Here is a 72,089-nt window from a genome sequence, read left to right as displayed (position 1 = left end):
ATATGGTTTACAAATATTTTTTGCCACTCTGTAGGTTGTTCTTCCTTTTGTTGATGGTTTCCTTTGCTGTGCAGAATCTTCTTAATCTGATGTAGCCCCATTTGTCTATTTCTGTTTTTGTTGCTTGAACTTTTGGTGTCATATCAAATAAATCGTCACCAAGACCAAGGTCAAGAAGCTTTTCCTCTTTGTTTTCTTCTAGGAGTCTATGGTTTCAGGTCTTACTTTTAAGTCTTTAATCTATTTTGAGTTAATTTTTGTGTATGGTGTAAGATAAGGGTCCAACTTCATTATTTTTTATGTGGATATCCAACATCATTTATTGAAGGGGCTATCTTTTCCCCATTGTGTGTTCTTGGCACCCTTGTCAAAGATTATTTGATTATATATGTGTAGGTTTATTTCCAAGCAATTTGGTCCCACTGGTCTATATGTCTATCTTTACGTTATGACCATACTGTTTCGATTAATGTAGCTTCATAACATATTTTTAAATCAGTAAGTGTTATGCCTTCAGCTTTGTTCTTTTTGTTCAAAAGGGCTTTGGCTATTCGTGATCTTTTGTGGTTCTACATAAATTTTAGAATTGTTTTCTCTATTTCTATAAAAAGTGCCATGCAGATTTTGATAGGGATTGCACTGAATCTGTAGATCACTTTGGGTAGTACGGATATTTTAACAAAAATTCTTCCAATCAATGAACATAGCATTTCTTTTCATTTATTTGTGTCTAATATTTTTCATGAATGTCTTACAGTTTTCAGTGTACAAGTGTTCCATCTCCTTGGTTGAGTTCATCCCCAAGTACTTTATTCTTCTTGATGCTACTGTAAATGAGATTGTTTTCTTAACTTCTTTTTTGGATAATTTGTTGCTGGTGTTTAAAATGTTGACTTTATATCCTGTAACTTGAATGAATTTATTAGTTCTAACAGATTTTTTTGGGCATGTGGGGAGTCTTTAGGGTTTTCTACATATAAGATCAGGCCATCTGCAAACAGAGGCAATTTTACTTCTTTCTCTCCTGTTTGGATCCCGTTTATTTATTGTTCTTGCCTAATTGCCCTGCCTAGCACTTCCAGTACTATCTTGAATAGAAGTGTTGAGAGTGGGCACCCTTGCCTTGTTCCAGATCTTAAAGGAAAATCTTTCATTTTTTCACCATTGAGTATGATGTTAGCTGTGAACTTTTCAAATATGGCCTTTATTGTTTTGAAGTAAATTCCTTCTTTACCTTATTTATTGAGATTATTTTTAATCATGAAAAGGGTGTGGAATTTTGTCAAATGCTTTTTCTACTTCTATTGAGATTATCATGTGATTTTTATCCTTCATTCTGTCAATGTGATATATCACATTGATTGATTTATATATGTTGAGTCACCCTTGCATCCCACTTGGTCATGGTGTATGATCCTTTTATTGTGCTGTTGAATTCAGTTTGCTAATATTTTGATGAGGATTATTGCATCCATGTTCATCAGGGAAATTGGCCTGTAGACTTCTTTTCTTGTGGTGTCTTTGTCTGGTATTGGGATGATGCTGGTCTCATAAAATGAGTTTGGAAGTATTTCCTCTTTTCTTTTTTGGAAGAGTTTAAGAAATATTGGTATTAACTCTCCTTTACATATTTTATAGAATTCACCTGTGAAACCATCTGGTCCCCGGATTTTCTTGGGAGGTATTTTATTATTGATTCAGTCTCCTCATTAGTGATTGGTCTGTTCTGATTTTTATTTCTTCATGATTCAGTCTTGGTAGGTTGTATGTTTCTAGGAATTTATCCAATTCTTAAACGTTACCTATTTTGTTGGCATGTAACTGTTCATAGTAGTTTTTTATGATCCTTAGTATTTTTTTTTTTTTTTTTTGGTACGTGGGCCTCTCACTGTTGTGGCCTCTCCCGTTGCGGAGCACAGGCTCCGGACGTGCAGGCTCAGCGGCCACGGCTCACGGGCCCAGCCGCTCCACGGCATGTGGGATCTTCCCAGACCGGGGCACGAACCCGTGCCCCCTGCATCGGCAGGCAGACTCTCAACCACTGCGCCACCAGGCAAGCCCGATCCTTAGTATTTCTGTGTTATCAGTTTTAGTGTCTCCTCTTTCATTTCTGATTGTGTCTTCTCTCTCTCTTTTTTTAGTTAGTCTAGCTAAAGGTTTGTCACTTTTGTTTATCTTTTAAAAAGAAACTAGCTCAGGCTTCCCTGGTGGCGCAGTGGTTGAGAGTCCGCCTGCTGACGCAGGGGACACGGGTTTGTGCCCCGGTCCGGGAAGGTTCCACATGCCGTGGAGCGGCTGGGCCCGTGAGCCATGGCCGCTAAGCCTGCGCGTCCGGAGCCTGTGCTCCGCAGTGGGAGGGGCCACAACAGTGAGAGGCCCGCGTACCACAAAAAAAAAAAAAAAAAAGAAACTAGCTCTTATTTTTGCTGATCTTTTCTATTGTCTTTCTAGCCTTTTTAAAATTTCTTTCTGCCCTGATCTTTGTTATTTCCTACCTTCTACTAACTTTGGGCTTAGTTTGTTATTCTTTTTCTAGTTCCTTGAGGTGTAGATTGTTTGAGATATTCTTTTTTAATGCAGACATCTGTGCTATAAACTTCCCTCTTAGTATTGCTTTTGTTGCATCCCATAAGTTTTGATAGTTCTGTTTTCATTTTTGTTGCGATATTTTCTAATTTCCTTTTTGATTTATTCTTTGATTCAATAGTTGTCAAGAGTGTGTTGTTTAATTTCCATGTATTTGTGAGTTTTCCCATTTTCCTTTTGTGATTGATTTCTAATTTTATTCCATTGTGGTCATAAAAAAATACTTAGAAATATTTCAATCTTCTTAAATTTGTTAAGACTTATCTTGTGACCCAGCATGTGATCTCTTCTGGAGAATGTACCATATGTACTTGAGGAGAATGTGTATTCTGTTGCTGTTGGGTTGGATGTTCTATATAGGTCTATTAGGTTCATTTGGTCTACAGTACCATTCAAATCTGCTGTTCCCTTAGTGATTTTGTGTGGAAAATCTAACCATTTTTGAATTTGGATTAGTGAAGTTTTCTAGTATTATTAGTACTGTCTATTTCCCCCTTCAGATCTGTCAATGTTTCCTTTACCTATTTAGGTGTTCTGATGTTGGGTACATATATATTTACAGTTCTTCTATCTTCCTGTTGAATTGAGAGTTTTATCATACGTAATTTTTTTTGTCTTGTGACAATTTTGACTTAAAGTCTGTTTTGTCTAATATAAGTATAGTCATCTCTGCTTTCCTTTGTTTACCACCTGGGTGGAATATCTTTTTCCATCCCTTCACTTTCGGCCTATATGCATCCTAAATCTAAGGTGAGTCTCCTGTAGACAGCATAGGTTTTTTCTTTATACATTCAATCACTCTGTATCTTTTGATTAATGGCTTTAATCTCTTTATATTTAAAGTAATTATTGACAGGTGTGACTTATTATTGCCGTTTTTTCCATTATTTTCTTTCTGCTTTGTAGTGCTTTTGTTCCTGTCTTCCTCTTTTGCTGTCTTCCTTGTGATTTGATTTTCTTTGTAGTAATACATTTTGATTATTTTTAATCATCTTTTTTACTTCTACTGTAGTTTTTTTGTGTGGTTATCGTGAGGCTTGAATAGAACTTCTTATAGTTATACTACTCTATTTTAAATTAATAACAACTTCACTTCAATTGCATATGACATTTCTATATATTAATTCCACCTCCTTTATGTTATTAATACCAATATTTACTTCTTTTTATATCATGTATCTACTAACAAATTTTTGTGCTTATGTTTATTCTTTTTTTTTTTTTTTTTTTTTTGTTTATGCGTTACGCGGGCCTCTCACTGTTGTGGCCTCTCCCGTTGCGGAGGACAGGCTCCGGACGCGCAGGCTCAGCGGCCATGGCTCACGGGCCCAGCCGCTCCGCGGCATGTGGGATCCTCCCAGACCGGGGCACGAACCCGTGTCCCCTGCATCGGCAGGCGGACTCTCAACCACTGCGCCACCAGGGAAGCCCACTTATGTTTATTCTTAATGCCTTTGTCTTTTAACACCAGGGTTAAATGTGTTCTATGCCCCACTATTACAGTATTACATTATTCTATATTTGCCTATATATTTACTTTTACCAGTGAGATTTATACATTTATATGCTTTTGTGTTGCTGTTCAGTGTCCTTTCATTTCAATTTGAAGGACTCCCTTTAGCACTTCTTGTAAAGCATGTCTAGTGGTGAAGAATTCTCTGTTTTTGTTTGTCTGGAAAGTTTTATCTTTCCTTGACTTTAAAAAAATATTTACTTATTTATTTATTTAGGCTGTGCTGGGTCTCAGTTGTGGCATGCAGGCTCATAGCTGTGGCGTGCCATGTGGGATCTAGTTCCTTGACCAGGAATCAAACCCGGACCCCCTGCATTGGGAGCGCAGAGTCTTACCCACTGAACCACCAGGGAAGTTCCTCTTTCCTTGACTTTTAAAGGACAGTTTTGTCAGGCACAGTTAGTATTACTGGTTTGTAGTTATTTTCTTTGAGCACTTTGAATATATAATCCCACTCTTTCCTGGACTGCAAGGTTTCTGCTGAGAAATCTACTGCTAGTTTTATGGGAGTCCCCTTGCGTGTAATGAGTCACTTTTCTCTTGCTGCTTTCAAGATCCTCTTTATCTCTAACTTTTGACAGTTTATTGGCATACCTTGGAGATACTGTGGGTTTGATTCCACACCACCACGATAAAGTGAATATCACAATAAAGCAAGTCACACACTTTTTACTTTCCCAGTACATACAAAAGTTACAGTTACACACAAAACCAACTAGAACTGATAAACAAATTCAGCAAGGTAGCAGGATACAAGATTAATATACAGAAATCTGTTGCATTTCTTTACACTAACAATGAAATATCAGAAAGGTAATGTAAAAAAAACCCCAATCCCTTTTAAAATCACTTCAAAAAGTAATAAAATACTTAGGAATAAACCTGAACAAGGAGGTGAAAGACTTATATGCTGAGAACTATAAAACATTGATAAAGGAAACTGAAGATGATTCAAGGAAGTGGAAAGATAGCCCATGCTCTTGGATTGGAAGAATTAATATTGTTAAAATGGTCATGCTACCCAAAGCAATCTACAGATTTAATGTGATTCCTATCAAATTACCCCTGACTTTTTTCACAGAACTAGAACAAATAATCCTAAAATTTCTCTGGAACCATAAAAGACCCAGAATTGCCAAAGCAATACTGAGGAAAAAGAACAAAGTAGGAGGCATAACCCTCCCAGACTTCAGACAATATTAGAAAGCTACAGTAATCAAAACAGTGTGGTATTAGCACAGAAACAGACATACGGATCAATGGAACAGAATAGAGAGTACAGAAATAAACCCACACACCTATGGTCAATTAATTTTTGACAAAGGAGGCAAGAATATACAATGGAGAAAAGACAGTCTCTTAAGCAAGGGGTGCTGGGAAAACTGGACAGCTACATATAAATCAATGAAATTAGAACACACCCTCGCACCATACACAAAAATAAACTCAAAATGGCTTAAAACCTAAATATAAGACATGATACCATAAAACTCTTAGAAGAGAACATAGACAAAACAGTCTCCGAAAGAAATCATATCAACGTTTCCTTAGGTCAGTCTCCCAAGGCAATAGAAATAAGAGCAAAAGTAAACAAATGGGACCTAATCCAACTTCAAAGCTTTAGCACAGCGAAGGAAACCATCAACAAAATGAAAAGACAACCTATGGATGGGGAGAAAATATTTGCAAATGATGCGACTGACAAGGGCTTAATTTCCAAAATATACAAACAGCCCATATGACTCAATATCAAAAAAACAACCCAATCCAAAAATGCGCAGAAGACCTAAATAGACATTTCTCTAAAGAAGACATACAGATGGCCAAGAGGCACATGAAAAAATGCTCAACATTGCTAATTATTAGAGAAATGCAAACCAAAACTACAATGAGGTATCACCTCACACCGCTCAGAATGGTCATCATTAAAAAGTCTACAAATAACAAATGCTGGAGAGGGGGTGGAGAAAAGGGAACCCTCCTATACCGTTGGTGGGATTGTAAACAGGTGTAGCCACTATGGAAAACAGTTAAGGACTTTCCTTAAAAAGCTAAAAATAGAGTAGCCAGTAATACCACTCCTGGGCAAATATCTGGAGAAAACTCTCATTCGAAAAGATATATGCACACCCCAGTGTTAGTAGCAGCACTATTTACAATAGCCAAGACATGGAAGCAACCTAAATGCCCATAACAGATGAATAGATAAAGAAAATGTGGTGTATGTGTGCACGTGCGCGTGCGCGCACACACACACACACACACACACACACACACACACACAATGGAATACTACTCAACCGTAAAAAAGAATGAAATAATATCATTTGCAGCAATATGGATGGACCTAGAGGTTATTATACTAAATGAAGTCAGAAAGAGAAAGACAAATACCATATGATATTACTTATATGTAAAATCTAAAACATGATACAAATGAACTTATTTACAAAACAGAAACAGACTCACAGACATAGAAAACAAACTTACGGTTACCAAAGGGGAAAGGGGGGGAGGGATAAATTAGGAGTTTAGGATTAGCAGATACAAGCTACTGTATATAAAATAGATAAACAACAAGGTACTACTGTATAGCACAGGGAACTCTATTCAATATCCTGTGATAAACCATAATGGAAAAGAATACATACACACACACACACACACACACACAGACATATATATCTGAATCACTTTGCTATACACCATAAATTAACACAACATTGTAAATCAACTATATGCCAATTTAAAGAACAGTTACGGGAATTCCCTGGCGGTTCAGTGGTTACAACTCCACGCATCCACTGCAGGGGGCATGGGTTCAATCCCTGGTCAGGGAACTAAGATCCCACAAGCCACACGGTGTGGCCAAAAAAAAAAAAAAAAAGTTATGTTTACACTATACTGTATCTGTTAAGTGTACAATATCATTATGTCTAAAAAAAAGTACACACCTTAATTAAAAACACCTTATTGCTAAAACCATCATCTGAGCCTTCGGCAAGTTGTATTCTTTTTGCAATAGTAATATCAAAGAACACTGATCACAGATCACCATAACAAATATAATAATACAGTTTGAAATATTGTGACAATGACCAAAATGTGATACAGAGACACAAAGTGAGGAAGTGCTGTTGAAAAATGGCACTGGTAGACTTGCTCTATGCGGGGTTGCCACAAAACTTCAATTTGTTAAAAAAAAAGCAATGTCTGCGAAGCACAATAAAATAAGGTATGCCTGTAATTATACTGTGCAGCGGCACAGACCTCTTCAGGTTCAACCTGTTCGAATCCTTCGGGTTTCATGAATCTGGATGTCCATTTTCCTCCCCAGATTTGGGAAGTTTTCAGTCATTATTTCCTTTAATAAGCTTTCTGCCCCTTTCTCTTTTTCTTCTCTTTCTGGGATTTCCATGATGCATGTATTGATAGGAGGGCTGGGATCTCCTATTCTCCTATCTTACTGATGCCACTTCTCATTAATAATTCTTTATATCAAACTTCCTCTGTGTGCTTCTTCTTTCCTGATTTGACTCAGACTGGTATGTTTCCCAAACCATTTCTCTCTCTTTATTCTTCTCCTTTGGTGTAAAGCGTAGGGCAGGAGATAGGCCTTGCCCTAAGTATTTGCCAAATTCCCCAGTAGAAATAATTAAGTCACAGCACCCATTAGTCTCTTCTGGAGCTTTGCAGATCTTGTAGCTTGAGGTACCCCTAATTTCAATATGCCCTTCTTTTCCTTCTAGTTACCACTGCTCTAAGGCAGATAAGCTCAGACTCTGGTGGTCTCTATTGTTGGAAAAGGGTCATAGAGAAGGGGGACATGAAGAATGACGAGCTCTAGCTGATCTGCTAAAGAATTTAAAATCAAACACATCCTGCCTTCACAAAAGTTAATTTTCTCCCAAAAGTCTGTCTATAAGAGACAAAAGACAAAGGCCTATAAGAGAAATCCAGTTTTCTCTCTAATACATACTGGACTTTTTATTTATTGGGAAGTAACACTTCTGTTTTATTACCTTAAAAGAACATTTGCCTTCTCTCAGCTTTAATTTACGTTACAAAGCATGCCACATTATTTGATAATAACTGGTCACAATGACTGCAATCTCTTTCCTCCTTGAAATGTTGTGTGTGTGTTTATGTATCTTTTAAATTTTAAATTAAAAAAATGTCAACTTAAGGAATAAAACAGGTTACTAACAAAATATATTTAGAAATAATTTATAAAATGACGAATGATTACCATTTATTTCTAAAACTGCTTCCCCTTTTCGTACTAACTTTTCAGTTGGTTGAAGTTATTTTTACATTCTTTTAACCCACAAGGCAGCTGGTCTTTGACCATGTCTCTCATTCTGTTCATTACTTCTGAGTCTTTTGCACTGATGCCAAAGCACCAAATGCAACTGAACATCTTTTAGAATACAAGCTAATTTACTGCAGAAGAAAAATTTTGCTATTTTTAACAGCTTTATTGAGCTATAACTGACATATAATGAAGTTCACATACCTACAGTGTACAATTTGATGTGTTCTGACATAGGTACACACTCATGAATTCATCACCACAATCAAGATAATGAACATTTTACTCCCCAAAGCTTCTTCATGCCCCTTTGTAATTCTTCTCTCCTGGACCCTCCATCTGATCTCTCCAGGCAATCACTGATGTATTTTTTGTTGCTATTGATTAGTTTGTATATTTTAGAGTTTTATGTAAATGGAATCACATGGTGTGTGCTCATTTCTGTTTGGCTTTTTTTAAACACAGAAAAACTACTTTTTTTTTGGATGAATTTTAAGAAAAATTCATCCAGGTTGTTGTATGTATCACTAGTGCATTCCTTTTTATTGTTTAGTACTAATTCCATTGCATGATACATGACAATCTTTTAATTCATTCACTTGTTGATGGACATCTAGGATTTTTCTAGTTTTTGGTTATTACCAGTATAACTAAAGTATGACGTCTATATACAAGTCTTTGTGTGGATATATGTTTTTATTCCTCTTTCATTGGGCAAACAACTAGAAATGGAATAGTTGAATTATATGGTTGGTGTATGTTTAACTATTTGACAAACTGTAAAAATGTCTTCTGAAGTGACTGTACCATTTTACATTTCCACCAGAAATGTGTGAAAGCTCTAGTTGCTCCACATCCTCACCAAAACTTGGTATGGTCAGTCATTTTAATTTTGGACATTCTAATAGGTGTGTAGTAGTAGCTCATTATAATTTTAACTTGCATTTCATTGAGCTAGTGATGTTGATCATCTGTTTATGTGCTTGTTTGACATCCATTTATCTTCTTTGGTGCAGTATCTATTCAAGTTTTTTGCCTATTTTTAAATTGGGTTGTTTTCATATTATTGAGATTTGAGAGTTCTTTATATATTCTGAATACTATTTATCATATATGTAATTTGCATATATTTTCTCCCAATATGTGGCTTGCCTTTTTATTCTCTTAACACTATTTTTTTTGAAGAGCAGAAGTTCTTAATTTTGTTGAAGTCTAATTTATCATTTCTTTTATATACCATGGTTTTAGCATCATATATAAGAAATCATTGCCTAACCCAATGTCACAGAGATTTTCTTTCATGATTTTCTAGACAATTTATGGTTATCGGTTTTACGTTTATGTATCTTATCCATTTTTAGTTCATTTTTGTACATGATGTGAGGTATGGATTGACGTTTACTTTTTTACACATGGATATCCAACTGTTCCAGCACAATGTGTTGAATAAACTCATCTTTCTGTGTTGAACTGTCACTGCACCTTTGTCAAAAATCAATAGACCGTGTGGGTGTGGGTCTGTTTAGGATTCCCTATTCTGATCAATTGATCTATTTATGAATCTTTACACTAATACCAACTGCAATTTTATAGTAACTCTTGAGGTCAAGTGATTATAAGTCCTCCAACTTTTCTCCTGTTTTTGAAAGTTGTTTTGGGTATTCTAGGTTATTTGCATTTCCATGTAAATTTTAGAATTATCTTGTTAAGATTTACAAATAATCATGCTGGAATTTTAATTGGGTTGCTTTGAATTGACATCTTCAGAATACTGAGTCTTCCAAGCCATGAACATGGCATATCTCTCCTTTTATTTAGGTCATCTTTAATTTCTCTCAGCAATGTTTTTGCGTTTTTGTAGTTTTCCATGTACTGGTATCAGACATTTTTTGGTCAGATTCATTCCTAGGTATTTTGTATAGTTGCCCCTATAGATACTATTTTTATAATTTCAATTTTTAATTTTTCTTTTTTTAAACATTAAAAAAAACTTTTAATTTTTAATTAATTTTATTTATTTATTTACTTTTGGCTACATTGGGTCTTTGTTGCCATGCACGGGCTTTCTCTAGTTGTGACAAGCGGGGGCTACTCTTCGTTGCAGTGCACGGGCTTCTCATTGCGATGGCTTCTCTTGTTGTGGAGCACGGGCTCTAGGTACGTGGGCTTCGGTAGTTCTGGCACGTGGGCTTCAGTAGTTGTGGCGTGCAGGCTCTGGAGTGCAGGCTCAGTAGTTGTGGTGCATGGGCTTAGTTGCTCCACGGCATGTGGGATCTTCCCAGACCAGGGCTCAAACCCGTGTCCCCTGAAATGGCAGGTGGATCCCTAACCATTGCGCTATCAGGGAAGTCCAATATTTAATTTTTCATTGCTAGTATATAGAAGTACAAGTGATTTTTGTGTATTGAGCTTCTATTATGCAACTTGCTAAACTCACTTATTAGTGTACCTTGTGATTCTATACGCTTCTTTTTTTTTTTTTTTAACAGAGAAAAGTACTTTATTTTTGAATAAAGACAGTTTTATTCTTCCCATCCAATGTGGATGCCTTTCATTTCTTTTTCTTTCCCTCTTGCACTGGCTACAACCTCCAATACAATTTTGAATAGAACTGGTGAGAGTGGATATCCTTGCCTTGTTCCTGATCTTAGAAGAAAAGCTTTTAGTTTTTTACTGTTCACCATTAACTATGAGGTTAGCTGTAGGTTTCTCTTAGATGCATTTTATTAGGTTGTGGATATTCCCTTCTATTCCTAATTTGTTGAGAGTTTTTACTGATTAATTTTTGAATGTTAAACCAACCTTGCATTCTTGGGTGAACTCCACTTGATCATGATGTGTTATCCTTTTTATATATTGTTGGATTCAATTCTCTGGGGCAATCATAGAGGTTACCTAGTATGTTTCCTGTCTCAGGGATCATTGTTCTTCATTACCTAATGTCCAGTGTTTTGAAAATTGTTGTTTCCTAACTCTGTCCTTGTAAATCTAGACCTTGTTACTCCATCTTGGCTAGGAGCAGAAGTCCAAATGCTGCATTATTAACATAAACTTTGAAGGAATCGTGATAAAAAAAAATACCTCTTTTTGATTACAAGTCAAAATAAGGTGTATTTTTCCATACTAAGAAATGACAGAAAACACATACTAAGAAATGACAGAAAACACTCAGGAAGAGTGTAAATGGAAATGGAAATTCAATGCTCAGGAGGAGACATCTTCAGGTTTGAGGAAGTCAGACTTTGACAGTTTTGCTAACTCTTTTATTGGAACAACAAATTAAACATATTTTATAGGGAAAGCAGAAATAACACTTCTTCCCTTGATATTATTTATTTAGATTTCTATTCTAAGAGAGGGTGTCGTTGGTATGTATACACACACACACACACACACACAGGAATGGGGAAACACAGTGAAAGTAAAATAAGAAAAAAAACCTTTATGACAATTGGTGTACCTCACGCTGAAATCCTTTAAATTGAACCTAGGCCCTCCAAAAATCAATGCTGGTGTCTTCTTACGGGTTAAAAAGACATTCAATATTCATAGAATTGCTCATCCACAACTTTTAAGATAGGTATACTTGTTACTGATTGTCCCACAAGTTCAGGAATACTTCACCTTTGAGAATACATTCCAACTATTACAATTCTTACTTCTCCTTAAATTGCAAGGCAGAATTAAACCTCGCTAGCAAAAGAAGTGGTTCCAGACATACTCGGTGTTTATAAACAGAAGCTTGTGGGTGAAGACCATGTCTCCTTAACTTGTCAGCAATTCGATACTGCATTTATAGACAAATTAGAGCGGCCTAAAAGCTAGAACTTAAAGAATTATATTGGCCTAATTTAGCTGTGGGGCCGCTGTCCTAGAGTATTCCTTTTAGTTTCCTAGGGATTTTGTTTAACTTTTCAGTGATCTATTGATTAATTCACATAATGGTGCTTTTAAAAAGGCCTTGATATACCATATATCAGGATCTGCTTGAAGACCCAGGCCCAGTAGGAACAAGCCACTACTATGATGCTTTCCTCTAGACACATCTCTTTTCATGTCTGTAGCAACTCACTTTTTACGATGCAAACGAGCTCCTTCTGAGAGGTATGTGAACTCTTTGTGCTTCAGTCATACTTGATCATTTTATTGGATAGAGATCCAGGTGTAGGCAACAATCATTGTTTTTTATTTTAAATTTCATCTCCTTTGAATGGAATGAAATCTCAGCTACCAGAGCACATTAATTAATACAGCAGTTTATATGCATGACAGTTGCCTATGTCAGTCTGAGATCTTATGACTCATATTTTCCTTCAATGGACTTCCCATTTCTTCAACACTTAATATTTGTGGAGCAGCTAAATTTCTCTGCTCAAAAGACCATTAGTAGAAAGACAACATAGTTTAAAGCGGTATTAACAAGAGAGCATACTTTGAGCTCTAGTTTCAGATTGACCTAAATTTAAATCTTGGCTTTTTTAAAAAAATAAATTAATTTATTTTATTTATTTATTTTTGGCCGCATTGGGTCTTCATTGCTGCGTGCGGGTTTTTCTCTAGTTGCGGCGAGCGGGGGCTCCTCTTCGTTGCAGTGCGCGGGCTTCTCATTTTGGTGGCTTCTCTTGTTGCAGAGCACGGGCTCTAGGCACGTGGGCTCAGGAATTGTGGCACGCGGGCTCTAGAGTACAGGCTCAGTAGTTGTGGCGCACGGGCTTAGTTGCTCCATGGTGTGTGGGATCATCCCGGACCAGGGCTCGAACCCGTGTCCCCTGCATCGGCAGGCGGACTCTTAACCACTGCGCCACCAGGGAAGCCCTAAATCTTGGCTTTATTACTTACCAGCTGTGTAATTTTGCCTCGGTTTCCTCATTTTTTATAAATGGAATATGACTAGTATCTAATTCATGAGGCCATGAAAATGAATAAAAGAAATAAAAACATGTAAAGGGCTTAGCAGTGTGCCTAACACACGGCGAGGGCTTCAGAAATTATATTTTTGCCTCAGATTAAAACCAGAACACTGGGAATGTTTTCAAGGGAGTGTTTTGTGGTCATCTTTGTATTTTCAAATAGGTGAAAATTTCTGATTTTCCTGAGAAAATAACAAATGGAAGTAGGTTACTGGGATTTGGTGACCTTGGTCCTCTGAGGATGATTTTGTCTTAAACCACAGTCTCCCTTGTCTCCTCTTGAGGCCCCATCCAACATGGGCTTTGTTCGTTCCTCGAACACACCGTATTTCCTCTCAACTCTGAGCCTATAAACATGTAGTTATTCCTGCTCAGTTTCTTCACTCCCAAGTCTCAGCCTGACAAATGGCGTCTTATTCTAGTCTCAGTTGAAAAGTCATTTCCTGGGGAGGCCCTGCCTCATCAGGATTAGGTCAGGTTCCCTCTTATTATCCACTCCAAATCACCTGTATTTCTTCTTTTCTTACATTTGTCATAATTGTTATTACCTGTTTAGGATCTTACTTCCACATGACACCAGGAGACCCCTGACCCTAGGGACCTCCAGCTCTTTTCCCATGCCTAGCACAGGGCCTAAAGAAGAACAGATGCTGAAAAGTATTTGCTGAAATTATTGAGATGAGGCCCCATGATCAATGGTGCAACTCAGCCGGAAAATCCAGTGTGTAAGTTTTCCTGTATAACAAACCACCCTTAAAGTGGAGTATGTTCATTTAAAACCATGACCATTTTATTTCCTCACTATTTGGTGCGTCAGCAACTTGGGCTTGTGTCAGCAATCTGGATCAGCTGGATAATTCTTTTGCTGTTCTTGCTTTTGGTCGTGCATGCGGCTAGTCATCTGGTGGGTTGCCTATGGCTGGATGGTCTCACACAGTCTCATTCACATTTCTAGCAGTTGACAGTGGCTGTCAACTGGGCCTTGCTTTCCCTTGGACCTCATCATCAAAGAAGTTAGCCTGGGATTCCCCACATGTCTGCTTCAGCATCCCAAGAGGTGAGAACAGAAGCTTCAAGTCTCCTGAGGGCTAGCTTGGAACTGGCGTGGCATAATTTCTGCTGTATGCCATGGCCTAAAGCAAGTCATAAGTCCATCCCAGATTCAAGGGGTGAGAAAACAAACTCCACCTCTTGATGGAAGGAACAGCTACATTGCAAAAAGTATGTCAAGAGTTACATTGCAAAAGGTATGCATTCAGGGGTAGGAGTAAATTTTGCGGTCATCTTTGCAAACAATCTACCACATCCATTCACCAGTAGTGCAAAAACAGCCTAATTACCTGGCAAGTGAAGGGGGTTCAGACATGGCACACAGGACAGAGAGAAGTGGGTTTGTATGTGACAGGAGCAAGCTAGGTAATAAGTATGTACTTGGTCCCTGAAGTGAAGGGGAGAAAACTTTGCAGACAGAGAGGGGTCTTCTCATAGAGACCAAGGGTGGAAAGGCACATTTGAGAGAGTATCCGATCATTTTACAGAGTAGAATCCTGAAACAGAAAGGATGGAAAGGATTGCAAAGACTACATGACAAATGGAGTGCCAATCTGAAGTAACTTCAGGTTGGAGAGGTGGCAAAAGGAGACTACAGAAAGCTGACAGGAGAGAGCCTCCAAACCATTATTTGAGGTTTGGTTAGTAACCCCCAAGGACATCCTTTTACCGCACAGAGTAATGACACGTGATTCCTATGATGGTACCAATTCGTCAAAAACAACTTACATTTAAGGCTGTCTGTTAAAGGAATTAGTAATTTATTTAGAATAATTTCCATCAAACATAGCAACACCTGTGATTTTAATTCATAAGGGATTAAATTATTTGGAAAAGTTTGAAATGTTTTCATATGGAAAACATTTATTCCACAAATCTGGTAAAAAATTGGAGTGTTACCATTTTTCTATATACTTATTTATCTGGTATTTGTTCTTAAGCCCAGAAATACAGGGTAGAGATGACAATGTGATTTATGCCACTGGAGTTGTGTACTCAGGTTCATGCTAGTGTTGCTCGATGCACACAGCCATATACGGTGTAAACCTACTTTCACGAGGCCATCACTTACCTCCACATGAGCATATGTGGAGTCCAGAAAATTCCATGATATAGACTGATGGTAATGGCTTTCCTTGAGCTGCGTAGTCTACCCAAGCACGCATGAGCTAAGTCTACACTCACAGGACTATCATTTATTTCTACACTGAGCATATGAGGAATCCAGAAAATTTATGATTTAGAATGTGATGGGAATGGCACTCATTGAGTTGTGCAGAGCACCTGACTGAGCATGGGATAAATCCACCTCCATGTGCCCATTAATTACCGCTACACTGAGGATATAAGTAACCCAGAAAGATATATGGTCTAGATTGTGAAGTAAACCGCCTCCATCGAGTTGTGCAGTGCACCCAACAGGACACAGAATATACTTTTACGTGTCCTTCACTAACCTCCACACTGAGCATGGAGAAATCCAGAATGAACCATAGCATAGACTGGGACGTGACTGGCACTCCTAGAGTTGCGCAGTTCACTCGTCTGTATATGGATTTTTTTTTCTACCTTCATGTAGTCACCACTTACTACCACACTGAATTTACTACCACACTGAATACACAGAGTATCGTGAAAGATTCATGGCTAACATTAGCATGTTAATTGCACTCCTTTGGTTGTACAGTGCCCCAAATCTACATGGAATAAATATACTTTAACATGGCAGTCACCTACCTCTACATCGAGCATGTGTGGAGTCAAGAATGACGAGTAGGGCTTCCCTGGTGGCGCAGTGGTTGAGAATCCGCCTGCCAACGCGAGGGACAGGGGTTTGATCCCTGGTCCAAGAAGATCCCACATGCCGCGGAGCAACTAAGCCCGTGCACCACAACTACTGAGCCTGCACTCTAGAGCCCACGAGCCACAACTACTGAGCCCATGTGCCACAACTACTGAAGCCCGCGCGCCTAGAGCCTGTGCTCCACAACAAGAGAAGCCACTGCCATGAGAAGCACACGCGCCACAATGAAGAGTAGCCCCCATTCGCCGCAACTAGACAAAGGCCACGCGCAGCAATGAAGACCCGACACAGCCAAAAATAAATAAATAAAATTTTTTAACAAGTGGAAACTTGCACCGTTTGACTCCCTTCACCCATTTTGCGCACCCCCAGGCCTATCCCCATCTCAGACAACCACCGATCTGTTCTCTATACTCATGAGATTAATTTTTTAAATTCTACATACAAGTGAGATCATATGATGTTTATCTTTTTCTGTCTTATTTATTTTCACTTAGCCCTTGAGGTCCATCCATGCCATTTCAAGACTTCATTCTTTTTCATGGCTTAATAATATGCCACTGTATACATATATCACATTTCCTTTATCCATTTGTTCAGTGATGGGCATTCAGATAGTTTCCACATCTTGGCTATTGTTAAAAAAAATGCTGCAGTGAACACACGGGTGCATGTATTTTTTCGAATTAGTACCTAGAAGTACTTTAGATAAATACCCAGAAGTGGAATTGCTGGATCATATGGTAGTTATATTTTTAATTTTCTAAGGAAATTCGTGGCTGCATCAATTTATATTCCTACCAAGTGCACAAGGGTTCCCTCTTCTCCACATCTTTGCCAATACTTATTTTTCTTGTCTTTTTGATAACAGCCAGTCTAAAAGATGTAAGGTGATATGTCATTGTGGTTTTGATTTGCATTTTGCATAATCCTTCTTTACCGTGGAAATCACTTACTTCTTCACTGAGCATATGAGGAGTCCAGAAAGATCTATGTCACAAATTAGGATGTGGCTGACATCTTTACGCTTTGCAGTGCACCAAAATTTACACACAATAAATCTATTTGGATGTGGCATTTACCCCCCCATTAAGCCTACGGGTTCAGAGCTCATCATGTGATTGGCACTGCTTAACTTGTGCAGTGCACTCAACAGTATATGCAAAAAGTCTAATGTCATAAGGCCATCAGTAACCTCAACATTAACTACACGAACAATCCACAAAGATCTGTGACATATACTAGAATGTGGCTGTCAGTCCTTGAGTGGTAGGTACAGTATATCCAACTGTGAGTGAAATAAGTCTAAACTCACATGATCATCACTTACCCCCACATTAGCATATGAGCAGTCCAGAAATAACTATGGAATTTACCAGACAGTGAATGGCAATTCTTCAGTCATACATTGTGTCCAAATGTACAAGGATAAATTTGTTTTCATGTGGCCATGATTTACCTCCATATTGAGAGCATATGAGGAGACTAGAAAGATCCGTGGCACAGATTAGGATATGAGTGGCACCACTTGTATTTTGCAGTGCACCCAACATACATGGCACAGTCTAACTCCATAGGGCCAACACTTACTTCCACATTGAACGTATGAGAAATCCAGAAAGACTCATGGCATAGACCGTAATGTGAATAGAATCCCTTAAGTTGTGGAGTGCACCCACATTTGATGAGATCCTTACTAACGCCACATTGACCCTATGAGGAGTCCAGAAACTTACATGATATATACTGGAACGTGAATGACACCAATTGAGTTGCGTAGTGCATCTATGAGTACTTACCTCCACTTTGAGCATACTAGGAGTCCGGAAAGAAACCTGGCATGGACTGTGATGTGAATGGCATCCTCTGGGTGTGCAGTGCTCACACTGAATACAGGATAAGTCTTCTTGTATGTGGCCATCTCTTACCTCCACACTGAGCGTATAGAGTCCAGAAAGATCTGTGGAATAGAGTAGAATATAAATGGCCCTCCTTCAGTTGTGCATCGCACCCCACCATACGTGCAGTGCCAACTTTCACGTGGTCATCACTTACCTTCACACTGAGTAGAGTAGAAATTAAGAAAGACCCATGGCATACTGTGATATGACTGGTGCCCCTTGAGTCGTATAGTCCTTTCAACCAAACATAGACTAAGTCTACTTTTTTTTTTTTTTTTTCGGTAAGCGGGCCTCTCACTGCTGTGGCCTCTCCCGTTGTGGAGCACAGGCTCCCGACGCGCAGGCTCAGCGGCCATGGCTCACGGGCCCAGCCGCTCCGCGGCACGTGGGATCTTCCTGGACCGGGGTACGAACCCGTGTCCCCTGCATCGGCAGGCGGACTCTCAACCACTGCGCCACCAGGGAAGCCCGACTAAGTCTACTTTTATGTGCTACTCACTACTTCACATTCACATATGGGTAGCCTGAATAATTTATGGTGTAGACCATGATTGAAATAGCATCCCTTCAGTTGTTCAGTGTAGTAATCTGTACTTGGTAGGCCTCTTCCCAATATCTATCCATTGTTTTTCTTCCATGAGTTCAAAGTTCTGATTCCCTGAATTTTAACCAGATAAATAAATACCCAAATAAAAATATTTCTCAGCCTCCATTGTAACTGTGGTTATGTAACTCAATTCTAGACCATGTGTGTAATACATGTGAAACTTCCCCAAAAGCGTCTTTAAAGTGAGGTGGATGCTCTTCCCCTCCCTTTCCCCCTCTTCCACAAACTCGAACGAAATTATGATAGTTGAGGCTAAAGCAGTCATCTTTGGACATGAGGCAGAAGCTATGTATTGAGGATAGTGGAGTAACAAACTCTAATGGGCTTGGACCCTTAATGATTGTAGAGTCACTATATGAGCTCTGGACTGCTGCATTTGACTGCTCACTTGAAAGCTATCTTGCTGAAGTCATTGTTAATTTCGGATATGAGTCACACACAGCCATTCCAAATCCTGTGACGGTTGATTTTATGTGTCACTTTGACTAGGCTATGGTGCCCAGCTGCTTGGCCAAATACCACTTTAGATGGTGCTGTAAAGGTATTTTTCAGATGAAATAAACATTTAAATAAGTAGACTTTGAGTGAAGCAGATTACTCTCCATAATGTGGGTGGGCCTCATCCAATCAGTTGAGGGCCTTAAGAGAAAAGAGTGAGGTCCACCTGAGAGGAAGGAATTCTGCCTCCAGACGGCTTTTGGACTCAAGACATTAACTTTTTGCTGGATTCTCCAGCCTGTGAGTTTTCCCTGCAGATTTAGGACTTTCTAGCCCCTGCAATCATATGAGGAAATTCCTTAAAATATGCAGAGATTCTCTCTCTCTGTCTCTATTTATTCTGTTTATCTGGAGAACCCTGACTAGCATACCAACTAATTCAGTTTCCAATATATTTCAGTTGAGTACATATGTTTTTACAGGACGATGACAAATTTAAAAACTACCAAATGTAGAAACCAGCTATAAGCCGACAGTGTGACTTTTGGGTAAGCCACTTTATACCTTCAAAATTAGGTACAAATAGGTAATAATTAGCTAATAACATTCACTCTACATTTACCACAGAGAACAAACATTTGAGAACAAAACAGTTGTGTTTGTCTGGCAACCAAAGCATTTATGAAAGCACTTTGAAATACTGGAAATAAACATGTAAAAATTGTAAATAAATATGAGATCATTATTTCTGACATCTAAAACAAGTCATTTATCAACTGTCAAATAAAACTTATTAAACACCTAAAAAGAACAGACTTCGCAGCTTGTAAAGAGAGATTACTCGATTTTCAAGGGATTCAAACAAAATTTCAAATGTATATGCTTGTAAAATGCCATTCACGACTAGGACACTGTCTGGTTATTGGGTTGAGTAGAAAGGGAAATTGGTATCTGGGTGCTCATGCACCCAGTTGCCCACCATCAGGATTTTAAAGGGGTTCTGGAGGGCCTGTCAAGGTTGTGTACCAAGAGGCATGCCTTTTCTACCTCTACCTGCGTAGCTGGATCTTAGCATCAGGAATTCACTAGCCCGTGGAGTATTTCTTGTCCTTTACCTAAAGGGGAGCCTGTTTCAGGCCCGTTCCTGTCACTTCCCTTGGTTACAAAGAAACTACTGAAAAAACAAAACAGAAAGTCCTTCTATTTTTTGATGTATCCCATATACATAATTATCAATATGTGGAGTTTTGCCTGATCATATTTGTGGCATCCTCAAACTCCTTTTGTTATGAGGATTTGATTACCTCTCTCTCATTCTCCCTAATACACACCAACTATTCTTAACCCCATTGGTTTCTGCACAGAAATATCTTCCTCGTTCCTAACAATCTTCCTCCCTATGCCGCTATGCCATCCCTAAAACTGATCGTGCACTCATCACACTAAAGCTCTTGTTCTCTGGGGTATCTCACTCTTTGGCATCCCTCCTGGGTCTATGCATTTTTCTTACCTATACATGTTCCTAATAGCTCCTAAGCAGAATCTCTGTTGCAGGGGAAATCTGGGATTTAGCTTGCTTAATCTTAGGTATAATTGTCGTTATTGTTCTTCAGGCCATTCTTGCCATCAGAAAAAGGTTAAGGGCCATCTCTTGACAAGCGATATTTGGAACAAGCCTGCAAGAATTTCTAAAATTAAGTTTGGGGGGAAGGGGAATAAGTAATATAGAGATATTGTACAAAAGCGTAAAAAGTTCCCTAGGCACCTAATTCTTTTCTCTGGAGGTAACCAAAATTCCCAGTTTCATGTGAATTCTTCCAGAGATGTTCTAGCATATAAAACACACACACACACACACACACACACACACACACACACACACACACGGAAGCATACTACACACACATTATGCAAGCTCTTTTTTTCACTTAGTATATCTTGAAGACTGTTTTGTATTAGTACACATACAGCAGCTTCATCCTTTTTAACCTGTTTTTTATTTTTATTTTTTGCGGTACGCGGGCCTCTCACTGTTGTGGCCTCTCCCATTGCGGAGCACAGGTTCCGGACACGCAGGCTCAGCGGCCATGGCTCACGGGCCTAGCCGCTCCGCGGCATGTGGGATCTTCCCAGACCAGGGCACGAACCCGTGTCCCCTGCATCGGCAGGCGGACTCTCAACCACTGCACCACCAGGGAAGCCCCATCCTTTTAAATAGATGCATTATGCTCTGCTATATAGATGAACCGTATTTATATATCCAGTTCCTTATTGGGGAACACTTAAGCAATTTCCAGTCTCTTGCTGTAATAAAAAAATGCTTCAGTGGATAGCCTTATACATACATCATTTCACACACATGTGAAGATATCTGTATGATAAATACGTAAGAGTAAAACTGCCCAGTCAGAGGGTTTGTGTAATTACATTTTTTATAGATATCTGTGACCCTTTGTGTAAGGGGAAAAAAGGAATCACTTTTTAGTTCCATTTTACATTTCTCTGATTACAGTGAAGTTGAACATCTCTCGGCAAATTTTATAAGGACTTCAGGTCGATTGTTTCATCTGATATCCAGCTGCAGTCTGAACAAATCCTCCATTGTTCTAGAATACCCTCCTCTCTTCAATGTCTACTTAGGGAAGTTCGAAGAGGCTGGGAGCTATTTAGCTGAAGGGTCCCTTAGTAGTGAGACCCTAGATAGTAGAGCATCACCACTGCTTCTGTCCTCTGTTTCTGATTTCCTCTCTCCTCATGCACTGATGAGTATCTCAGCTTTTTCTACCCGAGGGTTATGGTATTTTCAGCTCCTTGTGGAAGGAGGCCACTAGAAGTTCCTTCTACTTATCTTGGCTGGCCAGAGTTTTTAGGCTCGCTGTGTTGGTCAGTCAGAGAAGCAGAACTACTGGATTTTTTACATACACACACATACACATATGATTTGTATACTATAATTTGAACATTATAATTTGCATATTATACACCATCTGTACATTATACGTTATATATAGTATACATTTATTGTAAAGATTTGGCCTTATCCAACTGTGGGAGCTACTTTTAGAAATCTACATGAGGCTGTTGATGCTGTAGCCTGAAGGCTTCAGGTAGGCATTTGGGAAGGAAACAAACACGAAGTAGGAGAAACAAGAATAAGCTGGAAGCTGTGAGGCTGAGTTGGAACCCAGGAAGGTAGACTGGAACCACTGTCAGTTCCTCACAGCCTTTAAGCTACCAACCTTGATGATGGAGTGTCCCGAAGGAAAAGCTGGTACCTCTTGCACAGTTACATACACACTTGGCCTGGGGGTCAGAGAAGCTGGAGGCGGATGTGACAGAAGCTGGAAGAGCTATGGGCCCTCCTGCTGCCACACGCCAAGCACGTGATCCAGCAGATAGGTGAGGCATGCAGGAGCTGCGACAGTACCTCACATCCCACTCTGACCTTCTGAATTAAGGAGAAAACGACTGCTATTCTACTTCCACCTTCTGAAAGATGTGCAGGATGTCTCGTGATCCCAGCTAAGGTGGAACTATGCAGTGAAGGAAGTTCTGGGAAACACAGTTTCAGCTTCGCTGAGTTGACACAATACAAATCCTCCACCACCCTTCCAAAGGAGCCTTGTCATTCAGGTTTATGCTTCCCACATTTGGAGACTTGGACCAAGCTGTCCACCATACTTAAGCAGCCTTCCCACCAATTCTCACCTTGGGACCTTATCGGTCAGTTTTTACTGTGTACCAAACCACGTCAACGCTTAGTAGTTTAAAGCAACAAACATTTATTATTTCTGATCTGTTGTGATTCTGTGCACCAGGTGGGCAGTTGCTCTTCTCTGGTCAGGATCTGCTGGAGGCTGAGTGGTCTAGGACATCTTCACTTATTCAGAGTGGTCAGACTGTTGCTCAGGCGGCCTCAGCTGAGATGACTTCTCTGCTCCACCATCCATTATCTCAGTAACTCAAATTGCACTGGCCCCATCCTTCGCAGCATAGCCAAGGCCTCTAGCATCCTTCCACAGTCTTAAACATACACCCAGGTTCTGAGTCTTGGTTGGGGGTCTCACATAAGCTCATCACTTGTCATCTCAAGCTCTTCCTCTTCAGTATTCTTGTGGATATGTTTCCCACAAAGCCACTTCAAGTTGGTGTTGACACCCTGCCACAGATGGTGACGGCCACACTCCATGAGAATTATGCTGCTTCTGAGGGTCTTAATGCTACAAACCCTCAAGGTGTCAATATACCATCTTCTTCCCTAGAGTCCTTAATATACCAAAGCCAAGTGCTTTTTACATGCAGAAGTGGGGAGAATATCTACCCTCTCCCACTTGTATCTCATCTCCTGGGCACTGACCCAGGCCTGCTTGTGCCTCTGGGTCAACATTTCCTTTTAAAACCAGTTCCTCAGCTTCTGCCTGCATGCCATATTCCCAATGGTAAGTCACGAGTCCAGGAGCATGGAACTTGTATCTGGGACAGATATCAAGCTGTCCTTTTCATTACCCAAAGGTGTATTTGTACAAAGAGAGTCCTCCTGACCTTTCTTACTCATCAGTGTATCAGCTTAGCCTGAATGCCAGCTCAAGTGAAGGTCAGGGTCATGGCTCACAAGGCATGCTAGGTCCTTCCCAGTGGGGGTCTCTCCCCTGCTTTCCTGGCTCTTCTTCTGTTCCCTTCACATTCACCCCCAACCTCATCCTTCCCCTCTAACCTCTAGGTCTCTGTACTCTAAGTACAGTGAATTATTCACTAGTTCCTCAATGTGCATCAGCTGTTAGATCTCCTTAACTTTACTCATACCGGTCTCTCTCCTTGAAATACACTTTTACCAATTTCTATTGTACTTGGAGATTGCTTCTTCATTCTTCATGACTCAGCTCCAGTGTTTATTCACCTGTTAAATCATCCTCAACGTTTCTGGCCACGACTAGTTACTCTAGTAGCATCTTTTAAAATAATTTTCCTACTAAAGTAGGTATGATATTCTGAGTTGAAACTATGACTCAACCTTGGCAGTCTCTAACTGGGAAAGCTGCTTCATGGTAGGAGCTATCTCCTACCCTCCAGCACTGGGGATAAGGTAAAAAACAATACTTAGAATGTGAATGCTCAAATGACTGAACAGATAAAGAAAGAATGATGTAGAAGAAAAGACAGCACGTAGGAGGTAGATGACAATGCCACAGTTGAAGGCATGCAGAAATGACAAGTGTTGCCTTAGTTCTGGGAGTGACAAGTTATTTCAGAAGACTAAGAAGGGGCTCTGCTGGAATCCTTGATTTCTTGGTCAAGGTGCTTTGATCAAGGTGCATTTGAGGGGAGGAGGCACAGTTCCTGAAACTGGAACTTGTCCCACTCTGGGCAGTGGGCTGAAGGTATCTGTATACTAGCGACTTGGGAAGGGATGTCCTAGGTGATGCTGAGCTGAGACTATCCTGAGGAGGGGGCTCTTACGTCTTGGATCTCTTAGAGGTTTGAGGATGTCTGGATAGACACAAGCTGTGCCTTGTGGGTACGTATTTATAATAACAAATGAGGCACTCGGTATACAGTATTGAATGAATAAATAATAGAAAATAGGGCTTCCCTGGTGGCGCAGTGGTTGAGAGTCCGCCTGCCGATGCGGGGGACGTGGCTTCGTGCCCGGGTCCGGGAGGATCCCATGTGCCGCGGAGCGGCTGGGCCCGTGAGCCATGGCCGCTGAGCCTGTGCGTCCGGAGCCTGTGCTCCGCAACGGGAGAGGCCACAGCAGTAAGAGGCCCGCGCACCGCAAAAAAAAAAAAAAAAGAAAATAGCTCTAGCTTCAAACTGGGCAGCTATTAGGAAAATATACACGGAAATGTTAATGTACATTTCTGTAAATAGTTTTTCCCTGGCTTTTCCCCTGTTCCTTGAATTTCTATAATTTTGTCTTTTATATATGGCAATATTCCAGTCTTTTTAAAAAAATTTTATTTACTTTTGGCTGCATTGGGTCTTTGTTGCTGCACGCAGGCTTTCTCTAGTTGCGGTGAGCAGGGCCTACTCTTCATTGCGGTGCGCGGGCTTCTCACTGCGGTGGCTTCTCTTGTTGCGGAGCACGGGCTCTAGGCACGCGGGCTTCAGTAAATTGTGGCACGCGGCCTCAGTAGTTGTGGCTCGCGGGCCCTAGAGTGCAGGCTCAGTAGTTGTTGTATACGGGATTAGTGGCTCCGCGGCATGTGGGATCTTCCCAGACCACGGCTCGAACCCGTGTCCCCTGCATTGGCAGGTGGATTCTTAACCACTGCGCCACCAGGGAAGTCCTCCAGTCATTTTTAAAAGATTGTTTTTTAGAGCAGATGTAGGTTCACAACAAAGTTAAGTGGAAAGTACTGAGATTTCCCATTCACTCCCTGCCCTCACAGGGCTCATTTTATTTTCTACTCTATTATTTTTCAAATACAGCAAAACATATCCATTGTAAGACAGAAACCTCAAATAAGCAAAAAGGGAGAGGGAGGAAAAATCTTCCCATATACTATCTTCTAAAGATAGTCACTCTTAATCTTCGGTGGCTATGCTGATGTAGATAAATATTTTTTCTTAATAATCTTGCTTATAACATAATTGAGTAGAAAATAACTTTTCTTATACACTACACTTTTATTTTTAAAGATTTACTCTCTTTTGTACAAAAGGTACATAATATCAATTGCAAAGGTCACCAAAGGGTATATAGCTTCTTCCATACCTTCCCAGATACAACGTATGTATTTAGAACTGTACATATATACATATATATTTTTCCCCCAGACAAATGGTAGCTCACCCCAAACATCATTCAGCACCTTGTTTACTTACAACAGATCTTAGAGATCTATTACATTTCAGTTCACTGCAATTTTCAATACTTTTGCTAGGTGGCAAGAACTATTAAAGTCAAAGATAACTTTTTTTGAGTAAGACCAATTAAGACGAGTAAGAAGTAAAGAGAAGCTGAAGCCCTTTGAATGATACTCCAAACTGCTAATACAAGGAGGCACAGAGAATGGGGGTTAGGCAGACAACAGGAACTATGGAGTGGGCAGTAGGGAACCGGCCAGAGGCCGGGGAATGGTGGGCAAGAAGTTGTCCAGTTCTAGCTTGGAAGAGAGGCTGCTGGGAGAATGGGAGTGGCTGAGGTGAGTGACTAGAGATAGGAGGGAAAGAGAAATTTATGGAGAAAAAAGAGCAAGGACTATTGAAATCTTAAAGAATCTCTGGTTTTGTTCTACTTTGCATGTGTAAAGGAGAAATTTCTGCCTAGCTGCAGTCCCCAATTTATGCTTCATAGCACATCCTCGTGGCCTATCTATCCCAGTTGCTGTCCTAGCTGGTTTTGCCTCTTGCAATCCTCCTTTGCACGGCAGGGCTGCCCTGATATGATCCCTGATATAATCCCCTTGAGGGGATTCTCAAGGCCACTCTGTACCTGTTTTGTGTGGCTCTGCTTGAGGCGACTTCTTTATCAAAGCTGGGACAGATGCCAAGAAGAAAGCAACCTCCCCTCTCCTGAGACTCTTTTAATGCTCTCTCAGGGGCCCAGAACCTTCATTCAGTACCTTTCCTAGTATAGTGCTGGAGCTTCCACTTCTCACAGATCCTCTGTTCTTTGCCTAGAAGTGGGAAGTTTTGGGAACTGCTCCCTGCTTTCTGAGGGAACAGGTCTTCTGCCAACCTTCTGAGGGGCCCAGGCTAGACTTGTGTTATAATTCCTGGGCTGGGGATTTCTGCTTACCCCCATTGGCAGCACTCAAGTTGGATCAAAATATTTGTCTCGTGTAAAAGTAGGGATTTTATTTTGTACAATGCAAAAATAGCTCTTAGGACAGGCTCTGTGTTAAAAAAATATATTGAGTAGCTAGAAATAATGAGTAGAAATAATGAGAAGATAGAAAGGTGGGTAGGTTCCCAGGCTACCACAGAAAAGCTTATTTTAGCGGAATGAAGGTGGAGTCTACGTTTAAAGAACTACAGATCAGAGCCACTAGGTGTAGCAATACTTCTAGGGGAAATGTCCTCAGAGGTTCCTGACTGCTCTAAATAGGACAGCGGATCCTGCCAGTTCCAGGCTCTCAGTGGAGTCCTTCTGGGCAGAAAGTGGAATTCTAGGGTTGCAAAATAGAGCCTATAATGGGGAGTGGAAAGCCCTAGGAAGGAGAAACCCATACTGGGTTTGGAACTGAGTGGCTGCGGTGGGCATGAGGGAGTTAATGAGCCTGGGAAAAGGAAGGTTCCTGTGGAGAGGACAGGTTGGTCGTCTCTTCCTTTTTCATCTGTCTCACCAGGGAGCTTCTGCGTGTGATAAGCAGAGACTGAAACCCTTAGCGGGAAGAGGGCAAGTGGGAGGAGAAAAAGAAGGAGGAGAGGCAGCTAAAACGTTTGGGGTCCTTAGTTACAGAACACAACCTTCTTTTCCCTACTTCCTTGCTGGTAGATGCTACTGCCCCCTGAGGGAGGGTTTCCCCGCCCCTAAAGTCCCTTCTCGTCTTGCAGAGACCCTCCACCCTGATTTGACCTGGGAAAGGCAAGAAGGTGCAATCAGGACTTGGGGAAGGGAGACTGAGAAAAGATGGAAGTGTGGCAGGAACGCAGAGTCAGAGCCGACAGCAGTGTTCGCAGGAAGTGACGGGGAGGGGACAAAGGAGGCAGTTCCTTGAGCACACATGGAAGGACCAAGTGGGGCGCGGCCTGTTTGCATTTTTATGCTTTTTCACAGGTAAAAATGAATAACCTTTCTCTTGAGATGAGGAGTCTTCCATTGGCTGGAGAAATGGAGTTCCACTTAGGAAAAAGAGCTTTCGTCTTGGGAGTTAACATAAAAACCCAGTCTAGCGGATTGAGTAACAATACCACGGCCATTATTTTTAGAAAAAGGAAATATACCCCAAGATGACTAATTCTTGTGGTGGCAAATGGTGAAGGAAATGGTTCTATTGTTACACCCAATGATTGTTCCACTGCCCTGGCCTTCTCCAGGAACAGGTGTGCTCTTCGATGGGTGTCTGTCATATGCTCAGTATGACACAGACCACATCATTTTCCCATCTGCAGACTCGGCCACCACATCCTGATCTTGAAAATCTGAAATGTAAACTGAACTATGCTCCTTTTAGGACTCTATTCTTAGTGACTTATGTGAATTAACTTCTTGCCTAAATTTCCACACACTTAAGAAGGTTCTTCCACACATGCTTTTGCCTCTCCTTGAGAAAACGAAACAGATAAACCAAGACCATTTTATCACATGATATTTTATATGCAAATAGACAAAAATATTTGTTTCACGTATTAAGTAGTTCAAAAAACAATTACAAGTATGCTAGTCATATATATGACAATATATATGTGTGTGTATATATATATATATATAGATATAGATAGATGATTTTAGGTTTTTCTCATTAGTGTTTTTAATTAGGAGATATTTTAGCAAAATTGTTTTGAAGTCAGTCTTCTTGGGTTAAAATCCTAGCTCTGAAGTTATTAGCTCTGTGTCCTTAAAAGCTAAGTAACCTCTCTGTGTCTCTGTTTCCTTGTCTAAATAGTGCTAACATGGACTCTGATGGCAGGATTAAATGAGTCAATGCATTTAAAGTTCTGAGAACAGTTTTTAGAATATATTAAGTGCTCATTGAGTCTTCGTAGCTGTTATTTAAACCTAAAATAGTTCACTAGAAGGAAGATAACTTGTAGTGGCAAAAGAACAAGCTTAAAATCAGGCAGATCTGGATTTGCATCTTTAAATCCTGGTCCTTGCTTGATCTAGAAAATTATTTAACCTTTCTGAGTTTCAATTTTCTTATTTGTAAAACAGGAATAATGATATCCGCTTTGTGAATGCTACTGTGAGTCTTAAATAAGATAAGTAAGTAACACGTCATCACATGATCTTCCAGTCTCAGTAATATATACGCAAATGAATGAATTTAATTTTATTAAGTCTTGACCCTTGAGTACAGTTTAAAAAATATTCTCTGTAATGAAATGTGAAGTATGCAGAAAGCACTTGGGCTACATGTTGAAGTAGAACTGATGCTTCCAGGAAAAGCACTAGAGCGATTGAGTTGCGGGCTGAACTAGCAGCTTGTCTCAGGAAACACCATTTTTTCCTGAAAGAACAATGGACATACTATGGCTATACACATCTGGAATTTTAGCAGATATTTTCCTGAAAAAGAATGGAGTCCGTCACTCGAGGAAAACAACTGACAGTATATGATGACAATGACAAAATTCAAGTTTTCAAATGAAAATTAAAATTTTTCAAAACTTGATCCACTATTACGAAATGTGCCAGTATTTGGAAGGGCCACATAACTTAATGGGTCAGTATTGTTTCAAATGACTGGTGCGTGACGTAAGAAAATCGTGAATGAGCAAAAGATACCTTCAAAGTATGTTACCTTACACCTGTCAGAATGGCTATTATCAAAAAGACAAGAGGTAATGTGGAGGTTTCTCCAAAGAAGACATACAGATGGCCAAAAAGCGCATGAAAAGGTGATCAACATCACTAATTATCAGAGAAATGCAAATCAAGACTACAATGAGGTATCACCTCACACGGGCCAGAATGGCCATCATCAAGAAATCTACAAACAATAAATGCTGGAGAGGCTGTGGAGAAAAGGGAACTCTCCTACACTGTTGGTGGGAATGCAAATTGGTAATGACCACTATGGAGAACAGTATGGAGATTCCTTATAAAACTAAAAACAGAACTACCATATGGGAATGTAAGTTGATGCAGCCACTGTGGAAAACAGTATGCAGGTTCCTCAGAAAACTAAAAAGAATTATCATATGATCCAGCAATCCCATTACTGGGCATATATCCAGACAAAAACTCTAAATCAAAAAGATACATGCACCCCTATGCTCACAGAACCACTATTCACAATAGCCAAGACATGGAAACAACCTCAATGTCCATAGACAGATGACTGGATAAAGAAGATGTGGTACAGGACTTCCCCGGTGGCACAGCGGTTAAGAATCCGCCTGCTGATGCAAGGGACACGGGTTCGAGCCCTGGTCCGGGAAGATTCCACGTGCCGCAGAGCAACTAAGCCCATGCACCACAACTACTGAAGCCCGCGTGCCTAGAGCCCGTGCTCTGCAACAAGAGAAGCCACCGCGATGAGAAGCCTGCGCACTGCAACGAAGAGTAGCTCGCCACAACTAGAGAAAGCCTGCGTGCAGCAACGAAGACCCAATACAGCCAAAAATAAAATAAAAATTTTTTAAAAATAAATAAATTTATAAAAAAAGAATGTAGGACAATTAAAAAAATATGATAGCACTTATATGTGGAGTCTAAAAAAATAATACAAATGAATCTATATACAAAACAGAAACAGACTCACAGGCACAGAAAACAAACTTATGGGTACTGAATGGGAAAGGGGGGAGATAAATTAGGAGCGTAGAATTAACAAATACAAAATACTATACAAAAAATAGGTAAGCAACAATGATTTACTGTATAGCACAGGGACCTATATTCAGTACCTTTTTTTTTTTTAAAGAAATGATGAGAGTTTACATTATTTATTTATTTTTGGTCACACTGGGATTCTGACATGAAAAATTTGAGTACTGCTATGGATCATGATTTCTGAACACTAGACTAGCTGAACACTAGAATCACCTGAGGAACTTTTAAAAAATAGCAATGCCTGACCCCACCCCAGCTCAGTTAAATCAGAATTTCCGAGTTTGGAGCCTGGACACATTAATATGCATGTATATTTTCAAACTTCCCAGGTTTTACTAATGTACATCCGGGGTTGAAAATTATCGCCCTAGTGTACTGTTTTCTAAGTTTGCCCAATCCTAAGTACCATCTGAGATGGTTGTTAAACGTCCCGGGCCCTTCCCTAGATCTAATGAACCAAATCTCTGGGGAAAGTGCTGGAAAATCTGTTTAATAAGCATCTCCAATGATTCTTAAAATGAGACAACTTTGGGAAACACTGCACCATTCTCTTCCCAGCCTCCTCATTTCTGATGGTAGACTAGCTAAGGTGTTAGCTGCTAACGAAGGCATTAATTACTCAATAAATTCAACCCACGAGGTTTGGAGTACATACTCTAAAACTTCCCCTGGGAAATTACCCATTCCTATGAGATTCTGCACGCAGAAATGACTTTAAATTTTAAAGGAATAAAGACAATATAGTTAATTATTTGACAAGGTATTACTCTTATATGGAGGGCCCTTTCTCCCAGGCCACTCAAGTTTCAGTTTTGTAGGAAGTACTTTGTACATTTGGGTTGGGAGAGAGAATTTTACATAGGCAGCTGACTCCTCAGCCCACTTGTTTGGAGGGACCTAAGTCAGAGGACTGGCAAGAACCAGTTTTTCTTGATTTGATTGTCTTGGACCTAGGATAAAAGCTTTGTAAATACAACAATTTCACTTCCTCCTGAATTGTAAGAAGGCAAATCGATCCAAGAAGGGGTCAAATGGATTACTCTGGAGTGCTGATCAGAAAGTAGTTTATGGGAATCACAGTGGAGAAGTGAAACTTGCCTGAGAGAATACACCCTCAAATTCCTACTTTTTGTCTTTGGGTAAAACAGGAAGAAAAACACTGCCAGCATTCAATAGTAATTTACTGTCCGCAGCATCACAGTCATTCTTTTTCCTGGTCAAAGAAATGTAGAAATCCCTCAACTACGAGTGAGTGAGGGCGGAGATCGAGCCTTATTTTTATGTGCTAAATGCTAAATGCCTGGCTCATAATAAATGCTCGGGAATAGTAGTGATCATTTGTCTCGAGCTCAATGTTAAAAAGGTGCAAAAATATTAATAATTTTATACAGAACATTTCTTCAATGTACCTTGTTTTCAACAAGGCTCACACTGAAAATTTGTAAAAACCTTTAAGAAAAACTTAGTTCGTCCAGAAAAGATAACCATCAAGGTGAAAACATTATGTTCGTCTGGGGAGTGGAAATGAGGGGGTTACAGGAAGAAACTTTTCCCTTTATAGCTCTCTACTATTATATTTTTAAACCACGAACAGCTAGCTTATAGACATCTTTATTTATTTATTTATGGCTGCATCAGGTCTTCGTTGCTGCGTGCGGGCTCTCTCTAGTTGCGGCGCGTGGGCTTCAGTAGTTGTGCCTTGAGGGCTCTAGAGCACAGGCTCAGTAGTTGTGGCGCACAGGCTTAGTTGCTCTGCAGCATGTGGGATCCTCCCAGACCAGGGCTCGAACCCGTGTCCCGTGTTGGCAGGTGGATTCTTAACCACTGCACCACCAGGGAAGTCCTTAGACATCTTTTAAATGAGAAATTTTAGAAGATATTGAATTACATAATCATGTAAGTGGAGACCGTGCAGTGACCTTGGAGACCCCTCTCTCCTCTTCAACCTCAACTCTCAGAATAGTTCCAACTTCCTCTTCACTGTTATCTATAAGTGGCAGTATTGGAAAGCCCACAATTCTCTTCTTCTATCAAGAGGTAGAATCTTTTGAATATGGGTTGGTCATGTGATTTGCTCTGATCAATGGGATGTTAGCAAATGTTACACAAGCAGTCTTCAGAAACACTGGTTCAATGGGGCCTGCCGTTTTGGTGTTCTTGTCACTTGTCTACCTGCTGATGATGAGTGACAAGGATCCATTTGCCTTCACTGCCCTAGCCGACCCCTGGACACGTTAGCAAGGCCACCTGGGGAGAGTCGGCCCCCATCTGATTCTCCAACTGACCACAGACACATGAGTAATCCCAGAGGACATCAGTCCTGCCTGGCCCAGACCAGTAGAAACCTCCTACGGAACTGTGAACTAAATAAATGGTTGTTGTTTTAAACTACAGAGTTTCAGTATGGTTTGTTATGCGGCAGTTGTAACTGATACAGTCTCTAAACTAGGAATTCTCTGCTCTAGTCCAATAGGTCCATTTGATCTCCGTGATAAACCACTGTTCGTCCACCTTTGTTCATACCCTTCCCCTAAATGAACTGTGCTCCTTGCCTTCATTCTGTATCCAAGATCTATCTCTTTTCTTTGACAGTATCTTCAATTCCTCCACCTCTCCATGACCAAGAGCTTCCTTTTCTAAACTCTTGTAATATGCTTTATATCCATTAAGCATGCCAGTGCTAGTTTTAAAATTCTATTGGAAATATTTCTGTAGTTTAACACAACAGAGATTAATGAGAGTTAATCCAAAGTACTTTTACAGAAATATGTTGTTTAATTTGTTCCTTTCCAATTTTACTACTATTTAACTCAACAGTCTAATTTCTCTGATACCTGCACAACACTTAAAAGCTCTCATTAATCTTCGTATGTATATGTCCAATTTCTGCCATTGTAATGTTGACTTCTAAAGGGTAGAAACTCTTCCCCATCTCTCAAAGTGTTCTTCACAGGACCTAGTGTATAATACATAAAGAACTGTGCTCTGGCTTTGGAGTCAGAAAAACCTGGGTCCAAATCCCGGGCACATACTAGCTGTGTGACCTTGGGTAAAAGAATTAACTTCTCTGAAAGCCAAACTTTCCTTATTTTAAAAAATAATTAGGGGGCTTCCCTGGTGGCGCAGTGGTTGAGAGTCCGCCTGCCGATGCAGGGGACACGGGTTCGTGCCCCGGTCCAGGAAGATCCCACATGCCGCGGAGCGGCTGGGCCCGTGAGCCATGGCCGCTGAGCCTGCACGTCCGGAGCCTGTGCTCCGCAACGGGAGAGGCCACAACAATGAGAGGCCCGCGTACCGCAAAAAAAAAAAAAAAAAAAAAAAAAAAAATAATTAGGGACTCCCCTGGTGGTGCAGTGGTTAAGGCTCCATGCTCCCAATGTAGGGGGCCCGGGTTCGACCCCTGGTCGGGGAACTAAGATCCCGCATGCTGCAACTAAGACCCGACACAACCAAATAAGTAAATAAATATTTAAAAAATAATAATTATACTTAATCTGTAGGGGTATTTTGAAGATTAAATGACCTAAATGAAACCTAGTCAGTACGGCACACATAGTAGGCCTGCTGCAAATAAAAACTTTTCCTATTAAAAGAAAAGCCTCACGTTGAGACGTAGAACACAGGAAGTTTAAAACCTGGCCGCTCAAAGTGCAGTCCCGTGCATCTGAGCAGCATTGGCATCCGCTGGGAGGTTGTTAGAAATATAGAATGTCAGACCCCAACCAAGACCTACTGAAATTGGATTCTTAACAAGATTCCCAGGTGATTCCCATATATGCCAAAGTTTGAGAAGCACTGCCTTAAAAGACCTTAAAGTAAAGCCAAGAGGTCGATAACATTGATTTGACATGATGTCTGGGCAATTAAGCACTTAAACCCACTGGATTAGAGTCTCACCTAACCTCATCACTTGATGGGAATTCCTGATAATGAGCCCCCCAAAGAAAACCTGCATCACCATACACCATCACAGTACTTCCTCAAAGGAAGTTGACAGAAAGGATTTCTCTCTTCTCTAAACTTTAAAACCAATTAATTGATTTCTACTACATGTGAATGTAGACGGACTTGTAGGTTTAAAACTTATCTGGAAAGATTTTTTTTTCGTTAGCCTCCAACATCTTTCTTTTCATCCCTAGGAATTAAAGGGCAAGGGGAAGAGTTACAAAGAATACCATTTGTTGCTGTAAATGGTGCCTGTAAATAGAAGTTGCTTAAACAAAGCTAACGCTTGAATCTATAATCCAATATACACATTGCTTGAATATTACTCTATGGGGACGGGAACCAAAGGAGGGTTTGACGTGGCCAGTAGGAGACAGAAATGGAAAATTTCTACCCCAGAAGCCTTTCCACTAAGGGAGCAAATCTGGAGACTTAAGGGCTCAACGGCACTATTTTCACTTCCCTGTTGCTTTGTGAAATAATGTTATTTGGGCTGAAGTTCTAGTTTCTCCTCCATAGGCCTCATGTGTCCCTGGCTGCCTTTATAAACATGAGTCAGTATAATGGCACAATAAAAATAGAATCAAGGGGAAAATAAAAAAAACTGAGAAGAAACACTCCAAAGAGAATGTCAATTTTTAAAAGTCTGAAACTTTCTCTGAGGTGCTACTAACTTCTACTTGGCTTCAGACTGTACAGTCACTCTTCCTTCAGAAATCTACCAATTACACAATTTGGTGGAATCAGAGCTCACAAAGATTATGCAAGTTTAATTTTTCTAGGCCCTGTTACCTTTGGGCCAGGATCTAAGCGCTGTTCAGTCAGCTCTCACGAAGGACTTCTATGAACTTCTAATAACTGCTTGGTGATAGAAACTAAAATTTTCATTAGAAGTCTGGTTGTAGAGCTTGGGACTTTTGCCTTCCAGAGCCACTGTCCCAAATCAGTCAGGCTGGCGGAGAAAGATGCATTTGGGGAGCCCAGAATCCCTTGGATTTGAAGTGTTATTGCTCATTCTTTGTATTAGACTTCAGATTAGCTAAAAATGCAGACATAAGGATGCTAAGAAAAATGGAATCCATACCTTATCAAAAAAATCCAATTTTAACCGACTGGTTTAATATATCCTTTTCATCTAATTCAGTCCTTTAGGGAGGCATGAATAAGAAGGAATACTAAGATTCACCTTTTCCTTTTAGAAATCTGAAAAGCAGACCAAAAAAAATAATCAGATAGAGTTCGGTTTAGGATAAAAACTAATGCATGAAAATTGAGATTCTCCACAAAATTGGTTGAGTCTTTGGCCTCCTGGTCCTAACAGAAATAAATTATTAAGGGACTGAAGAAGACTTCATGTAAATACTCATTTGTGTGATCTTCAAAGAATAGGTAAACAAACAACATGAGTAAAATGGAAATTCTCACTTGCTCAACTAAGGAACAGAACATTGTTTCTCTTTAAGACCAATTTATGGTAGAGGAAGTGAAGCATTAGCTTGACTTGAGGAGGAAGTGCCTGTGTGTTCCAAGACCTAGACATCAGACTGGGGGAAGAGGGAAGAAGTTAACAGAGAAAAATATACAAGCTAGGAAAGAGAGGCAGAAGTGTGTAAAGATGGGCAAAAAGAAGTAAAAACTTGTAGCAGAACTCTCTGTCAAAAGTGTTTCCAAGGAAAATTTATTTTAGAGTTAATGATAGAGATTTCAGTTTTGGTGTTAGAGATTTTTGCTAGATCTTTAAGGCAGAGAATGTCAAGTAATAGTGACAATTAGAAAACACAAACCAAAAGAGTTAATGGGATTGCTAATTTCTTAAGCATTCAGGTACCTGCCTTGCTACCTCCAATTAATGCCAACTACAGGGTAAGAGCCAGCAAGGATGAGCTATGCTAAATACTTGGCCTTAAAAAGGAAACATATGGCATTAAATTCAATTTGCCCCTTTAATTTATAGCATATTTCCATTCTGAACCATTTTTCAATCGAAAGAATTTCAAAATGCTTCAGAAACTTAACAAATGCAGTAATCATATTATTTGATGCCGAAATGAAAATCTCTCTGAGGTGGAAAATGGGAGTTATTCAAGAGCAAACAGCATCCATTACAATCAATTATATTCTAAATAACAAAATCTCTAGTGCGTAACAAGCCATTACAGCTTCACAGGAATTCAGAATGCTGTACTAAATAAAGCAATTATAATCTGTCATCCCGTCCTCAAGATAAGCAGTACTGCCCTGGAGCTTACCTTATAGATTTCTTTGGTATAAATTAGACCCACTGAAGCATATAACCAGAAACTTTTAAATGTCCTATTAATTTTACCCTATGGAATATGTAACATGTTCCTAAACTCTAACATGTTCATGTTAATTTTTATAGAATATCAATTAAAATTAATCGTCTGCAGCAGCAATGGACTGAAACTTTATATATAATACTGTAATTGTGTCTGCAGGAAACTGATTGTAAAAAGCCCAAGATAACAGTGAAAAATGATGTCTGCAGGAAACTGATTGTGAAAATGCCCAAGATAACAGTGAAAAATGAACACGGAAAAACAGAATCACATTTTTAGAGATGTTATAAGTTATACATTATTATGAAAAGAGTTTACTTTTATACCATTATGTAGTAATCATAAGGGCACCAGGGCTTTTGTTTTGTTCACTTCTCCTAGAAGCGCAGATCAAATTCAGTTATAAACTGCTCTGGCCTACTGAATCGACTTGGCAGGCACTGTTGACTAATTGTAGAGATCAGGAATAAGGTGGAATTAGAAAGGACTTCGAGGTACTGAGCTTGGGTAATGCTATAAAGATAAGTAAGAATATGAATTTTGGGGGTCAAAAGATTAAGGGTTTGGCCTTATTTATGTGAAGTAGTCACAGATCCACAAATGAAAATCTGGAGGTCATGGGAGAAAGACTTTGGAATTGGAAATACAGATTCCCAGGTCATCCGAAGAAGATAAGAGAAGGTGTGGCAAGTGATGAGTTTACCAAGATAAGACACTGGGGGGAATAAAAAAGCAAGAATTTCGGTTCTAGGAAATAGATGGTTGACAGGAAACCAAAGAACCTCGAAAGGAGAAAGTGAGGAGGTAGAATAATTAGCAGTGTGCAGTGACACCACATCCACTGCGCGATAGTAGGGAGACCTTCGTAAAAGAGGGGTGGCATCAATAAAGAGCTGAGTAAATACATTATTATTGGAACAGCCATGCACTGGAACTCTATGTAGTTATTAAAAAGGATGAGGTCAGGACTTCCCTGGTGGCACAATGGATAAGAATCTGCCTGCTAATGCAGGGGACACGGGTTCGATCCCTGGTCCGGGAAGACCCCACATGCCGTGGAGCAACCAAGCCCATGTGCCACAACCACTGAGCCTACGCCCTACAGCCCGCCAGCCACAACTACTGAGCCTGCGTGCCACAACTACTGAAGCCCACGTGCCTAGAGCCCATGCTCGGCAACAAGAGAAGCAACCGCAGTGAGAAGCCCGCGCACAGCAACGAAGAGTAGCCCCGGCTTGCCGCAACTAGAGAAAGCCCGCGTGCAGTAACAAAGACCCAACGCAGCCAAAAATAAATAAACAAACAAATAAATTAATTAATTAAAAGGATGAGGTCAATCTGCATGTACTGACATTGAAAAATGTATACAAAAAACACAAGTGACAAAACAGCATACATAGTATCCTGTCACTTGTATACAAAAAAGGACACATGTAATCGTTGAACTGATGAAACTGAAAATCATAATTGCCTCTGGGGAGGGTCCCGAGAGCTAGAGATCAGATGATGAGAGAGGTTTAAGTTTCACTGTACACTTTTTTGTACCACTTACAATTATTACCATGCGGATGAATTTTTTAAAAACAAACTATTAAAAAAGATTATTGAACCGTGTCAAATACTACGGAAATGTCAAAGAGGTTATAGCCTGAGATAAAGGTCATTAGACTTGATGACTAAGGGGCCTTGGGAACTTTGAGAAAGTAGATTCAGTTGGGTCATTTGATATTGAGAGAGAAAACTGTATTGTAAGTGGCTGGAGAGCACACTTCAGGAAGACAAAGAATTTATGCTGAAAGAGTTGAGGTTTGATGGAATAAATTTGGGAACTGATCAGTTGTGTGTATGTGCATATATACACACACATATATATTTAACATATACAGACATACATTTCTCTAGTTATGGGAAAGGCAATAATGGGTTTTATCTGGAACTGACAATTGGCAAGTAGGACGTGACAGAAAGACAAACTGTTGAGGAATTTGAGAGTGCTGGGAAGAGCACTTGGAAGTGAGTACAGGGTGGACTTGCGGGGAGCTAAGTATAGATGACAACATAATGGAAATAGCCTGGAGGAGGTTTTGACACCCGGAGAGGTAATTGAATAATAGGAATAATAGCCATTTAGAGGCATACGCCATCCAGCAGATTGACAGAAAATTGTATTTTAAGATTTCAGCTACAAAGGATGTAATTCTGCTTTATTATAGTCACCAAAGAGAAAGCAGTTTAAAGCCAATTTCAGAAGCTCAAGTCTTACCAAAAGAGCAAACTTGACATAGTGCCAACTTTTTGATTACAGAAAATATTTGCTGAAAAGGATGATTTGCATAAAATGAGTAACTTAAGAGACAAAATCAAGGGTGACTATAATAAAAATTCTGCATACTGCATTTGAATAAAACAATAAATGTGACTTAACTCAACCTAGAGCAGACGGAATCACCCCATAGTGGTTATGGCATGGCACTGCAGGTGAGCTCATACGGATCCCATCAGAAAGTGCTTCCAGAAGTAGGTAAAACCGACTCTAGGATATCCACAGTATATCTGGTTGTGGTTGAACCTACACTAGAATGAAATGAAACAATATCTAGCCCTGAAGTTGCTATAACCTCTTGCTCACAGCTAAGTTCTTGATAGGCTACAAAAGCCTGGAGACAGCCCTGGGCCTGATTTTATAGGATTACACTGCAAATGAACCTGCCCCCAGGGCCGTAAGTCTGGTCCTTCTAGTGTTAGCAGGTCAAGTCAGATTTGGGACTAATTGAGAAACTGTGTTATGGCTTATATGTGGGAACCTGCCTTTTCAACTGGATCTAAGTAATGTTCCATGAAATAATGCAGAAAATTAAAAAAGACGCTAACAACTGGATCTAAGTAATGTTCCATGAAATAATGCAGAAAATTAAAAAAGACGCTAACCGAAATAAAAAGTCAGTACACTTTTAAAGGTATAACTTTTCAAGGTAAGTCATAGATCAAAGGTAAACAAAAGAAACCCATCAAGTGGAAATGTTTACATATTCAGAGTCTGGAGCTTAGCTTTGATTAGAGTTAGGTAGAAACAGGCAACAGGAGCAGATATTATTTAGGGCAGGATTATTCTTTGTTGCTCTAATTGAAGCCATCAGGGTAAACTAGCTAAATTATTTTAAGAACTCTAAACATTTTTCTGCTTTTGGGCAAAAATAACTGACCCATCTGTAGACAGACTTCTCTGAACTCCAGTAAAGATATAGATTATAATTCATTTGGACTGTAAGATCAAATAAAATTAAATATGACTTAAAAATACTATCTTTCAAAATGGAAAAGTCATACATATACACAGTAGAAATTTCAAAAGGATATGGCGTGAAAACTAAGACTCATTCTCAAAAGGCAATTGCTTGTTTCTAGATCCTTGTATATCCCTACAGAAATATTCTATGCACTAGCAAAAAATATATATAATCATTTAAAAATACAAATTGGAGCATATTCGGTCTTCCATGTTCTTCCTAAACAATGTATCTTGGAGATCTTTTCCTATTATTAGATATAAAGCCACCGCACTCTAACAACTACCTAATTTTCTACAGTAGGGATATACTCTCAGGTATTTCGCTGATAGCCTATTTATATTTTTTTCCTAGGTGTTTCTTAATGCTGCAACAAATATCTTTTCACATGTCTTCGTGTACAGGTGCAAGTATATATCCCATGGATAAATTTTAGAAATGGTACTGCTGGGTCAAAGGGTATGAATATTTAAACTTTGGGGAAAAAAAACTTTAACAGACACTGGAAAATTACCTTTTGAAAATGTTCATAATCTCACCAATAGTGTATCAGAGTGCCTGCTTCCCCACAACCTTGCCCACTCAGAGTACTACTGAATTGTTTTTACCTTGGTTAATTTGAGAGAGAAAACTGTTTTCATTAGCATTTTTAAAAATTATGAGTACAACTGAGAAATAATACTTCTTAAACATTATAGGTTAATGATGAAACAGGGAACTTGCTAAATCATCTCTGACTTGGCTCTCTTTGGGGAGAGGGGTTCTAGAGAATTTCTTGTTAGAGGAATAAATTTATGTCGACAGGGTTCTTACATAATGTATAGCAATAAACTATTTTAACCAGAGGCACTTTCATAGATAGGTTTCATTTTTCGAAAAAGGGGAAGAAACACCATTCTGCGGCTCGATGTGGGTTTGTCAGTTATTGCCTCCCCCTTTCTTGGGACTTCCCACACTTCTTGAGCACAAGTCAGACTTGAGCAAAAACAACTTTTTCCATAGGATCAGTTATAAAAAGAATGGCAAGCGCAACGAGCAGCTTAGTTTCTTGGTCTTATCAGTGAAGTAGACTCACCAAAGGCTTGCGAACATTTCTGGCAAAAGCACTGGCTGGCCTGTTCATCTCTATATGGTCAATCGTGGTGTTTCTGCAGGACCAAAGGCACAGACTGGTTAGTGAAGGTAAGCAAAGGAGGCAAGAGACCCTATGGCTGTGAACTTTTTCTGTCATTTCTCTTCCTACCCTTTCTTCGTCCTTTATCATCAGAACTCAGATCCAATCTCATGACCATCTAAAATGCTTTTCTCATTTACCAGATCAGAGGTGAGTGGGCATGTAAACAAGCATTCAATGGAGTTAGACAATAAAGAGAAATGCAGTCCAACACTCCCCTTCTCTTACCTCATGTTCACACTTTGGACATTTCTAACAATTTTTCTTTTTACCGAAAAATTTTGACTGGTCTGATCAAATATTTGTTGTGTAATTTATTCAGTCCCCGTTCACTAACTGCTACACAGGTTTAGCATCTGCGTTTTTTAAAGAAGGCCTAAAAACCTAGGCAGAATTTTGCAGGGACAGCACCACTCAAATTTGGTCACAGTGATGTAGTTTTAGAGATGAATACAATCACAATATATTCCAATGGGATTTAACTCTCAATTATTCATTGGGCGAGCTTGTGATAAGTGTTTTTCACTGTGGCAGGACATACTCAAAGTAAATGTGATCTACAGTGATGATGCTTTTCTAATTGCCATCTGGGTGATTTGGGGAAAGTCTCCCTGTTGGTACTAAAGACAGTACACGCACAGGTGGGCTTTTGTTTGAATTATTTTTAGACCTGCTCAACCATTCTTTTCTTTGTGTGTGCACATCTATTTGTACTTAAATATAAACCTGGTTTGGCCAGAATATTCATATTGATATTTGTAGACCATTTCTTGCATAGGTCAGTGTAAGAAGATCGTGTTTCTGAATTTGAGAAGCTTCTTGGAGGAGTGCAGAGTATTTGAAATTTGTGTAAAACCTTCATATTATAATGGTAATTTGGGGGGATATACAAACATGCACTAATTTTATTATCTCAGAGCAAAGTGATGTTTTCAACAGTTATTTCAAGTTACTGAAACATTTCCAAACACAGACCTAATGATTATCTTAGATATATAAGATATTGTCCCTCTGAACTCTTCATAAACATGATAGAATGTAAATTTGCCTTCATTAGCTAACTATAGTTACTTTCCCTCCAATTTTTGTTTTGCAAAGTTTCAAACCTATATAAAAATGGAAAGAAGAGTATCCGTACAATGCACACACGTTTTTACTATGTAGATTAATCAGTTGTAGCATTTTGCCACATTTATTTCTTTTCTCTTGCTATGTCTCTCTCTCTCTGTATGTGTATGTAAACACACATACACACAGGTGTTTTCTTTTTTTTACCCTGAACTGTTTGAAAGCATATTGTTGACTTTAGGATACATCACCTTCAAATTCTTGACCCTGTATCTCCGAAGAAAAAGAGCAGTCTTCTACGTGATTATAATGCTAAGGAAATTTAACATTAATACAATACTATCATCTAATATATGACCCATATTCAAATTTCTCCAATTATCTATATGTCCTTTAGAGAGTTTTTATTTTTTAAATTTAGGATCCAATCAAGTATCTTGCATTGCATTTGTCTGATATGCCCACAGTTAAGTAAATGTTAATGGTGATAGCCATAATTAACAACATAATTAACAATGATTAAGAATTATACCACCAAGGAAATTTAACATTAATCAACTCTATCATGATCATTTTTCTTAGTTTTTTAGTCCTCTCATTTTATGTCAAAATACTTTAAAAGTATTTCAAAAAAGTGATCATAAGCTTTAATTTTTCTGTTTGTAAGACATAAAGACAGAATATGAAGAAAAATCCAAACTATGATAAAAATAATTTACTAATATGTCTGCACCAAAATTTACATTTTCTGAAATAAGGAAATTCATATCCAGATAAAGCCCTTGAAAGTAGCTGCTACCTTTAGTCATAAGGATCTAAGTAGAATTGAACAGAAAATTATTTACTTGTTGATGTTAATATGGAAAACGGAGGCCTTTTAACTTACGATTATATTATATTAGTCATCAAATTAGACTTTCAGGAGTTAACTCATTAAGTAAGAATCACTTCATATTTGACAGAAGAATCGATAATCCCAAATTACATGTTTTGTAACAGGAACTGAAATACAAAGTAAGTGATACTTTAGAGCATCTATCAACAAATACCACAAAATATGAAATAATAGGGATATAATCCAAGGTATATGATTAAGTGAATGGTTATTTTCATTTCTAAAGAACACGGACTTTCAAAGGTAAGGGTCAGGAAAATGCAGATGCTTTTTCATATAGCGAGATCCTTCCTAAAGAAACCCTTTGTTTTGGGTAAAGTTCTTGTATTGTTCGCCAAAAGAAAAGAAAAACCCAATGTAATATGGATTTGGTTACAGTATCATAACTAGATTATGAGCAAAGTAATATTCAAGTTTTTCAATGATAACCCTTCAGTGGTTTATTTGCAAGTCCCCCAAATCAAGAAGATCTTTAAAAATCATAGATTGGAATTAAAGGATCTAGAATTTAGATTATAGGGGAAATAAAGAGATGAAGAGATGAAACGGAGTATTTTGAGGATGGGGCGGTATTAAAAATAACATTTCTGGTATATCACCTACATATAATCTTCACCCTCAAATTTGAGGCAAATTTTTGCCTCAAATTCACCTACATATAATCTTAACAAGACAGTTTTCTTCACCCTCAAATTTGAGGCAAAAATAAATGTGCTCATCTGATTGGAAAATGAAAAACAAATAGCGTGTTGAAGAATATCAGTGGAAACAGTTAATCTCAGACATTGGTGGTGAGAAAATAAATTGGCCCAAGCTACTTGAAAGGCAATTTGCAATAGATGTGATCTAGTAATTTGGCTTCTCCAAATCTGGCCTGAGGAAACATTCCTGCAGGCATATGCAGTGATTGCACACAGTAAAAAAGCAAGAAAAACCTCAATGTCTACTATGAGAAATTATTTGCTAACGTGAGATGTGTCTGTAGATGTACTATTTTCTGTTAAAAGGCAGATCTATATGAGCAGGCATGCTGACAGGTGGGAACCAAGCTGCACCCCAACTAGCTAGGCTATAGATTGTCTATGAAACAGCAGATAACGTTTTCCTGTCCTTATTTATGTGAGGTTACATCCCATGATGCTCTGAGGCAGCCCCATCCCACTGTCTCCATTTTTTGTGCCACGGTAGAGGCCTTCTCTGCACTGTCTCAACCAGCTTCGCAGAAGTCTTGGTTTGCATGCCTGAGAACTGTCTTTCCAGAGATAGGATCTGTTTTGCCACCTTATCACCCCCCAACGCACACCGGCCCCCCCACCGCCCTTCCTGCCAATCCTCATTCTTCTGCTTTTCTTTCGCTATTGCCAGTTACACCTTCATTCAAAGGACTGTCCCAATGATTTACTTCACTGTTTACGGTAGCAACTGGAATTTGCTAAGGTTCTATGCAATCCTGATAAATATATTGGGGTAGGGGAGAGAAGAATTTAGCATTTCTAATTTAGGGACCAGGATTCTGAATGGATGGCCAGGGGCTCTGAAAGGTTGAGATATGAGACTTGAAGGGTTGTGGTGGAATGGGGGATGGATAAGGAACCAGGGCTCTCAGGATAGAAGAAAGGGACAAATGCCTGGGATGGGCATGGGATTTGGGAGAACAGGGAGGAGTTCAGCATGGCTGGCATCCTGGGTCTTGTGGGAACAGGCAGAGGTAAGATGAAGAAGGCAGACAAGAGGGAGGGAGACACAAGAGGGAAGAGATATGGGAACATATGTATACGCATAACTGATTCACTTTGTTATAAAGCAGAAACATACACACCATTGTAAAGCAATTACACTCCAAAAAAGATGTAAACTTAAATAAATAAATAAAATAATTTGGACCAAAAAAAAAAAAAAAAAAACCAGGTATCATGAGGGCCTAACGTGTGTGGACTTTATCCTGGAGGTAATGGGGAGCTGCTGATATTTAAACAGGGCATCTGTAATACTAAATCACTCTGCGGTTGAAAAATGAAGGGCAAGATGACGCCAGGCTATAGCTGTGGGAATGGTTAAGGAAACTGTTCATACGGTCAGATTAAAAGAGCAGAGGATAAATTATTTGTATATCTCAAAGACATATGAACATTGATACACAGTTGGGACATGTGTGTAGCCCTGTGGGGTGGGCACTGGCTGTCTTCTTGGAGCTTTTCTTTCTGTACTTCACTGCACCTTCCTTCCTTTATTGGGCAAGGGTTGTTATTAAAATGGAGTCAGGGCGGGTACCCTTTTCCTGGAAGGACTAATTGCTTGTCGTGATTGTGTGATATTAACTGCTCTCAACTAGGCAGTAGGTGTGATATGTTTAAGAACAGATCACACACTTTGGGGTTAGTAAATTGACTTGACTCTTCCCTCCACTACTTATTTGCTTTGTGACCTTGGGAAGGTCATTTGTCCTATCTTAATCTCAGTTTTCTCATTTGGAAAACCCGGATTATGATAATATCTAACTATGCACTGTTGTTGGAAGATTAGGGGTAATGTCTGGAAAGCACCCAACACAATTGTTTTTATTATTGTGCCCTATCTCAATTACTGCATCTGCTTTTTGACTTAGGTCAAGGATAGGCAAGCCATAGCCTATAGGTCAAACCGGCCCTTTGCCTGTTTTTGTAAATAAAGTTTTTTTGTAAATAAAGTTTTATTGGAACACAGCCACACCCATTTGTTTACATATTGTCTGTGGCTGCTTTCCTGCTATGATGGCAGAGTTCAGTAGTTGTGATAGAAACCTAAAATATTAAATATTTGGCCATTTATAGAGAAAGTTTGCTGATCCCTAAGTTAGGTTTTTCCAAACATCCCCTCTTATAAATTTTTTCCCTCTTTAGTTTTTCTCTTTGAATCCATGCTTGTGTTGTTTCAGTGTAAATTAAAAGTATGTCTATATTGGTAGTCTCCAGCCTCGTCAACTACTGGTTTTCTCCCAGACTACTGACACAACACAACTCCAGTGGTGACTGTCAGCTGGCCATGAAGTCTACACACTTAGAGGGGCTCTGCCAGGAATGACCAGCTGAACGGAACCAAAGCTTTTTTTCAAGCACCTCTGGAAAGCTGTTGGATCATCCTTGCCCCTTGGGATTATGACTCAGAAGGGACTGGTTAGTCAAGTACTTCCTGGAGGTGTCCTCTAGCCTTTTCACTTATTTGTAGGGTCCTGCAATGGACAGTTTTGGGGATCTTGTTGCTCTTGGTCAGTTCCATCAACTGAGCGGCCCTCACATGGACAATCAGCAGAGACTCTCGATGGCGTGGCGGCTCCTCGCGCCTCTCACCTCCTCCTCCCCAGAGATGCACACCTGACCTTGGCAGGGTTCTGAGCCTCTACAGGCCAGTGATGTGACCCCAAAGGCTCAGATCTTGTATCCGAGGCCCCGGTTTGGGGCAGCCACAGATTGTTTTACCTTTCTTCCCTTTTTTTTTTTTTTTTTTTTAAATGAGAGCCGCTTATTTCTTCACTCATTTGAAAAGAGAGATGGGGGGAAGAATCCAAAACAGAACAAGCTCTTCTGCCTTATTACCCTTTTATCAGAAAGACAAACAACATTTGGGAATAATAGCCTCTCAAAGTTAGAAAATAGAGTCCAAACTTAACCTTATGGCCAAGAGCATTTTTTTCTAAGTCTAAAGGTATGGCTTCCACTGTTGAGTACTGTTAAGTGATGTTACTCTTTAAAATATTTGCACTTCATACTTTTGTGCTGTTTTAAGGACTTGTCTTGTTAAGCCATTTCTTCAAAAAGTCCCATGAAAATGATAAAGGACTACAAAAATTAAAAATATCCTATGGGAGTTCTACTTCAGTGGTTTATTTGCTGTGGTATTTTATTAAAAATATTTATTTAGAAAGAAAAAGTATTTCTATGTACAGAGTTATAACATCAGTTTTATGAAATCCAAGTAAATGATTTAACAACGTGCTGGACTTCAGCACATATTTCTAAGTTGTGAATTTACACATCAGGTTAATTTTGGTATTCCCCTGTCTGATAATGATTAACGGAGGCTAAATCTGCCTAGAACATCTCATCTGCAAATGTCCTTGAGAGTCTTTTCCTTCACAGTTAATCAGTCATGGAGAATTCCAGATATATCTCTATCTTCTCTATGATGAGAAATAAAAATTCAAGCAATAAAATACCTTTGAACAATTGAAGTAATCCACTGGCTTAAGTTTTATTGTCTCAGATAAAATTAAGTCAAACATGTTAACATTTGTTTAAAGTATATCTTTTATAATACCTTTGAAGAGTGAGGCCTTCTAAGAATTTTATAATCAATGAAATTTATTAAGAAAAATGCCAACAATTAATCAAAACAAACCCAAATAACTTTCTCTATTTTAAAATTTTAAGATGTCATGATATGTAGTACTAGTTTTTAAAATTATTTTATTTGTTTTTGGCTGGTTGGGTCTTTGTTGCTGCGCATGGGCTTTCTCTAGGTTGCGGCGAGCGGGGGCTACTCTTCGTTGCGGTGCGCGGGCTTCTCATTGCGGTGGCTTCTCTTGTTGCGGAGCACGGGCTCTAGGCGCATGGGCTTCTGTAGTCGTGGCTCACGGGCCGTAGAGAGCAGGCTCGGTAGTTGTGGCGCATGGGCTTACTTGCTCCGCCGCATGTGGGATCTTCACGGACCAGGGCTCGAACCCGTGTCCCCTGCACTGGCAGGTGGCTTCTTAACCACTGCGCCACTAGGGAAGCCCTCTGGTACTATTTTTATTCTAGTGGTACATTAAATGGTTTTCATAAAGATCAAATGAGTTAACATATGTATAATGTGTGTGTTTCACACATTATTACTCTCTCCATTGCTTGAGAAAAATCTTTCAAAAGCTGCTTTAGCACGCTCTCTGCTGCCCTCTGCTGCTAGCTTTTAGAAACTGATTTTGATTCTGAGTAATGCTCACCTCACTTGTTCTCTTCTCTTAACATAGTCAAAACCCCATGCAATATTAAAGTTTGAGGGGACTCTTTAATTTAATCCCACGTTCTCCATTTACAGATAAGAAGTTGAGTCTCTGAGAGGTTAAATGACATGCGAGCATGGGCTGTTTTCTTTTATTTCCTTCTGTTTTTTTTCTTTTGGCCACGTGCATGGCCTGCAGGGATCCCCGACCAGGGATCGAACCCGGGCCCCCTGCAATGGGGGCGTGGAGTCCTAACCACTGGACTACCAGGGAATTCCAGTGGGCTCCGTTTTCTGACTGACAGCATTTGAATGCCTGCTGGCTTTGGACAGATTACTTAATTTTGACATATATAAAATGAGCATAATAATAGTACCTACATCTTTGAGTTTTTGTGGGGATCCACTGATTCAGTACACGAAAAGCACTTAGTGTCTGGGTTGTAGCTAGTACTAAATGCTAGCCCTGTTACAGACCTGCCATTAACTAGACTAAAACCACAGCTAGTGGCAAGGTCAGAACTAGAATTCTAGTCCTTGACTACCAGTTCAAGAATTTTTTTTTGCCTTAATGAGTCTGAATAACAACTAAATTCTACCTTTGCATGTAGATTTTTTAAATGTGACCTGTTCACATTTGAAGCCTTTGTAGTCTCTACAGAGCTATCGACACTGCAGCTCTTGTGGCTCATTCCTCCTTGTACTGTTCAAGGCAGGTTCCCCACAGAAATTATTACGCTCACAAGCTTCTCAAGCCCCCAAACAGAAAATCCTACAGCCCACACTTGGGAGATGATTTCACTGTTGACTGTAACGAGCTCCCTGCCTGAATCTCCAATGCACACTTAGACACCTGCACTCATGTCAGACTCAAGAGGAGCTAAACTAAGCCCATCAGCTCTCTTCCCGGCTCCTTCTGGCCTCCCCATTTCGGTTATGGTCTCTCAAGTTCATCCCTTCTCTTCCTTTTCTGCTACTTTCCTCCTGGTTCCTTTCCCAATCACCTCAGGTGGGCATGAATCCAGCAGCCTCCTAACTCGGGTCCTTGACTCCAATCCTGCTGAAATTCCTCTTGCCCTTTACTGACAGATCACACCATGCCTTGAATAAGTTTGGTTACCTTCCAGAGCTTTGTACTGCCTTCAGGGTAAACTGAATGTCCACAGCCTTGCATGTCTCAACTTACCTCCCTGACCTTATCGCCCACTCCTCGTTCGTAGGAATCTTTTCCTTTAGGCAGGGGGGTATCTATCCCTAGATATTAGGACATATTTTCTGCTTTTCCATCATGGGACCTACCACTGTACTGGTCTGCCTTGGGCTCCACACATCAGAATGGTAGGTCTCTTGTTCTACCAGAATTAAGGTACCAACAAAGCTCTCAGTCCACGGCAAACGGGGCAAAGGGCTCATTCAATACTCAAAACAAAATCCTGGACCGGCTTCCTTTACTGTGGTGAAGGAGTGGAGATTACCTGGAGGGGCCATAAACATCAGCCACATAAAGTGAGAGAAGAATCCACTATGGCTGATTGTTTAATATGAAAAGAAATATGATAAACAGTAGGCGATTTGGGATAACGACTGAATGGGGACAAGGGTGATTCTCAAGAGTGATTCTGCATTATCACCTTCGCTGTCTCCTAAGTCTGTGCTGTCCAGTATCTTAGCTGTGTGGTATTTTTTAATAATTTAAATTAAATAAAGTTAATTCGTTAATTAATGACATTGTTTCATTAGCCACATTTCAAGTGCTTAATAGCCACATGTGGCTATTAATATTTTCGACAGCACATATATAGGTCATTCTAGCATCCCAGAAAGTTCTGCTGGACTGCACTGCTTTGAGATTTTTCATTTGCTTCTTGAAGTCATTCACCCCAGCCTACTGCTTTCCAGCTTCTAAAATGTAATTGCTCTAGTCTCTTCTCTTGTTCTCCTTTTTCTTGTGTATTATATTTAAAAAAATCATTTAATGTTGTTTTAGTGAAGTTTGGGGGAAGAAAAAATACAGATATATGCCTAATCTGTTATTTTTCCTAGAAATCTTTGCTTTTCTCTACCTCAATGTGATCTTGCTTTTGAGCTCACATTCTGAGTAATCACTGTTAATCACACTCTCCTCAGCCACTTCAGGGGTCCCTCCAGCTTGGGTTTGCCTCTAAGTTCCAGCTTGCTTCCATAAAGCCGTAGGGTCAGCCGGGGATGTGTGTGTGGTGTGTGGGGTCGGCATTTCTGGCTGTCATCATGTAGTCCCATTGGCATTCACGGTGACTTGTCACTCTCCTGGCCCCTGGCTAACAGTCTATAGACATCATGTCTGCAATCTTCCCATCTGCAGTTGAGGTCTTCTCCAGGTTTGCAGGCTCTGGGCAGCATGCTGGTACGTGAGCAGACTTCACGGGGCAGGCTCAGGCCTGTCCGCCCAGGCATTCCATGCTGGGCAGGAGAGAAGAGAGACTTCGTGCTTCCTCAGGTTCTATGTGGGAGGTAGGGCACAGGCCTCTTCTACTCTGGGCTCCCCAGATCTATCTGGAGCGGTATTCTCTCCCTCCGTGGGGATTCCATCCATTGAGTCTACTGTTGATATGTCAATATTATGCCCTAAGTCATTTAGGGTTCTGGATTCCGAAGTTTAAAACCTCGGTTATGGTATCTCAAAAGCCATTTCGCTACAACTATGCTTTCTGCCAAGAGGTTCTGAAGCCTATTTAGCAACTCAAAAGCTGAGAGGTGTGTTTTTGCTCTGGTTTTCCAAAATGACATTCTGAGGTCTTGAAGGTGGAGGGCCCTACTGGCAGCCGGGGTGGGGCAGAGAGGGAGGGTCGTGAAGTAACGGTGTCACTAGTAAAGCCTTTATGATAAACTTTCTTGCTCTGTTAACTATTTTCTCACGCATAGAAGATCTGCCTTTTCGCCTGGATGTTCCGTTTGTTGAGAGCAGAACCGCATTGAAAAAGCTTTTTCAGGAAAGAACATTTTCTTACCCTTGTAAGTGTGTCCAGCATACGAAAATTACTTCACGGATTTGTTGAAGACCTTTAACTTTGTATCTTCATAGTACGTGACAGTGCCTGGAATGGAGTAAACATTTAAATAATTGATAAACTTGCTCAATATATCTTGGAATAGTTCCCCCGAAATAAATACTGAAAATATTACCCTTATACAATAGAAACAATTATACTAATTATACTGCATTAATAATATTAACTTTATACAATGAAAAAGTTCACTTGGGAAATAACTACATGACTATAAAAGAGAGGCTAAAATTCTTTTAAAAAGAGGATCCCTAGGATTAAAATAATCCTCTTCTAATTTCACTTGTCAATTTCAGGCTCAAGTCCACCGGTCTGTTTTCGAAGCCCAGCCCTCGGGGCCAAAGAGGACCAGTTCTCTTTGCTTTTGTCTGCTGCTCCATTGCCAGGAGTACCAGCACGTTCCTTTTTTAGAAAATGCAGCTGCTGGCTTCTAGCCTATTCTAGCCACCCCAGAATCCAGTGACAGCTGCTGAAGGTGGAGGGGTGGCACAGGTGGAGGAAAAGCTCACAGTCAGGAAAGCTCCTTGGTGACTAGGGTAGAGGTAAAAACGTCAGTTGGACACAGGGACATTTCCAGGACGTATCGTAAAAACTGGGAGGGATAGAGCAAGAAAGCCATCCTGGGCAGCAAAGGTAGACGAGGCTTCATGGTCCTTCATGACGGGTTGATGGTGAATTAATTTCATGCCATGCCGCTGCTGTTAATTATTTAATTCAAGTTAAGTATCTTTTGATTCCCTCCTAAATGCAGACAACTGTGCTAGCTCCCAGGGATAAAGTATGACGATAAGTAAGATATAGCTTTTATTTTCAGTAGAATCTGCCACAAATTTCCTCATTTTTTCATAAACCACTAGTTATGCTGCTTCCCCAGTTTGCAGCTTCTCAATCACTCTCCATTTCCTTCGGGGCAGAAGGCAAATTGCCCTTGCCCGACTCCCAAGGCCCTTCAGGATCCAATTCCAACCTATTTCCCCAGTCCTTTCTGCTTATGCTCAGTGTCTTATATATGCCAACGAGGCCATGTCACCACATTCTCTTATAACTCTGTGCCTAGGGATGGAACTCTTAGCCTTCAGTTTAGCTGAAATGTCACCTTCTCTGAAACATACCCTGTCATTTCTCCTCCTTCGCCCCAGGTTGTTAATGAGAAACTTCTGGAAGGGTGGAAGTGTGCCCATTTCATCTTTATACCTCCAACACATGCTATGGCCCTGGTGCACAGCAGGCACAGAATGAGTACTAGCTTGGGGAATGAATGAAGTGAACTTATTTCTTGTCCTTTACTTTTTTGGATAGAACAACTGCCAATTTATAAAACTCCAGTCTTCTTTTCCCCCACTGTTACTAAGTCTCTTTCCAGAATGCTGTCAGAAGGGTATCTCAGTGGACTTGCTTACCGGAGCGACATCCAGCGGAGTTGTACATCTTATAACGAGCAGGTGGCTGAGGAAAAGGAAGAGAAGACAGAAGCCACAGCTGCTGCTACTCTTTCCTATTCCTCCGTGGATGAAACACAAGTCCGGAGTCTCTACGTGAGATGCAAATCCTCAGGCAAGTTTATTTCTTCAGTGCATTCAAGAGACAGCCAACGCAGTAGAAATCCGAGAATCACAGTGTTGCAGACAAACCCCAATCCCGTGTTTGAAAGCCCAAACTTGGCCGCAGGTGAACTATACAGAGACCCCAGCAGAGAGACCTATTTGGTTCCACCTTCCTGCAAGAGTATCTGCAAGAATTACAATGACTTACATATTGCAGGGGGCCAAGTGATGGCCATGAATTCAGTGACAACAGACTTTCCCTCTGAGAGCAGTTTTGAACACGGCCCTTTGCTGAAATCGTCGGAGATTCCTTTGTCCATGGAGGATTCCATTTCCACTCAGCCCAGCGACTTCCCACCCAAACCTATCCAGCGGTATTCATCCTACTGGAGAATAACCAGCATCAAAGAGAAAAGCAGCCTGCAAATGCAGAAGCCTATTTCGAATGCAGTGCTGAACGAATACCTGGAGCAGAAGGTGGTGGAGTTATACAAGCAGTACATTATGGACACTGTGCTTCATGACAGTTCTCCTACCCAGATTCTGGCATCTGAACTCATCATGACAAGTGTGGACCAAATTAGTATTCAAGTCTCTAGAGAGAAGAACCTGGAGACCTCAAAAGCCAGGGATATAGTCATTAACAGCCTTTTACAATTGGTGTCAACTGAAGTCAGCACTCCTGAAATTAGCACTCCGAGTCTCCATATTTCTCAGTATAGTAACGTGAATCCATAGAGAGGAGGCTTCTGTTCCTTTCTCAACTACTCCAATCCTAAGCAACAATTATTCACTTGTTCTGACGACGTACAGGAAGGGGTTGTCAAGAGCTAGATAAGAAAAGGTTGGCTGGAGGTCAGGTATGGATTAAGAGGAAATCTCATAACATTACATGTGAAGGAATGTGGGGAGGAGCTATAACGACTTCAAAGCAAGGGCTGGATAGCAACAAAGCAAAAATAAAAATGATCAAAAAAGAGATTCATTTAAGGGAATATAGAAAAGAAAAAAGACAAACCAAATAAGAATGTACACCATGGCAAAACTAAAAGCCAAAGGTTTCAGGGGAAGGAGTTAAGAATATGTTTGTCACTCAAGTAAATTCCTCCAAGTTGTTTCTTCTGGAGGGAAATGGACTGTGGAAGGCTGCTCTATTTGGGTATAAAGACAGGCTCAAACAGCCTTTAAGATATGTTTATATCTATCTTCCCTACCCTGTACCAGATCATTTAAAAATATATTCTTTATAAAGATTAAAACAGTGGCAAATTGCAATTGTATTTTTTATGTGTAATGATTACTTCGCTACAGCCACAAACACTGCCACTCAAATGTAATTCTGTTTACTGGGGGAGATGAAATTTTCTAAATGGAAAATACCAAACAGTGAATATTAAACTACTGCTTTATTTTGCCGTGTTTGATTTTCTTGTTGGTACTAAGCTTCAAAAGAAATTATGAGGGCTTCCCTGGTGGCGCAGTGGTTGAGAGTCCGCCTGCCGATGCAGGGGACGCGGGTTCGTGCCCCGGTCCGGGAAGATCCCACGTGCCGCGGAGCGGCTGGGCCCGTGAGCCGTGGCCGCTGAGCCTGCACGTCCGGAGCCTGTGCTCCGCAGCGGGAGAGGCCACAACAGTGAGAGGCCCGCGTACCGCAAAAAAAAAAAAAAAAAAGAAAGAAAGAAAGAATGAATCTTATTTTTCCCTTCCTTTTCTACATGCCCTCTTGACCCTTCTGGAGCTAGGAAGGGGTCTTCTTTATCCTCTTACAAGCTCTAGGGTCCCATGACATCAAATTCTGTAAATTCATGCACTGGAATGGTAGCTTCATGAGCACCTACCGTCTACTCCATTCCTCTAGCTCAGGGATTGGCAAATGATGACTCATTGGCCAAATCTAGCCTGCTACCTGTTTCTTTCATTGAGGTGTAATCTGCATATAACGTGTTTCACGTGTACAACATGATTTGCTATTTGCATATTAGGAAATGACTACAATAAATCCAGTTACATCCTTTGAACTCCCATGAGCTAAGAATCTTGTCAGACATTTTAAAATAAAATTAAGAATATTTTGTGATATGATAATTATGATATTCAAATTCAGGGTCTATAAAATAAGGCCTTACTGGAGCACAGCCACACCCATTCATTCATGTATTGTCTGTGGCTGCTCTCACACTAGAAAGGCAGAGCCGCTAAATGCGACGGACAACATATGGTCCACCAAAGCCAAAAGCACCATCTCTCCTTCCACAAAAGAAGTTTGTCAACCCTGCTCCACAGCAGTGCCCTGCCCATCTGATGGCTGCTTGACTTAATTCAGCTTCCTTGAGGAGGCCCACTCTGAGATAGAAACTGGTGAGCAAGTTTATGGGGGCGGGTTGGGAACAATCTCCGTGAGGGAATGAGGAGAACAGAAGAGGTTTCTACAGAGGCCTCAGGCATCGCAGGCTCTGGAGTTGGGGTGGCCCTTCATAACTGATCCAAATTGAAATAAGAGCGTTGGCTTTGGTTCTCCTGCTTGACCAGAAGGGGGCGTAACCTTAGCTGAGGCAGTTCAGAGCAAAATTCCCAAAGGGGAATCAGCTGTGAGCCTTTGGCAGCCAAGCTCCCGGCAGCCCCTGGGGGAATGATTTCCTCATGCAGGAGGAGGAATCTGGCTGGAGCACAGTAGCATCCTCTGCATTTCTCAGTATTTGTAGAGTGAATGATTTTTTTTTTTTTTACAACATGTAATATCATGTAAAAAACCTGGTTTTGAAATAATTCAGAAATGCTATTCACTGCTTTGAATATATAGTAGCCACTATGCATTAACTGCTTGCCATGGTGCCTGGCACCATGTTAGGCATTTTGTATGAGTTTCATATAATTCGCATAATAACCTCATGAGCGTATGCCTATTATCCACCCGCCCCCTAGCTTTTTGGCTTTTTTTTTCTTTAACACTGATGAGCAAGTCGGGCTCAGGGAAGTTAAGTAATTTGTCCAAGGGCACAGTGTGAGTGGTGGAACTACATTTGAATCCAGTTCCATTTAACTTTAAAGTCCTGGTTCTTAACTACTACCACCTGCTCTCTTGTTGACCACCGTATTTGTCTCATTAAAGACTGGTTTTCTACTCCAAGGGAAAAAGAACTCACTCATCTCTTTATCATTATGTTACTTCTTTTCTTTAGAGTGTTCTGTTTGGTAGTATTCATTTGCTTCTCTTCCCCCCTCCAAAACTTGAAGCTTTGATTTATTCATTTGTTTCTCCACATCCTTGCACATAGTAGGCAACCAGTTAATATATGTCAAATCCATAAACAAGTTTTGGCTGTGTTGGATATGGCATCTGATGGTTGAAGTGAAAGACCCATCAATATGAAAGCTAGATAATTTTGACTAGTAAAAAGCGCTATTCAGAGTTCCTACCCAAGAAGAAAAATGAATAAGCGAGCTTCATTTCTTACAGCAGGTTAGAGTAAATGGTATAATAAAAATGCGTTATAATAGTATCACAGATGTTTACCCTCTTGATTACTTGAGAAATGATTTTTTACAAAGCAGACTGGTTCATTCTGTTTTGAATGAGCATTTATTTGATGCTGCTTTTGGGGAGCACTGTGTATTAAACATACGCAGGAAAGACGTGTGTGTGCGTGTGTACACACACAGAGGAGTAGGCCCTGTCCTCTGTAAGCTTGTTACGTTGGAGAGACCAGGCAAATAACTAAGGAACAAGTAAGGAAGCCACTTATTAAGCAAGACCTTGGCAAAGTGGTACAAACAGGAATACAATTATCAATGATTGCAACTCAAGTGTGGTAAGTGCTGAAAAGGAGATGTGCCCAGAGGTACTGGACAGCGGAGGAGCCCAGGGCAGGCAAACATTCCAAAGGGGAAGTGATGGTGTAAATTACTTTTGAAGAACAAGATAGGATGTAGGTAGATGGATGGAAGGGGTGTTCCAATCAGAGGCCTGAGTGTGTTCGGTACAATAAACAGTCTATGGCTGTAACCGGAGCTGAATGAATGCATGAACGAGCAGTATATTAACTTTCTATTACTACTGTAACAAATGACCACAAAATTCATAGCTTAAAACAATACAAACTTAACTTACAGTTATGGACATCAGAAGTCCAAAGTCATTCTCACTGGGCTAAAATCAAGGTGTTGGTAGGTCTGCCTTCCTTCTGGAGGCTCTGGAAGAAAATTGCTTTTCTTACCCTTTGGAGCTCCTAGAGGCCACCCCCGTTCCTTAGCTCATGACTGTGCACCGTTCTAACCTCTGTGGCCATCATCACACCTCGTCTCTGACGCTAAGCCTCCTGCCTCCCTTTTATAAGGACCCTTATGATTACATTGGCCCCACCTAGATAATTGAAGTTAACGTCCTCATTTTAAGATTCTTCGGACTTCCCAGGTGGTCCAGTGGTTAAGAATCCACCTTCCAATGCAGAGGACGCAGATTTGATCCCTGGTCGGGGAACTCAGATCCCACATGCCCCGGGGCAGCTAAGCCTGCAAGCCGCAACTACTGAGCACGTGTGCTCTGGAGCCAGCAACGTAAAGCTGTAACGTAGAGCCCACACGCCGCAACTAAGACCCGATGCGGCCAAATAAATAAATAAGCACTTAAACAGCTTCTTCAATTAATTACATCTGAAAAGTCGCTGTTGCCTTGTAAGGCAACATAATCACAGGTTCCAAGGATTAGGACATGAATATTTGCTGGGGCCAGGCAGGGAGGGGGACATTATTCTATCACAGATGGGACCATTTTTTTCTCTTGATTATCCAAAATTTGCCTCTCCACCATCAATCCTCCTTATTCAAGATGAATAAGTCCATGTTTGCTTATATATGTGAAATAGTTTGTTTCCTTTTTTGTCTGCTGTCATCTCATACTGTGTATTCTGTTTTGTCCATAGGCGTGAATCCACTTTTCCTCTTGCTCATTTTAGACACCCTTTTCTGGACTCTAATTCTACTTGTATCTTTCTTTCTTTTAAAATACGTTTCTTTTTTCCATTATAAAGGTGGTATCTGCTCACTCTAGAAAATTTGGATGACAGCAAAGTAGAAAATATCACCTCTAATTCCTCAATCCCCAAGAATTCATAGTTAACATTTTAAGTGAATTTCTTTCTCCATGTACTGTGTTTTGTTTGTTTTTCCTTTCTTTGAGTAGTGATTATGTTATCTTTGAATAAAATGTTGTATCTTCTGTTTGTTTTACTGACACCTTAACAGAGGTAAAAGTTCTAAAACTAATAGATTTGCATTATTCACATAGGGATAATCTCTTAGCTTTTTTTTCCCCTGTACACTATTTGATAATGTCTGATATTTTGTGGACATTTTCCCTGTGGCAGAGCACTGGGCCAATATAATCAGGAAATTGTGTATATTAACAATAAGGCCTCTGAGTTTTGTTAACTTAGACTTTGACATTCAATAAATATAATTTAGATTGTTTTCCTTTTCTATTGTATTGTCCATACTAAAAACCATCTGTCGTATTTTTTACCTACTCACTCTTTAAATTCAACTAAATTCAACAAATATTTACTGAGCATGAACTGTTATACAAAGATGAGATTCACAGTCCCTGTTTAAAGAGCTCATTTATGTAGTACAAAACTTATTAAGCAAAGCACACTGAGTGTAGTCAGACATGTGCAATGACTATTTAAGGTGTATTGAATCATTTTTCTTTCAGTTTATCCCAGTTCAGTAGCTATAGCCCTTGCTTATCTCTATTTTCTTAGTTTTGGACTCTCAGGCATTATCGTAGGGCTACGACTAGAACCTTTTCTACTGAGCACTCCGGGAGGTGAGGGAAGGGGTAGGGGTGGGGTACCTTCAGTATGGACTTTAGTAATCAGCCCTGGCTTTGACCTTGACTTGGCCTTAATCTCAAAGTGGGCATGATGTGTGGCCATTGCACATTTGGTACTGAAACCTCTCCCCTCCTTCCTACAGCCCTTATTTCTGTCTTCCTGTGCCCAATGTCTTGCCAGGAACAACTCAAATATTGAAAGGAATGAGGTCAAGTAGAGAGTCTTTCAACATTTCACTGGAGACCTGCAGAGAACAGTTGTTAAAGTTGTTTTTGTGATTTACCAACTTTGGGGATTAGGAGGATGAAAACAACAAGGCAAGTGTGAGATTGGTTTTTACAAGTTTTCTTTTGCAGGCTATAGTTAATTTTTTTCCTCTAGAAAAATAGAGGAAAAGATCAAGGTTCAGGGGGCGAATACTTCAGCTCAAACTGCAAGATGAATTAAAAGATATTTTGCACTGTCAGTATATCCCAGTCAGAAGAATGTTTTGATTTATCTGATTATTTTAAGTAAGACAAAGCATTTTGAGAGTCCCCCCACCCCAATACCCCCACGTGCTACACACACCTGGGGAGGTAGCATGGCTTGAAAGAGGACCGGCCTTGTGGCAGATGGGACCACAGAAAGCCCTGAAAAAGATTCCTGGGTTTCATCTGCAATCTAGAAGCAGGGGACAGCTGGGAATCTCAAGAGGCCATGTAGATGGAGCAGTGAGCCTCTTGGCAATGACCTATGATAACCTGTGTCCACTGATGACCAACAGTCTATAACTTAAAGGTCAGCCATAAACTCCCGATTTGCCCCCCACCATTCCTTGACATTGTGTAAGATTCCAGGACTGTGGCACAACCCTGAGAAGGATTAGAGAAGCCAAGAATGACTGAACTGATATTTTCTACCATCATGGGAAAATGGAAGTTCAGATTCAGAGATTCAGTTTTGTTTTTGTTTTTTTTGCGTTATGCGGGCCTCTCACTGTTGTGGTCTCTCCCGTCGTGGAGCACAGGCTCCGGACGGCAGGCTCAGCGGCCATGGCTCACGGGCCCAGCTGCTCCGCGGCACGTGGGATCTTCCTGGACCAGGGCACGAACCCGCGTCCCCTGCATCGGCAGGCGGACTCTCACCACTGCGCCACCAGGGAAGCCCGATTCAGTTGTTTTAAAAGAGAGAGAGAGAGAAAGAAAGAAAGGGAAAGAAAAAGAAAGAAAAAAAGGAAGGAAAGAGAAAGAAAGAAGAGAAAGAAAGAAGGAAAGAAAGAAAATTACTTTTTACACATCTGAGTTGGTAGAGAAGTGGAGTTATAATTAGACTCCTACTCCTCTGCTGTGTTCTAGGAAGAAGTAACCTATGTCACCTACAAATTGGCACTTGCTGTCTACCCCTACAAGGATTAAATTATGAGCCACTGCAGCTGCTGACCTTCAATACACCCTGAGAGAAGTTGAGGGTGGAGATCAGAAATGAGGCACTCTGTGCTCTGGAAGAAACTGGCAGAACAGGTATTCAGAGAGGTATTCAGATTTTCCAGAGACGATTCTTGCATCTCCTCATATCTAGAAAAGCACTAAAATCCTTCATGGTGATATGTGCTCCCCGCGACTAGCAGTAACCTTCACGAGACTAGCAGAACCTTATGCAAAAAATATGTGCTTGATTGCACGTACTCCCCCCTTCCCCAAATCACATATACACTGACCCTCCCCCCCCACCTCTCTGGAGCAGTTTCTCAGAGCTATCTGAAATGCTGTCTTCTGGGCTATAGTCCTCATTTTGCCCCCAATAAAACTTAACTCACAACTTTCACGTTGTGCTTTTTTTTTTTTTCAGTCGACACCTAGATGGAAGTCTCCAACTTTCTAAAGTAACAGCATTAGGAGAGGGACCAGTGAGAAGCTATGTTTACTGCTAGTCCAATGAACATGAGCTGAGGGGAACAGGCAATAGAAATAGGGAAATTTCCTTCCTCCCTTTCCTCTCCCTTCTTCCTTTCTTTATCTCTCTTCTTTCCCTTTTGTTCCTTCCTTTAATTTTGTCTCTCTTCCCCACTCTCCCCATCCTTCCTCTTCCTTCATCTCCTCTGCGTGGAGGTGCCTGGTTTTAAATCGCTCCCAGAATTCTAATTGCAAGGAAGCCTGGGAAATGTAGTTTTTGCTTTCAAGCCACTGCAGAATAGCTGGAGGGTGGAATGGATGTTGAATGCTAAGCCACTATGCCATCACACATATTCAAATCCAGGCCCTGATCTTTTTTTTTTTGGCCGTGCCGCATGGCTTGCGGGATCTCAGTTCTTGGGCCAGGGATTGAACCCAGGCCCCTGGCACTGAAAGCCTGGAATCGTAAACACTAGTCCACCAGGGAACTCCCATCGTGTGATTTTTTTTAATTGTTTCTGTACATCCCTCTGCCAGCTTCAAGTACTTTGCCTTCAACTTCCTTCCTACTCCCCAGTTGGAGGATTGTTATTGGGTTCCCGAAGTCGGCTCTGCCCACAGGTGCAGAGAGCTGGAATTGCTTAGGCGTTTATATAACCCTGTGGTGGTCTTTTATAAACTGAATATTTGTGTTCCCACTCCTCCAAATTCATATGTTGAAATCCTAACCCCAAAGGGGTGGGACTTACAGGAAGTGATTAGGTCATGATCATGGAGCCCTCACGAATGGGATTAGTGCCCTTATAAAAGACACCCCAGATGATTAACAGAAACACACTACTATTAATAGAATACATAAACAACAGGGACCTGCTTTGTACCACGGGGAACTATATTCAATGTCTTGTAATGACCCATAATGGAAAAGAATCTGAAAAAGAAGACATAGATACACATATACAGCTGAATCACTTTGCTGTTCATCTGAGGCTGACACAACTTTGTAAATTAACTATACTTTCGTTAAAAATTAAAAAAAAAGAGACCTCAGAGAGCTCTCTTGCCCCTTCTGCCTTGTGAGGACACAGCCAGCAGGCAGGAGCAAGGAAGAGGGCTCTCACCAGACACCAAATCTACTGGTGCCTTGACCTTGGATTTCCCAGCCTCCAGAACTCTGAAAACTAAATGTTTGTTGTTTAAGTCACACAGTCTATATTTTTGTTACAGCAGACCGAACAGACTAAGACACGGCCCTTAGCCAACAACAGCTGAAGAAGGCACTACTAGTATTGATATGAAAGCCTAGCACTCTCGTCTCTAATTGGGACAAACTCAGGTACTACACTTCAGAGCTGCCCCGCAGGATCAGGCTACAGCTGTCCTCCTAAGGATTTTGCCAGAAGCTGCAACCTGGCTTGCCTTTTCCTACTTCCTCATCCTGCTATTCTGTTCCTACTTTTTTTTTTTTTTAAGTTTATTCCAAGAGCACTTCCCTTATAAATCATTAGCACATGGATCTTTTCCTCAGGGTATGCTTCTAGGGAACTAAACCCCAAAATGCCCCATCCACCATAAGGCTCAGTGCCCCTATTTGTAGATCAAATCCTCACCAGAGAGAAGGTAGACTCCATTTCCTTCAAGCTCATGAGATCGCAGGAAGAAAAGGAGAGATTGATATGGGGGGGACCAGATGGTCAGTTACGCATCCTGATCTCCCTTCTCTAATCTTGGAGTTTAGAATAGGAAGCTACAATAAATACTGGAGATTAGATCACGTAGCACCCATTCCAACCACCTTCTAGCTTACTTTTCAGCCAGAAGTTTATAAACTACATCTCGAGATTTCCTTGTCTCTAGAGTTCTGCATGGGACCCAGTTTCTTAACCTCAGTGTTCAACTTGGAGTCAGCAACATGAATTAATGGTTACATGTGAGAAGGTTGATCATCTAGGAAGTAGAGGGGCTGAGGAATTTGACCTTCAGCTGTGGTGGAGTTTCTGGCATCCAGTGTCAAAGACCTGAGTAGCACGTCTGTGATAGAAGCATGTATTTTCCCAAGCTGTATTAACTCTTGATACTTTGCTCCTGAGAGTATAGCACCTACATCCATTCTTTGGTCCTTTCAGAATGTCTACCTAACATACTTTATTTTTTAATTTATTTTTAAACTATTTTATATTGGAGTATAGTTGATTAACAATGTCGTGTTAGTTTCAGGTGTACAACAAAGTGGTTCAGTTATATGTATACAGGTATCTATTCTTTTTCAAATTCTTTTCCCTATGGTTACCTAACATACTTTAATACACTTTTTGTGCTAAATTAGTCTATGAATCCTATCATTTGCAACTAAGAATCCTGGCAGACACAGGAGGTATTTAAGAGAAGCTGAGGTAAGCTGAGATGGAGTCATTTAACCACGTGCTTCAGAAACAAGGGACAGTGGAGTGGTTAGAAAGAGAACTACAGCTAGTACTCCAAAGCTGCCCTTGGTTCTCAAATGGCATCAGGGAATTTCTGCATGCCCCCAGTGGGTTGCCTACGGTCTAACTGGGTAGTATACCAGACTGGGTTGCTACGGCTCTGGTGGCTATAACTGAATGACATGCACAGCATGCTGGAGATTATGAAAATGGCCACAAAATATTTCTTTCCCTCTATCCATGCCCTTTGGTAGTGTACTCTTACAATTGCTTTGGCCAATGGGACATTAGCAAACATCATGTAAACGTTGGCTTGAAAAGCAATAGTGCACTGGAGTTTGCCCTCTTTCTGCTTTGGGAACTTGGCTGCCATGTGAAAAAGTCCGGGCTAGCCTGCTGGATAACAAGGAGTATGTGGGCTAGTAACATCCATTGCCCCTGCCCACCACCAGACATGTGAATGGGGACCTAGGAGGCCGCCCATCCCCCGGCTGATCTGCCAACCGACCGTAAATGCACGAGCAGGCCCAGCTTGCTCCCGTGAGCCCGGCCCAGACATAAAAGTGCCAGAAGAATCGTGAGTGAAAAAGTTGTTTTAAACCACTACATTTTAGGATGGATTATTAGGCAGCTAAAGCTAACTGACACATATCAAGACTTCAGAGAATTCTCAGGTACCACTGGGATCTAAGACTGGGCCAAGTTGTCAGGAAAACAGGTCAAAAATTGCAGCAGCCAAAATTTTAGTGGCAAATGCCAGGAGAACACCCAGGGAGGGGATCAGATCAGTGCCATCTTATGGACTCCATCTTTTCTCCCCAGTGCCCTGAGGTACAGTTAAGCCCTACAGACTTCTTAGAAATAACAGTAGATGCAAAGAAAATCTGAAATCTGGGCTCTTCCAAATGAAACTCAGTTTAAATCACTAGACTTAATGAAATTTACCAGATTGGACTAAAACGTAAATTTTATTCTATTTTTTGTGGGGTGAACAAGAGTATACCAGTTATACAAGATGAAGGAGTTAGTGTAAGGTGACCCTGCATAGGCAAGATCATGTTTTCATAAATTATTAACTTCTGTGTAATTTATGATCATGAAAATTAATGTATCAATTAATTATTAATTACAAGAAGAATGTTTAAGTAACTTATGGTATAGCATTTGGTAAATTATTTTGCAAAACTATGTAAAATGCTATTTGGGAAGGTTATATAATAGTGTAGAAAATATTTACAATATAATTTTCAGTGCAAAATCACAACATAATATTGTATATCCAGTATTACTTATATTTTTATAAAATAAGTCACCTTTGCATAGAAAGTAGGCTGGAAGAAAGGACATATAATGTTCAAAATGCTTGTAGGTGGGGGGGACCTTGAAGATGGCGGAAGAGTAAGACGCGGAGATCGCCTTCCTCCCCACGGATACACCAGAAATACATCCACACGTGGAACAACTCCTACAGAACTCCTACTGAAGGCTGGCAGAAGACCTCAGACCTCCCAAAAGGCAAGAAACTCCCCACGTAACTGGGTAGGGCAAAAGAAAAAACAGAGACAAAAGAATAAGGACGGCACCTGCACCAGTGGGAGGGAGCTGTGAAGGAGGAAAAGTTTCCACACACTAGGAAGCCCCTTCACTGGCGGAGACGGCGGGAGGCGGAGGGGGGAGCTTCGGGACCGTGGAGTAGTGCACAGCGACGGGTGCGGAGGGCAAAGCGGGGAGATTCCTGCACAGACGATCGGTGCTGACCGGCACTCACCAGACCGAGTGGCTTGTCTGCTCACCCGCCGGGGCGGGCGGGGCTGCGAGCTCAGGCTCGGGTTTTGGTTTTGGACGGAGCTCAGGGAGAGGACTGGGGTTGGCGGCGTGAACATAGCCTGAAGGGGTTAGTGCACCACGACTAGCCGGGAGGGAGTTCGGGGAAAAGCCTGCACCGGCCGAAGAGGCAAGAGACTTTTTCTTCCCTCTTTGTCTCCTGGTGCGCGAGGAGAGGGGTTTAAGAGCGCTGCTTAAAGGAACTCCAGAGACGGGCGCGAGCCGCGGCTAAAAGCGCGAACCCCAGAGACGGGCGCGAGCCGCGGCTGAGGGCGCGAGCCCCCGAGACGGGCGCGAGCCGCAGCTGAAAGCGCAAACCCCAGAGACGGGCGCGAGCCGCGGCTAAAACCGCGGACCCCAGAGACGGGCGGGAGACGCTTAGGCTGCTGCTGCCGCCACCAAGGGGCCTGTGTGCGAGCACAGGTCACTCTCCACACCCGTCTTCCGCGGAGCCTGTGCAGCCCGCCACTGCCAGGTTCCCGGGATCCAGGGACAACTTCCCCGGGACAGCGCACGGCGGGCCTCAGGCTGGTGCAACGTCACGCCGGCCTCTGCCGCAACGTCACGCTGCCTCTGCCGCCGCAGGCCGGCCCCGCACGCAGTGCCCCTCCTTCCCCCATCCCCCAACCCCCGGCCTGAGTGAGCCGGAGGCCCCGAATCAGCGGCTCCTTTAACCCCGTCCTGTCTGAGCGAAAAAACAGACGCCCTCCAGCGACCTACACGCAGAGGCAGGGCCAAATCCAAAGCTGAGCTCCTGTGAGCTGTGAAAACAAAGAAGAGAAAGGGAAATCTCTCCCAGCAGCCACAGAAGCAGCGGATTAAAGCTCAACAATCAACTTGATATACCCTGCATCTGTGGAATACCTGAATAGACAAGGAATGATCCCAAATTGAAGAGGTGGAATTTAGGAGCGAGATCTATGATTTTTTTCCCTTTTCCTCTTTTTGTGAAGGTGTACGTGTATGCTCCTGTGTGACATCTAGTCTGTATACTCTAGCTTCCACCATTTGTCCTAGGGCTCTATCCGTCCATGACTTTTTTTTAAAAATTCTTTTTCTTAATAATTAAGTTTAATTGTAATAACTTTATTATACTTTACCTTCGTTCTTTCTTTCTTTCCTTCCTTCCCTCCCTCCTTTAGACAACGAATCACCCCAAATTGAGGAGGTGGTCTCAGGGAGCAGGATTTATGATTTTTCCCCCTTTACCTCTTTTTGTGAAGGTGTATGTGTATGCTTCTGTGTAAGATTTTCTCTGTATAGCTTTGCTTCCAACATTTGTCCTAAGGTTCTATCCGTCCCTTTTTTTTTTTTCTAAATATTTTTTAATTCAATAACTATATTATACTTTATTTTATTTTTACTGTATCATCTTTCTTTCTGTCTTTTTTTCCTTCTTTCCCTCCTTCCTTCCTTCCTCCCTCCCTCCCTCCCTCCCTCCTTTCTTTCCTTCTTTCTTCCTTCCTTCCTTTCCTCCTTTCCTTCTTTCTTTCCTCATACTTCTACTAATTCTCTCTACTTTTTCTCCCTTTTATTCTGAGCCGTGTGGATGAAAGGCTCTTGGTGCTCCAGCCAGGAGTCAGGGCTCTGCCTCTGAGGTAGGAGAGCCAACTTCAGGTCACTGGTCAACAAGAGACCTCCCAGCTCCACATAATATTCTCCCAGAGACCTCCATCTTAACACCAGCACCCAGCTTCACTCAACGACCAGCAAGCCACAGTGCTGGACAACCTATGCCAAACAACTAGCAAAACAGGAACACAACCCCACCCATTAGCAGAGAGGCTGCCTAAAATCATAATAAGGCCACAGACACCCCAAAGCACACCACCAGACGTGAACCTGCCCACTAGAGAGACAAGATCCAGCCTCATCCAGCACAACACAGGCACTAGTCCCCTCCACCAGGAAGCCTACACAACCCACTGAAACAACCTTAGCCACTGGAGACAGACATCAAAAACAACGGGAACTACGAACCTGCAGCCTGCAAAAAGGAGACCCCAAACACAGTAAGATAAGCAAAATGAGAAGACAGAAAAACACACAGCAGATGAAGGAGCAAGATAAAAACCCACCAGACCTAACAAATGAAGAGGAAATAGGCAATCTACCTGAAAAAGAATTCAGAATAATGATAGTAAGGATGATCCGAAATCTTGGAAGTAGAATGGACAAAATGCAAGAAACAGTTAACAAGGACCTACAAGAACTAAAGATGAAACAAGCAACGATGAACAATGCAATAAATGAAATTAAAATCACTCTAGATAGGATCAATAGCAGAATAACTGAGGCAGAAGAACGGATAAGTGACCTGGAAGATAAAGTAGTAGAAATAACTACTGCAGAGCAGAATAAAGAAAAAAGAATGAAAAGAACTGAGGACAGTCTCAGAGACCTCTGGGACAACAAGAAACGCACCAACATTCGAATTATAGGGGTTCCAGAAGAAGAAGAAAGAAAGAAAGGGACTGAGAAAATATTTGAAGAGATTATAGTTGAAAACTTCCCTAATATGGGAAAGGAAATAGTTAATCAAGTCCAGGAAGCACAGAGGGTCCCATACAGGATAAATACAAGGAGAAACACGCCAAGGCACATATTAATCAAACTGTCAAAAATTAAATACAAAGAAAGCATATTAAAAGCAGCAAGGGAAAAACAACAAATAACACACAAGGGAATCCCCATAAGGTTAACAGCGGATCTCTCAGCAGAAACCCTACAAGCCAGAAGGGAGTGGCAGGACATACTGAAAGTGCTGAAGGAGAATAGCCTGCAACCAAGACTACTCTACCCAGCAAGGATCTCATTCAGATTTGATGGAGAAATTAAAACCTTTACAGACAAGCAAAAGCTGAGAGAGTTCAGCACCACCAAACCAGCTTTACAACAAATGCTAAAGGAACTTCTCTAGACACGAAACACAAGAGAAGGAAATGACCTATAGTAGCGAACCCAAAACAATATATAAAATGGAAATAGGAACATACATATCAATAATTACCTTAAATGTAAATGGACTAAATGCTCCCACCAAAAGACACAGATTGGCTGAATGGATACAAAAACAAGACCCTTATATATGCTGTCTACAAGAGACCCACTTCAGAACTAGAGACACATACAGACTGAAAGTAAGGGGATGGAAAAAGATATTCCATGCAAATGGAAACCAAAAGAAAGCTGGAGTAGCAATTCTCATATCAGACAAAATAGACTTTAAAATAAGGACTATTAAAAGGGACAAAGAAGGACACTACATAATGATCAAGGGATCGATCCAAGAAGAAGATATAACAATTGTAAATATTTATGCACCCAACATAGGAGCACCTCAATACATAAGGCAAATACTAACAACCATAAAAGGGGAGATCAACAGTAACACATTCATAGTAGGGGACTTTAACACCCCACTTTCACCCATGGACAGATCATCCAAAATGAAAATAAATAAGGAAACACAAGCTTTAAATGATACATTAAACAAGATGGACTTAATTGATATTTATAGGACACTCCATCCAAAAACAACAGAATACACATTTTTCTCAAGTGCTCATGGAACATTCTCCAGGATAGATCATATCTTGGGTCACAAATCAAGCCTTGGTAAATTTAAGAAAACTGAAATTGTATCAAGTATCTTTTCCGACCACAACGCCATGAGACTAGATATCAATTACAGGAAAAGATCTGTAAAAAATACAAACACATGGAGGCTAAACAATCCACTACTTAATAATGAAGTGATCACTGAAGAAATCAAAGAGGAAATAAAAAAATACCTAGAAACAAATGACAATGGAGACACAACGACCCAAAACCTATGGGATGCAGCAAAAGCAGTTCTAAGGGGGAAGTTTATAGCAATACAAGCCCACCTTAAGAAGCAGGAAACATCTCGAATAAACAACCTAACCTTGCACCTCAAGCAATTAGAGAAAGAAGAACAAAAAAACCCCAAAGCTAGCAGAAGGAAAGAAATCATAAAAATCAGATCAGAAATAAATGAAAAAGAAATGAAGGAAACAATAGCAAAGATCAATAAAACTAAAAGCTGGTTCTTTGAGAAGATAAACAAAATAGATAAACCACTAGCCAGACTCATCAAGAAAAAAAGGGAGAAGACTCAAATCAATAGAATTAGAAATGAAAAAGGAGAAGTAACAACTGACACTGCAGAAATAAAAAAAATCATGAGAGATTACTACAAGCAACTCTATGCCACTAAAATGGACAATCTGGAAGAAATGGACAAATTCTTAGAAATGCACAATCTGCCAAGACTGAATCAGGAAGAAATAGAAAATATGAACAGACCAATCACAAGCACTGAAATTGAAACTGTGATTAAAAACCTTCCAACAAACAAAAGCCCAGGACCAGATGGCTTCACAGGTGAATTCTATCAAACGTTTAGAGAAGAGCTAACACCTATCCTTCTCAAACTCTTCCAAAATATAGCAGAGGGAGGAACACTCCCAAATTCCTTCTACGAAGCCACCATCACCTTGATACCAAAACCAGACAAGGATGTCACAAAGAAAGAAAACTACAGGCCAATATCACTGATGAACATAGATGCAAAAATCCTCAACAAAATACTAGCAAACAGAATCCAACAGCACATTAAAAGGATCATACACCATGATCAAGTGGGGTTTATTCCAGGAATGCAAGGATTCTTCAATATACGCAAATCTATCAATGTGATAAACCATATTAACAAATTGAAGGAGAAAAACCATATGATCATCTCAATAGATGCAGAGAAAGCTTTCGACAAAATTCAACACCCATTTATGATAAAAACCCTCCAGAAAGTAGGCATAGAGGGAACTTTCCTCAACATAATAAAGGCCATATATGACAAGCCCACAGCAAACATCATCCTCAATGGTGAAAAACTGAAGGCATTTCCACTAAGATCAGGAACAAGACAAGGTTGCCCACTCTCACCACTCTTATTCAACATAGTTTTGGAAGTTTTAGCCACAGCAATCAGAGAAGAAAAGGAAATAAAAGGAATCCACATCGGAAAAGAAGAAGTAAAGCTGTCACTGTTTGCAGATGACATGATACTATACATAGAGAATCCTAAAGATGCTACCAGAAAACTACTAGAGCTAATCAATGAATTTGGTAAAGTAGCAGGATACAAAATTAATGCACAGAAATCTCTGGCATTCCTATATACTAATGATGAAAAATCTGAAAGTGAAATCAAGAAAACACTCCCATTTACCATTGCAACAAAAAGAATAAAATATCTAGGAATAAACCTACCTAAGGATACGAAAGACCTGTATGCAGAAAATTATAAGACACTGATGAAAGAAATTAAAGATGATACAAATAGATGGAGAGATATACCATGTTCTTGGATGGGAAGAATCAACATTGTGAAAATGACTCTACTACCCAAAGCAATCTACAGATTCAATGCAATCCCTATCAAACTACCACTGGCATTTTTCACAGAACTAGAACAAAAAATTTCGCAATTTGTATGGAAACACAAAAGACCCCGAATAGCCAAAGCAATCTTGAGAACGAAAAAAGGAGCTGGAGGAATAAGGCTCCCTGACTTCAGACTATATTACAAAGCAACAGTAATCAAGACAGTATGGTACTGGCACAAAAACAGAAAGATAGATCAGTGGAACAGGATAGAAAGCCCAGAGATAAACCCACGCACATATGGACACCTTATCTTTGATAAAGGAGGCAGGAATGTACAGTGGAGAAAGGACAGCCTCTTCAATAAATGGTGCTGGGAAAACTGGACAGGTACATGTAAAAGTATGAGATTAGATCACTCCCTAACACCATACACAAAAATAAGCTCAAAATGGATTAAAGACCTAAATGTAAGGCCAGAAACTATCAAACTCTTAGAAGAAAACATAGGAAGAACACTCTATGACATAAATCACAGCAAGATCCTTTCTGACCCACCTCCTAGAGTAATGGAAATAAAAACAAAAATAAACAAATGGGACCTAATGAAACTTCAAAGCTTTTGCACAGCAAAGGAAACCATAACCAAGACCAAAAGACAACCCTCAGAATGGGAGAAAACATTTGCAAATGAAGCAACTGACAAAGGATTAATCTCCAAAATTTACAAGCAGCTCATGCAGCTCAATAACAAAAATACAAACAACCCCATCCAAAAATGGGCAGAAGACCTAAATAGACATTTCTCCAAAGAAGATATACAGAATGCCAACAAACACATGAAAGAATGCTCAACATCATTAATCATTAGAGAAATGCAAATCAAAACTACAATGAGATATCATCTCACACCAGTCAGAATGGCCATCATCAAAAAATCAAGAAACAATAAATGCTGGAGAGGGTGTGGAGAAAAGGGGACACTCTTGCACTGCTGGTGGGAATGTGAATTGGTTCAGCCACTGTGGAGAACAGTATGGAGGTTCCTTAAAAAACTACAAATAGAATTACCATATGACCCAGCAATCCCACTACTTGGCATATACCCTGAGAAAACCAAAATTCAAAGAGAGTCATGTACCAAAATGTTCATTGCAGCTCTATTTACAATAGCCAGGACATGGAAACAACCTAAGCGCCCATCATCGGATGAATGGATAAAGAAGATGTGGCACATATACACAATGGAATATTACTCAGCCTTAAAAAGAAATGAAATTGAGCTATTTGTAATGAGATGGATAGACCTAGAATCTGTCATACAGAGTGAAGTAAGTCAGAAAGAAAAAGACAAATACCGTATGCTAACACATATATATGGAATTTAAGGGAAAAAAATGTCATGAAGAACCTAGGGGTAAGATAGGAATAAAGACGCAGACCTACTGGAGAACGGACTTAAGGATATGGGGAGGGGGAAGGGTGAGTTTTGACAGGGCGAGAGAGAGTCATGGACATATACACACTAACAAACGTAGTAAGGTAGATAGCTGGGGGGAAGCAGCCGCAAGGCACAGGGATATTAGCTCGGTGCTTTGTGACAGCCTGGAAGGGTGGGATGGGGAGAGTGGGAGGGAGGGAGACGCAAGAGGGAAGACATATGGGAACATATGTATATGTATAGCTGATTCACTTTGTTGTAAATCAGAAACTAACACACCATTGTAAAGCAATTATACCCCAATAAAGATGTTTAAAAAAAAAAAAAAAAAAAAAAAATGCTTGTAGGTAATGGATAATGGGACTAGATGTGACATTGTCTTTCTATATTTTCCAAGTTATCTTTAATGAAAATGAACTGTTTATACTGTTGATTCTGAAAAATGTACAGTGTACTATATGATTGTTGAAGTTTCTTCTAGGTCTAAGATTCAATGATTCTAAGAATTCA

At 40.5% G+C, this 72,089-nt stretch overlaps 1 protein-coding gene across 2 annotated transcripts; it reads left to right on the top strand.

Annotated features, from left to right (window-relative positions):
• Window positions 1–41,012: 41,012 nt before the first annotated feature.
• On the top strand, window positions 41,013–54,170 carry CXHXorf21 (chromosome X CXorf21 homolog). Of its 2 annotated transcripts, none has more exons than XM_032620682.1 (2): window positions 41,013–41,278; window positions 52,586–54,170. In XM_032620682.1, the coding sequence occupies exon 2, from the start codon at window positions 52,598–52,600 to the stop codon at window positions 53,513–53,515; it is 918 nt and encodes a 305-aa protein (XP_032476573.1). In that variant the 5' UTR covers window positions 41,013–41,278; window positions 52,586–52,597; the 3' UTR covers window positions 53,516–54,170. The 2 variants fall into 2 exon arrangements, with proteins under 2 accessions (XP_032476573.1, XP_032476574.1); XM_032620683.1 differs by having other exon boundaries at window positions 52,597–53,774.
• The last annotated feature ends 17,919 nt before the right edge of the window (window positions 54,171–72,089 follow it).

The sequence above is a fragment of the Phocoena sinus genome, chromosome X (genome assembly GCF_008692025.1).
Source record: "Phocoena sinus isolate mPhoSin1 chromosome X, mPhoSin1.pri, whole genome shotgun sequence".
Lineage (NCBI taxonomy): Eukaryota > Metazoa > Chordata > Mammalia > Artiodactyla > Phocoenidae > Phocoena > Phocoena sinus.
Note: the sequence above shows the minus strand (reverse complement) of the source record. Positions and strands in the feature narration are given on the sequence as shown.

Bases quoted from the DNA above. Each gene is read 5' to 3' on its own strand.
- CXHXorf21 (XM_032620682.1), top strand. From the start codon at position 52,598: ATGCTGTCAGAAGGGTATCTCAGTGGACTTGCTTACCGGAGCGACATC.